At 43.2% G+C, this 69,683-nt stretch overlaps 6 protein-coding genes and 1 long non-coding RNA gene across 11 annotated transcripts; 2 read left to right on the forward strand and 5 right to left on the reverse strand.

The window, feature by feature from the left end:
- Positions 1-8,206: 8,206 nt before the first annotated feature.
- Positions 8,207-11,883, reverse strand: LOC112902710 (purple acid phosphatase 4-like). The gene is made up of 7 exons (XM_025971877.1): positions 11,618-11,883; positions 9,661-9,817; positions 9,445-9,555; positions 9,191-9,309; positions 8,939-9,067; positions 8,744-8,811; positions 8,207-8,634 (listed from the first exon to the last, which is right to left on the reverse strand). Exons 1-7 carry the CDS (start codon positions 11,804-11,806, stop codon positions 8,412-8,414), a joined length of 996 nt encoding a protein of 331 aa, XP_025827662.1. The 5' UTR covers positions 11,807-11,883; the 3' UTR covers positions 8,207-8,411.
- A 14,560-nt stretch (positions 11,884-26,443) lies between these two features.
- LOC112902145 (CASP-like protein 4D1) lies at positions 26,444-27,001 on the reverse strand. Its single transcript, XM_025971075.1, has 2 exons — positions 26,604-27,001; positions 26,444-26,564 (listed from the first exon to the last, which is right to left on the reverse strand). The coding sequence occupies exons 1-2, from the start codon at positions 26,999-27,001 to the stop codon at positions 26,444-26,446; spliced, it is 519 nt and encodes a 172-aa protein (XP_025826860.1).
- Positions 27,002-35,115: 8,114 nt separating this feature from the next.
- LOC112902059 (uncharacterized aarF domain-containing protein kinase 1) lies at positions 35,116-44,337 on the forward strand. 5 transcript variants are annotated; one of them, XM_025970959.1, is made up of 16 exons: positions 35,124-35,329; positions 35,428-35,511; positions 36,184-36,324; positions 36,418-36,488; positions 36,933-37,026; positions 37,953-38,030; positions 39,043-39,109; positions 39,629-39,714; positions 40,014-40,064; positions 40,323-40,370; positions 41,254-41,374; positions 42,506-42,686; positions 43,275-43,412; positions 43,499-43,611; positions 43,705-43,773; positions 43,862-44,337. In XM_025970959.1, exons 1-16 carry the CDS (start codon positions 35,180-35,182, stop codon positions 43,957-43,959), a joined length of 1,590 nt encoding a protein of 529 aa, XP_025826744.1. In that variant the 5' UTR covers positions 35,124-35,179; the 3' UTR covers positions 43,960-44,337. The 5 variants fall into 5 exon arrangements, 3 of the variants coding, with proteins under 3 accessions (XP_025826745.1, XP_025826744.1, XP_025826742.1); XM_025970957.1 differs by having other exon boundaries at positions 35,125-35,329; positions 43,853-44,337; XR_003230472.1 differs by lacking the exons at positions 43,705-43,773; positions 43,862-44,337 and having other exon boundaries at positions 35,116-35,329; positions 43,283-43,412.
- Positions 44,338-44,346: 9 nt separating this feature from the next.
- LOC112902060 (phosphatidate cytidylyltransferase, mitochondrial) lies at positions 44,347-47,583 on the reverse strand. The gene is made up of 9 exons (XM_025970961.1): positions 47,259-47,583; positions 47,087-47,146; positions 46,909-46,977; positions 46,678-46,770; positions 46,150-46,254; positions 45,980-46,057; positions 45,286-45,411; positions 44,783-44,876; positions 44,347-44,715 (listed from the first exon to the last, which is right to left on the reverse strand). The coding sequence occupies exons 1-9, from the start codon at positions 47,439-47,441 to the stop codon at positions 44,525-44,527; spliced, it is 999 nt and encodes a 332-aa protein (XP_025826746.1). The 5' UTR covers positions 47,442-47,583; the 3' UTR covers positions 44,347-44,524.
- An 826-nt stretch (positions 47,584-48,409) lies between these two features.
- On the reverse strand, positions 48,410-51,635 carry LOC112902061 (maf-like protein DDB_G0281937). Its single transcript, XM_025970962.1, has 9 exons — positions 51,421-51,635; positions 51,262-51,333; positions 51,098-51,172; positions 49,817-49,900; positions 49,605-49,674; positions 49,433-49,524; positions 49,085-49,126; positions 48,861-48,941; positions 48,410-48,773 (listed from the first exon to the last, which is right to left on the reverse strand). Exons 1-9 carry the CDS (start codon positions 51,607-51,609, stop codon positions 48,696-48,698), a joined length of 783 nt encoding a protein of 260 aa, XP_025826747.1. The 5' UTR covers positions 51,610-51,635; the 3' UTR covers positions 48,410-48,695.
- A 2,103-nt stretch (positions 51,636-53,738) lies between these two features.
- Positions 53,739-59,887, forward strand: LOC112903100 (probable protein S-acyltransferase 23). Its single transcript, XM_025972315.1, has 13 exons — positions 53,739-54,209; positions 54,363-54,503; positions 55,271-55,383; positions 56,046-56,125; positions 56,434-56,597; positions 56,863-56,992; positions 57,075-57,174; positions 57,456-57,504; positions 57,845-57,922; positions 58,147-58,245; positions 58,611-58,689; positions 58,770-58,918; positions 59,272-59,887. Exons 1-13 carry the CDS (start codon positions 53,943-53,945, stop codon positions 59,464-59,466), a joined length of 1,644 nt encoding a protein of 547 aa, XP_025828100.1. The 5' UTR covers positions 53,739-53,942; the 3' UTR covers positions 59,467-59,887.
- A 3,165-nt stretch (positions 59,888-63,052) lies between these two features.
- LOC112903391 lies at positions 63,053-66,119 on the reverse strand. The gene is made up of 3 exons (XR_003230797.1): positions 65,765-66,119; positions 64,864-64,953; positions 63,053-63,600 (listed from the first exon to the last, which is right to left on the reverse strand). It is a non-coding gene; the product is annotated as an uncharacterized LOC112903391 (long non-coding RNA).
- Positions 66,120-69,683: the final 3,564 nt, after the last annotated feature.

Consider the following 69,683-nt stretch of genomic DNA (forward strand, 5'->3'; position numbering starts at 1 on the left):
ATCGGAACGGAAGTTGAAATGGTTGTTGATGAGGAGGAGAAGGAGGATGAGGTGCAAAATGCAAAAGACTTACAAATGCTAGAAGCATTACATTTAGGCAATGTCAATGACGATAGTTATGCTTCGGATAATGCGGACTATGACATGGTTGATAGTGATGATGAGACTTATGATCCAGCTAATCCTGATGATGAAGATTACTTTTAATCAATGTAATACTATATTATTACGTAATTATGTTTTATTTATTTTGCATCTCTTTCTAAGTATGTCATGTTTATCTGTACTTATTGGTTTACTCTTCTTAATTTCAAATGATTGAACAAAGATGGTGGGCGATGGTTACTTGAGGAACATACGGTCCCTTTACTCCAGGGCGAGGAGTGCCCTTGCACCGTCCGATGTAGCAAAGGGGTCGTCACGGAGGGGGACGGGGAGGAGGGGGAGGGGGAGGGGGAGCTCACAGGGGCCCTCGCAGGACGACACGGAGGAGGAGGCACAGTTGCCTATGCAGGATGAGGAGGTGCAGGAGAGGGACGAGGAGGTGCAGGAGAGGGATGAGGAGTCGCCGGAGGAGGACGCGGAGGCGCAGCACACCGCCTCTGGTTCCGCGGGCTCTGGTTCCGCAGCCTCTGGTGCGTCGAGAGTCTACTTGCGAGGTCCCTCGAGTCTCCCTCACCGACCGATACCTCGTGACAGGCGCCCGCTGATTACTCCTGATAAGAACAGGTAACTTTAAATGTTTTCACCGCTTCTACATGTTATATGTTCAAATCTGGAATAGAAACTAATGATTTTTCTTAATCACTTGTGCAGGGGCTAGAAGATTGTGCAGCCTGGAGCTTCTCACAAGCGCACCGTCAATGGCATCATCGGTATTCTATGCAGGCAACACTTCCCTGGCATGGTTGAGTACGGCGGAGTGTGGGAGCCGGCCTATACGTTTGAGCACTACGCCACGGCTCCCGATGCTGAAGATCGGGAGGGCAGGGTATTCAGCAACAAGGCAGAGCGGGTAAAGAAAGAGCTGTGGGTAAGTACTCAATAAATCGCATATTAATTGCACAATTTTATACCATAAATGAATGAGATCCATTGTGTTTGTATATGTACGATTTCTTCAGATGCGAGGCTGGTAAAGAGGGCGAGGCGGATGTGGTGATCACCAACTGCTGCAAGAAATTGGTCTGGGAGATGCACTACGAGGCGCGTATTCAAGCCATTAGAAATTACCACGCCACCGTCCTTGGATAGAGGGTCACCAAAGAAGAAGTAAGAACAATTTATTTGACTCCAGAGCAGTACATACAGGTAAAGAACAGAACACTGTGGCTTGATTATTTTTCTACATTAGGACAGCTTAATTTCATCTTCTAATACGTCATGCATGTACTTGGCGTCTTGTAGGTGACTCCTAATTGGTGCATCTCGTATCCCGATTGATGGCGACACATAGTGCAAAAGTGGTGCTCCGAGGAGTGAGAGGAGAATCACGTTGCTTGCCGGGAGCGACATTTGATGATGCCAGGTGTAGCACACCATCAAGGAAGCCGCAACCTCAGCGGATACGCTGAAGCATGGGTATACGAATACATTTATTTCATCTAACACTCAATTATGCATGCTTTGTAATCATCTTGTTGCTTTTCTCGCAGTCATCGTCATATGGTGGCCAGCCTTGCAACCTCTTCACAGCATTTGCTCTGTCCCACAAGGGAAAGGCGACCTCCGACGTCAGCTACAATCCGGAGGATAGGTCTGAGGCATACAGCAATGCGAGCATCCACATCCGCCTCAGTGGCAAGGGAGGTCCATGGCTTAGAATATGATCCCACCATAGAGGATCTTGACACAGAGATTGTCATGAGGGTCGGAGGAGGTAAGAAGAAAGGACGGTACTGGATTGCCGATGGCACAATCGACTCGTCCTCTACTCCTACTCTTTCTCAGATTCAAGCAAGGAGCATGAGTGCAAGCCCAGCCATACGACCTCGGCAGGACACTTCACGCAATCAGATACAGGCACTCCAGGTTATTCCTTCTTTATCCGTCGTTCATTGATTATTACATATGTTTTCTTTGCACTATTGTAACACTGGGGTGAAAACTGTGCAGGGCCGGCTGGAAGAAGAGACGAGGAAACGACAGGAGTTGGAGCAAAGGATGAGTGATGTACTTACTTACATGCAGAGTCTTAGCGCTGCAACGGGTGTACCTCCGCTAGCTTCTCTATTCGCGCAACCTCCACCACCTGATCCGTACTCTACTTCTGTGAGTGGGGATAAGTTGTATTTATGTATGATCGTCATTTATCTTGTTTCACATGCAATCTCTTCTTCTCTGTATAGAGACAATCGGCGGCATCAAATGATCCGCATGCTACGCCATCTCCAAATCAGGCAACTCCAAATCAGCCATCTCGAAATCTTCGTATGTGACATTGGAACTTATGTGGTGAACTTGAGTGGTGAACTTCAAATGAACCTTTATCGTTGTTAACACTTGTGTGGTGAACTTGTGTATATGATTTTAGTTGTGTGATGATGAGACTTTGGTAAATTTGGTTGTGTGACGATAAGACTTGGGTGAATTTGGTTGTGTATGTGAAATTTCAAATAATATGCCTGTGTGAATATGTGCCTGTGTAAAATGGAGGGGAACAAACAAAATAAAATCTTTAAAAAAACACTTTGCCGAGTGTATAAAAAAGGCACTCGGCAAAGTGACCTAAACTTTGCCGAGTGCCACGTGGCAGGAACTCGGCAAAGATCCTACTCTTTGCCGAGTGCCACGTCCCAGGCACTCGGCAAAGAGCCTAGTATTTGCCGAGTGCCAACTCAAGGGCACTCGGCAAAGATGCCGTCACGGCCCCAAACGCCGTCACGGCTACTTTTTTGCCGAGTGCAGTCCCTGACACTCGGCAAAGTCTTTGCCGAGTGCCCAACAAAAGGCATTCGGCAAAGATGTCGTTGCCGACATAATCGCTGCCGAGTGCCCTTTGCAGAGTGTTACACTCGGCAAAGCCTTTGCCGAGTGTAATCGGGGCTTTGCCAAGTGTCCCGGACACTAGGCCTGAATCCGGTAGTGATATGGCCCGTTGGAAATTGGAATACTTGCTGCCTTCTTTGTGTTTGCTAATGATTAAGGCGTCATGGTGACGCATGGTGACTGTATTTACAAAACAGCAACCCCTCGCCATATATGCGTAGTTGGTACGCACAATTGCGTAGCATATCGAGCTATCATCAGCACACATTAGTGCGTATAGTGAGGACGGGCGCAGCGAAGCGCGCCACACTCTTCCTAGTTATTTATATGGGCCCATATGTGCGCTGATCTATTAGGAATTTTTTTAAAAAAGGGTTTAAAAAAATTAAAATTCGAAAAAGGGGTGGTAGTTGGGAAAAATTTGAAAAATGGGTGCCTCCCGAGCGGGAGGCGTGGGGCCGGGGACATCCCGTCCAACCAGAGGGCGGGATGCTCAAAAACCTTTTTGCAGGCCCCTCCCGAGGGCCCCTTCGCGAATAAGAAAGTTTCTTATTCGCGAAGGGGTCCCTGAGGCAGCATCCCGCCCGGCCAGAGGGTGGGAGGCATCCCGCCCGGCCAGTGGGCGGGATGTTGAGAGCCATTTTTTTTCCTTTAGAATTTATGATTTACAATCTATTTGAAATTCAGACTGTTTTCAAATGCAATATTGATTCGCCATACTCTTTTGTGTACATATAAAATTTTAATTCAATTTTACGAAGAAGATTGCTCTATCTAAAATTCGTATGAAGATGGTTAAACGATAACGTTTTGCAACGTAGAATCCGAATATTACGACAGTACGATAGATCAACCGATTAAAAAGAAAATAGTATCATACAAAAACAGTTCAAATATAAAAAGTTCACCAAATCAGTAGTATCTACTGTGCATGTCCCGGACCTCGCGCTCTCTTGGGCCTCCCGCCCCTGGTCCTAGGCCGTCGGCGTATGTAGTCCTCCGAGTACGTAAATGCATCTGGAGCACGGTGAGGACGAGGCGGAGGAGGTGCAGGTGTGAAGGGGTCATCCTGGGACTGTGCACCTGGAGCGTCATATGTCTGGGATGGACCAATGATATCAGGCTCGGCGCCGCCGCCCACCAGCTCTGACCAAGTGGCGGAGCCGCCCTCCCAGTCGTCCCAGTCCGGCACACCGAATGGACCACCGTATGCAGGATCTCCCGTCGACCATGCATGCTGAGCATAGCCATAAGAGTACGGTGCAGCTGGCCTCGAGCCTGACGGGAGAGACGTTCCTGGAGCATAGGCGCCAAACGTCTGAGGCTCCATTCTTGCAGGAGGAGGTCCCATTGCCGTCGAGTGCATGACTACAAAAAGAAATGAAATTAATCGTGTAAATCATAGGTGATTGAAATGGCAATTATGAAGAACTTACAGCTTGAACTAGCGGCAGTACCGCTGGACGCTGCGTGCGGTGCTGTAGAGGTCGACGGGCCAGCTGTGTACATGTGGGCGGACGCATGAGATGAACTGGAGGTCCCCACGTCGTCTCTGCCGCGACACGTCAGTGCACGTAACGCTCGCGTCAAGCTGTCTTGAATCTTACGGAAGCTGTCCTTGTACTGTGCCTCCGGTACACGCACTCCACGTTCAATCAACGTGATCTGAGATGTAGCTTCGACCTCCGCGAAGTTGATCAGATCGATCTGCATACGTAATGGGATGCAGATTACTATTGGTATCGATCTTTTAGAAAAAAGATTTAATAATTCAAGTTGCGAAACATGTACCGCGCCACGCTGGTCCTGATCACGGTACGAGGGATACGTGTCAGAAATGGTCGGTTGGTGCTGATCCTCCGCGTCATGAATACGTGAACGAGTGACGTACGGACGCGTGCGAAGGAGGTACCAGCGGAGGTATGCGTCGTATGACGCGTCCGTGTGTGGGTGCCATTCGTCCCACACATCGTCACATGCGTGAAGCCACCCTTGCACGTACTCCTACATCTTGACGACCCAGTTCACCTCGTTGGCATGATATCCCCTGCGCGAATATCTGTTGCGAACATTTGAAATTCAACATTGCTTTATGATAACGAATATATAAGTCATACAAAACGAGTTATCACAAACTTACTCGTGTACGTTGCGCGGCACGGCCTGGAACGCTCGAGGTACGAGAGAAAACTGCTGTCGTCGCCCGAACTGTCTCATCACACGCTCGACGCAGTACGGCTCGACGAGAATATCGAACACTAGGTTCGCCTTTGTCAGCCAATACTCCTCGTCACGCGTGCAGAGGGAAGACAACCCATGCGGCGCACGTGTCTGGATAGCCGCAGCGGTGTACGGTGTCCAGATGACATCCTGTGGCCGCATCCGATCAAATTCGGACACGAACTGAGGGTATGCTTTTCGGACCTGCCGATGTGCCCAGCTCATCTGAAAAAATTACACAACTGCATCGGTACTCCTCGTATACAGAAACGTACAACAGTAAATTAAAGAGCTTAAAAGAACTTACCCGTCAATCGGTCCAAAGCGAACCCATCGTGGAGCTATCCTCGTCCCACATCCCGTACATCTCGGGTGGATAAGGCTCTTCGCTGATTAGGGGACGTGCTATGGCGAATCGCTCATACGACCATAGCTTCAGCAGAAGTGGGCAGCCTGTGATGACGGCAGTCCTCTCCGTCTTCAAACAGGCCTGGCAAAGACCTCGGTACGTCGCAGCAAGCACTGCCGATCCCCAGCTCCACCCAGGTACCTGGCCCGGCTCCGCATCCGCAATCGCGCGCGCGTATTGCATGAGCACCTTGTCCACGTAATTGCCGGTAGAGTTGCAGAAAAGAGTCCAGCCGAACAACCATAACAGATACGCCTCCAGGTATCGTGACACCTCGTACTGCCCAGCCAGAGGGTGCAGATCCTGAGCCTATAATATATTTGTTCAAAACTTAGAGATACTCACATATGATTCAATTAAATTAAATAAAAAATAACTGGACGTACCCTAAATTGTATTACCCAACTCTTGGCGGGGCCGGGCAAATCAGGTACGTTCACAACAAGTGGCGGGTTCGCTGGACCAAACCGCTCCTGCAGCTCCCCCCTCCAGAAAGGTGGCACGGCAACCGGGCCAACAGCTTCACCCGCAATGGGAAGCCCGAGTAGGTACGACACGTCCTGCAACGTGGGGGCCATCTCCCCGCACGGCAAGTGGAACGTGTGCGTCTCCGGACGCCACCTGTCCGCCAACGCTGCAAGTAGAGAGCGGTCCAGCTGCATCCGCTTCTTCGCGCCACCGTCTTGGCCGTCGCCGGCCTGAAGCATACGTGCGAGTGGCAGCAAACCAGCCTCACGTAACCTGTATATTTTGCATTGTGGTTACAATTATCGTACACGCTATACATTAGTTTCGTAAAAAAATATAAAGTATCACCTGTCAAGCCAGCGGTCGTCCAGGTGCAACAACTCCTTTGCTACACGAGGGCGCAACTCGTGAAGCTCCTGCCTCTCCACCGCTGCCAGGTACGACCTGTGCCGTGCGTCGATGTGCGCGTCAAGGAGCTCTGGTGTCTGCGCCATATCTGCATGAAAAATATAAGTACCGTAAGACATATAGCTACAAGCAATTGAAAATACTAAAAACTATTTATAATAGAACTAACCTAACAAATATTTCTAAAAGCTATTCAAAATACTGAAACCTATTCGAAATATAACTACCCTAAAAAATATTTCTAAAAACTATTGCAATTATAAAAACTATTCAAAATATAACTACCTAAGAAATATATCTAAAAACTACTGCAATTATAAAAACTATTCAAAATATAACTACCCTAAGAAATATTTCTAAAAGCTATTCAAAATACCGAAACCTATTCGAAATATAACTACCCTAAAAAATATATCTAAAAACCACTGCAATTATAAAAACTATTCAAAATATAACTACCCTAAGAAATATTTCTAAAAGCTATTCAAAATACCGAAACCTATTCGAAATATAACTACCCTAAAAAATATATCTAAAAACTACTGCAATTATAAAAACTATTCAAAATATAACTACCCTAAAAAATATATCTAAAAACTACTGCAATTATAAAAATTATTTAAAATATAACTAGCCTAAGAAATATATCTACAACTATTAAAATACTCAAAACTATTTAAAATAGAACTATCCTAACAAATATTTCTAAAAACTATTGAAAATACTGAATTATACGTATAACTACCCTAACAAATATTCGTAAAAATAATTAATAATTATACGATTATAATACCTCCAAACCGACGTGTGGACAGGGCTTCGCCGCTTCCTCTCCTTTCCTCCTCTCCTCTCCTCTCCTCCTTTTCTTTTTTCTGATTTTTGATGAATTTTATGAGAATTAGGGGGTGGGTGGGGGCTTAAATAGTGGGGGGGGACATCCCGCCCGTTGGATGGGCGGGTTGGGACCTCCCGCCCGTTGGGGGGGCGGGATGCCCCTCACCAGAACGTCCCGCCCAACCAACGGGCGGGTGGCCCACGTCCCGCCCTCCCAACGGGCGGGAGGCCCCTCGGAGGACCCCCGCCCGTTGGAAGGGCGGGATGTTGCCTGACTTTTCGCAAAGAGGCCCCTGCGAAGAGGTTTTTCTCCCCCCGCCGACCCCCCGCCCGTTGGATGGGCGGGATGAGTCATCCCGCCCTTTCATTGGGCGGGAGGTACCCATTTTTCGAAATTTCCCAAACCGGCATCCTTTTTTTGAATTTTAATTTCTTTTTAACCCTTTTTTAAAAAAATTCGATCTATTAGCAAGCTGCAAGCAGCAAGATCCGGAGAGAAGTAAAGATCCCAGCCCAGATAACATCTTGACACTGAATGCCCCGTGAATCATATATACCCAAGTGCCGGTAAGAGGAAGAGAATTACACTGACGCAGCATCAAAAATACTCTTGAAGTGCAGATTTATAAGACCGCCACATAGAAGGTGGCACATGACCCGATACAACAACACCAAGACAGAAGCCCACATCGCACCCCACTCCACCTACACAACAAGAGAACTCAAACCCTGCAAAGCCAAGGAGACTACATCATGACCACCCGCTAGCATGCCAAAAGACGACCGAAACAACATCACCCCACCATGACTACCCTGCAAAAAAAGTTAGAGAACTCATTAGAAACCACCACGATCATCACTTGTTCTCTCCCGTTTTGTGCGATGCAAACCGCCAATGGAAAGTAAACTTTATTCCATGGAAGATGAGATTTCTCTTATAGGGTACAAATATTTCACAGCATCACACTTGCGCACACGCAACAACAATAATAACAATTGCTTCCAGTTTACGCAAATGAATAATTGCCTTGTGATTGCTCGACTCATCGTACTGCTGCCTGACAGTGACAGCTATAGGCCGGAGTCAAGCTAAGCTAGCGCGCCCAGCTGCTGCAGTCTTGGTGAGGCCCCAGCAGTGCAGGGCGTTGCCGGCGACGTCGAAGAAGGCGAGGTGGGCCTCCGTCTTGCTCAGGCGCATCGACATGAACCCCTGCCCGTCGTAGAGGAACTCCACCTTGTCGGGGGTGGCCTTGAACTTGCCAGCCCACGCCTTGGACCCGCCGCCACTCGTCAGGAACTGAAGATGACTGCAATTGTTTTTTGTTTTTTTTTGGTTCAGGGCATAAAAATCAAGGAAACTTCCGAGAGTTCTTGATCCATGTCGATCTCCTGATAAACTGATCGATGTGTGCTCACCTGTCTCTGCTGCTGATGCGCTGCAGGCAGTGGTCATGGCCGTTCACGTACATGTCGACGCCGTGGGCCTGCACGCGTTGCATTGCCATGGTGAAGCAAAATCAGTTTCAGAGTTCATGCTAGTTACTGGAGCACCATGACTAGTAAACAGTCTAGAATGGGAGATGAGAAGAACATGATGTCATGTGACAATGCCTTGAGGACCGGGAGAAGCAACTCCTCGAGCTCAGTGTTGTTCCCGTGCCCGCAGCCGCTGCTGATGGGGTGGTGGCCGACGACGATCTTCCAGGCGGCCTTGGATTCCGTCAGCGCGTACTCCAGATCCTGGCAAGGAGATCGACACGTCATACATTGCATTGCACCAAGATCACCCCCACGTTCAAACAGTAGGCAATGCAAAACCTGGTGCTGAGCCGCCGAGGTACTGCAACTGCAGGTGTTCTATACCTTGAGTATGTTTGTGATGTAGGTGTCGCGAGGAGCAACCCCTCTCCAATCAAACTTGGTGTTGTTCCAGTAATGGAGGATGAACGGCGTCGTGTCGACGAGGAAGAAATCCGCAAACCCTTCATTGAGAGGAGGGAAATAGTAGAATCATAGGAAAATTTTTGCAATATCCTTATAAAGTTATTATCATAGAAGATTTTCAGCTAGGCAGTTATCACCGTGGTCCCTGAGCACTTCATTTGATCATTACATACCTGAGTTGACGATGAAAGACTTTGCAATGGCGGTGTACCGGCTGTCCACGTTGCGAATGGCAGGGTCTAGCTGTGCGAGCGGATTGCCGGTGTAGTCATGGTTGCCAAGGACTGCACCCATGTCACAGAAACAGGATCAGCAGCTGCTTCAGAATCCAGAACATCTTAGCATGCGTTTGTGTAGGAGTAGGATGTAAACTGTTGCATATTAATTACCGAGGTACCAAGGCTTCTGGAGGCTCTTGGCGGTGTAGATGTTGGAGAAGGACTCCTTGAAGAGCGGGTCGCTGGTGTTGGCGATGCCGTCGTCGTAGATGTTGTCGCCGGTGGAGATGACGAAGTCGATGTCCATCTTCTGCCCCACCTCTCCCATCTACAGCAGGCACACACAGAGGATAGATCGGCTCCGATCAGGGAGGTATTAACAGTGTAGCGCATATAACCACTATGACCATCTTGGCACTGCGGCGATATTCGAAGACCTACTTGAAGTTCAATGATCTAAATACATAACTTATGAATTCGACGAATACGACATATAATTACTTCTATTTTTTTTTGAAGAAAGAATATTTTTTTTCTCTAACGGAGTTTCGAGGGGAACCCAATAAAACTGATTCAGTCTGTTAAGATCCAGGAAAAAAATTATTTTGCAATAACTAACGTTTGATGGTACGTTGTGTGCCGCCGTGTTGCTTGTTAGTTAGAGGACAATAATTGAGTTTATCTGCATCGATCTGTCTTAGGTCACAACTGCTTCAACAGAAGAACAGTGTTTGATCGTACCAAGTAGATAAGGAGCTAGGACACAATCTATCCACTTTCGGCTACTTATGAACGTAGAAGACATGACCACACTGCATGCACGGCAAGAACCCATTCGGGGACCATGCATGTGCAATGAGAACTAATGATCACTTGATGATTAGTATGTGCAAAGCTATATAGCAAAAAAAGGTTAAGCACCTCCCGGAGAATCATTGACTTGTAAAAATTGTGGCACATTCGACATGAGAGCTAGCTAGGTGTTATTGTGGGGTTTGTGGACAGATGATTCAGCAGGAAAACAGGCCACAAAATTAATTATATTGCCTGTTTTCCCAAACCATTAATGTTTACTGTCACCTGAAATATCAACTGACCAATCCCAGTAGTCCGTTGAGAGATGAGGTAGGAAAAGGAGGAATAACGTTAACTATGTAAAAAAAAAGGTCTTAATTTACCCTCAATCCCTTATATTTAGGGAATAAATTTCAAATGCTATGATTCCTTATATTTAAGAATGGAAAATGTACTATTTCAACTCAGGCCTCCTCGAACAATACGTGTCAGGTAGTAGCTGTAGCTCTAAGACATGCTACCTCATTTTTTTTTTGAAGAAGTCTACCTCATATTTTTATCTACTTGGAAGAGAGAGAAGAGGAGGAGAGAGAAAAGCTATCTCTTAACTAAAAGATACTGTCATACACATATTTTTAGATCATGTGTGGCCGTTGCATGAGCCTTCTATGTTTTGAACTATGTGCTATAAAAGTTAAACCATTGCAAGTGTTATCTCTTGCACCATCTTACATTATTTAATATAGAGGTGCTACATAGACATTAGAGCTAGTAACTGGCTCAACTGTTGAAGGAGGCCTCAGAGCTGCTAGCGTGGTGGTAGAGCTACATATGCATTGATGACTAGGCCTACTCTCCGGGTTGTTGGTCGCTAAACAGAAGGCCGCCTATCTGATTCGTGCATGACTTTGCAAAGATCTGAAAAACGTATAAGCGAAGAAGATGCACGCTAAGTCACGTGCTTTGCCCACCTTCTTACACAGTGGGCATGCACTCCGGCCTCGGCCACCACTTCACTCAAAAGATCATAACTTTGTTTCAAATCGTTCAACTTTTTGTGATGATCGTTCTATTTGTATACACAAAGATTATCGGGTTGTTTCATTTCCGTACGAAAGCTTATCTGTTTGTGGTAACTAATAATGTATTTATTTTTTACAAAATACGGGAATATTTTTTCTAGAACATTTAGGAGAGCTACGTATCTTTATATTTTATATTAAGAGAGACGATCCAGAAACATTAACATCCTTAACACGTACACTAAACGTTGACGCATCGATGCAATGCGACGTGGCTGGAGAGATTTATTTACGCCTTGTTTTACTTTTACCTGCTGGGCAACCAAGGTCTGGTTGAACTGCCCACGCCGGCCCCAGTCGCCGACGGCAAGGACGGCGAGCGTCCCGTCGGCCTTGGGCGCGTGCAACACCCGCGGCAGCGCGGCGCTCGCCGGCGCCGCCAGAAGCAACGCTGCCGCCGCGGTCACGACGACGACGAGCAGGAGCTCTGCCGGAGCCATCGCACTGCAACTCCGGTCAGCAGCTGCTCGATGGAGATCCCAAGAACACTGCTGGAGTCTCCAAGCTATCTAGCTAGCTCGAGTGTTCGTGTGTGTCCAATCGTGACGAGTTCGCATGCCTTTTATAGGCTCGTTGGGGGCGAGACCAATAACTCGCGGGGGCCCAGCTTGTCAGTCGGCGTGCGGGTGGCTGCAAGTGGGCCCGGGGCGTCGGTTGGAGGCTTAACCGTGTGATGGGATGGATGGATGGATGGTGAGGGTACGTGGTCGTTGTACCGCACATGTGCTGGTCGCGGCATTCATGGACGGTTGGTGTGGCAGCAACCGATCGAAACACGGATGAGCAAGACTATATTGATAGGGCCATAGGGGTTAAGAGGGGAAGGATCATCATTTTTCCTTGCGATTAACGTTGATGATGCGGTGAGGGCCCTGTTATCGTCTTTAGTGAGATGGGGATATGTGTGCAAGGAAGAAATTGTTAAGAGTTGGTTTTTGAGGGAGTGCATGCCATCTACAGTGAATGTAATGTGGCAACTGTTGATATTGTAGAAGGTATTTAGTGACCATGTATTAAATCTCGCCTTGAATATTTTGGAAGGTTGTTCAAGTGGAATGTTTTCTTTAGTAGAGAAAGTTTGGTTGATCTCAAACAATTACATTAAGATGATACAACCGATCCAGGATAACTCCCGGTCTTTACCTAGTTACAAAGTTAGGATAGACACAGTTTATAATTGCTAAAGAAAAATGAAATGGTCAAGAATTTTTTATCCAGATGTTTGACCCGCATCATACTTGTTTCGTGTGGTTTGTCCATGTACAAAGGCCACCTCGATGTTTTTTTTTACCAAACACAATGCAGATGCAGATGCTCATATGCATGCATGCACACTTACCTCTATGAGCACCTCCGAGAGACTGAGCCAACAGATTCTCCGGATTCATGAAGTCATCACAGCTTCTCATTGTCGATGGGTCACCTCTATGTTTGACCTGGCTAAGATTTGGTTCTTTTGGAAAATTGAATATAGCTCATGGTTGGCTCTAATACAACGCAATGTCCAAATTTCGTTGCAAATTGGTGTACACCAATAAACGGTACGGTTAAGGATCTGTTGATGCAAAAAACCAACAAACGGCTTCTTGCATGTCTCCACACGAGGATCTGACAGATTTGCTTTCCTCCGGCGCAGGCTCCAAATAGCTTCACGTAGGTGCAAAGTGTGCCAGTCAATTTGACCTGCAATTGACAAGGAATAAGATAACGTCAAATAGTAGAACATATGGACTGGTGTTCCGAACTAAAAGTCTGATACAAATCAATAAGCAATCGGCTAAGATCAACCGATTTTGCTATGAGAACAATATTAATTTGATCAACAACAATTGGTAAGCAACACCTAGATCTAGATCCAATAGGCTATACTTAACACAATGAATGAGAATCAAGAAATTGTATTTAAAAGCTGATTGATGTTTCGAATCTAAGCTGGATAACTGTGATATAAGCTAAACAAGACAAGACTAGATAACTTAACCTTGCAAAGTCTAGCAAATATCGATAACTATTGAATAAATAGATCGAGAAAAAAGCGATGCGCCGTCAATCAAAGACCTAATTTACTCAGAAAAATCAAAACTTACTAGCAAGCTGAAGATCGAAGCGGTGCAGCCTTGCCAGCTAGAAGGACTCGTTGAAGAAACAAAACAACTACAAAACTAGGGTTTGGTGAAGTCGCCGACAGAAAAGAAGCAATTGTTGTATTGATTTTGTGTAATCCCTTATTACAAGCCCGTAGGCCAATATTTATAGCCTAAGCTAACAAATCCTAGTCGATTACGACACCATATGACTTAACAAAAAAGAAAATAATCCTTCTATAACAAATGACTCGAACAAGACTCGGACTCTATACGATATTCTGCTCCATCGATTGTGATGCCAAATTAGCCGATTCATCTTCACTTCCATCGGCTACCTCTTTGCTCCAGCGTTTAGCCAGACACGTGCCAAAAAAGGTGTCAACGCATGCCCCCCAATTCTGGAATAAAATAATTCTGTTCCAAAATTCTCTCCAGTCATGATTGCCTTTCTGATCCCACGTGTGCGTCCACAATATTCAAACCAGTCCTCGCGCTTCGTGTGAGCGGCGATACGAAAAACCATTTCTACCCCTAGGTGCAAAACTATAAAAGTTCAACCACCGCACCCTTCTTCTCCGCCACTGTCTTCTCTCGAGCGTTCTCTCTCTTCAAGAACAGATCTCCATCTTCTCCGGTGAGCGACTTGCAGGTCATCCTCCAATCAAGCTTCCAGCATCTTCGGCCACGGCGGAGCCTTCTTCCAGCGTCTGTGACACACATCTAATCTGCACCAATGGCTTCTCTTGCAAACATCCCCACGGTACGAGATTTTAACCGTTCATCCTTTTTATTTCTTTTCGTTCTTTGCCTCCGCTCTTGTCCCATTAGGATTTTATTTGTATTTGTAGGACCTTAGAGACAGAATTACCATCCCAATAGAAGATAGACCAGGACTCATCTGCTTAGGTCCTATGGGAAATCCAGATCCCACAGATTTGATCAACCTAGACACCGGTCGTATCCCCTTCAAGAACTCCAATATAAGGCTGCCAGTATGTTTATAAATACTTAAAGAAAGAAAATAAAAAACTATCCTTCCTCACCTTCCTGGGCCCAAGCCTAATGGGCATCCTATCCACCCAGATCTCTACCTGAATTATATATATCCATATTATCTTACAGTATAAGGGGTAGGACATGGCCCATGCCCTACACCAGCTATAACTACTTGTAACGTAGTAGAACTACTCGTACCGTAGTACTACTAGTCAGAACAGAAGGAGACTACCCGACAAGTACTCGGGTAGGACTCCTGAGCTCGTATCCGATTAGGATTTTCATATAACCCTGTCCCCCAAAACTGTATAAGGGCGGGCAGGGACTCCCTCCAAACAGGGATCACCCAAGATCACCCCGATCAACACCTAAGGCAATACAAACCACACACAGGACATAGGGTATTACGCTCTCGGTACCCCGAACCTGTCTAAACATTGTGTTCATTGCACCTTGAGTTCCTAATCTGGACGACACCCTGCCTACAAACTCACCATCTCGGGGGTATCCCTCAGTGGGATCCTCTGGAGAACTCGATGGCATCATTCAATTTCACCAGTGATATGCTCGATGAGGGCACAACGTTCACCTTCGGCTCCTGGTTCTGCATCGCTGACGGTGGTGGTGGCTTCAACAGCCACGTCGCTGAAACCAGGGAGCCGATGGCATCTGCTCCAGCATCCTGCCGCGACATTGATGACCTCACCGATGATCTCGACAAAATTTGACTTTCCGATCTAATCGGAAACCATAAGGACGAGTCTAAACCCAACCTGGCTCCTACTCGTGATCGGCATCGACTCTAGCTCGCGCTACAATGTTGATGTGCCGCCTTCGACCTCGACTACCCGGTTTTACTCCAGCTCACGCCGCAGTGATGACCTCAACGACTCGGCTCAACTCCAGCTCGCGCCGCTAGGACACTTAGCGACCCACCGACGACTACTCCAACTACTTGTCTCGACAAGAAAACTAGTCGGGAGTGGGTTTCACACCGTCAACAACTAGTCGGAATCGACTTCGACTAGTCGGCTTCATCAACAAACCGTCGTGGCTCCATCGACGATCGTTGCGGCTTCGTCGACAATTGTCCACGGATCAAGCTAAGTCACTTATACCTTTTCTGACTCGTTCTTCACATGATAGGTTACTTATTTGTGTAGTCTCTCGATGGGCATGAAACCCTCCAAAGCTAAACTTCGCCGCCTACTTTTTGCGCAACGCGCATTCTCTTCACTAGGCCATGTCATGCCTGTTCCCGATTGCTTGCACGGTCCGCCCTGCAACACGGGCAGTCGGGTTGCACCCTATAGGTGTGCTCCACGAGCGTTCTCTTTTTTCGCGCAGCACTGACTGCTCTAGTTTTCTCTTAACAGCTGCTAAAATACCCGGGTAGCACACGCTTTAATCCATAAAATCTCGACTCTTCTGTACGCCTATATTCCTTCGCGTGCATGCGGCGATGCTCCCTATGCTATGGTCTACGGCTATCAATGATCAGGTGCTTAAACATAATAGGCTACTTACCCGAGAAAATTATGTGACCCAGCAAGAGCAAAACATGAAAAATTTTACATGCATTTTATAATGTTGGGATTTGCTCCCAACGCGATATCATGTATATCACTTACGACATAGTTTTATGTCTACCTTGCAGAGGACCTGACCTAGACTATGCCGCTGGGCGAGTTGGATTCGACTTCGACTAGTTGGCTTCGGGTGCCTCAGGTGCAAAAGCCCAACCAAAGGGCCTAAACGCCCCAAGTGCTTTTGCCCAAAAGCAGCTTTCACCCTAGTACAAATGCAAAAACACCTCCCCCCTGCTTTCAGTCGCTTTTGAGGTAAAAAAATTACCCACCTGCCACTAGTTATGGAAAAAAATGGTTCGTTGTATTGACCTCCCGTCATCCGCTCGCCTCCCGCCCGCCCCTCCCTCCCTCCCCCCCCCCCCCCCCCGCTACCGCCCGCGCCCACTGCCCCCCTGCCGGCAGCTCGTCCCGGAGCCTGCCCCCCCTGCGGCAGCCCGTCCCGGAGCCCCCCCCCCCCCCCCCGGGCGCCGGCAGCTTGTCCTGGAGCCTGAACGCCCGCGCCCCCCGCCGTGTTGGAGCACGCCCCGACGCCACCCCCGCCCCAGCCACCCCGATGTGAGTATTTCGCACAAATCCATGATTAGAAGTTTCATAGTATCTTTTTGCGAATCTTATCGGTTGTCTAGGTGTGGAATTAGATATAATATCATATTTGAGCACCTACATTTTATCTGTATCATATTTGAACAAGCATTTGAGCGCGTACATTTCAATCATGCTGCATGCAAGTTGATTGGAAAATTTTTGTTTGGCTCAAGAATGGGTGACAAGGCAGATTGGGGTGATTTTTTTCTGAGACACTTGTATGATGTATGCAAAGAAGAGATAGAAGCTGGGAATAGACCGTTGGTAATTTTCACTACTACCGGTTGGAAGAATATTATATTAAAGCTTGCAGAAAAATTTGGTGATAAACGTACCAAAAAATAATTGAAGAACAAGATAGATGCTTTGAAAAAGGATTACACATTTTTTATGGAGTTCAGGAATCTTGCAACTGGACTTGGATGGGATGAGGGTAAACAAACTGTGGACTGCTCGGATGAATGGTGGAATGAACACCTTACTGTAAGTGCAACAATAATCTAACTTTGATATTTTTCACTAATATTTGATATATACTGTGCCTTGCTAATTTTATTTTTTATTTAATCTTAGAGGTGCAACAATAAAGAGAAAGCAATCAAATGCCCTCATTTGAAGTTCCGGAAACAAGGTCCAAAGTTTCTTGATGATATGCATTATGTGTTTGGCAAGGCACATGTTAGTGGGTCTTCCGCATCATGTCCTGGAAATATATCATCTGATGATGCAAGTGATGAGGATGAGGATATGGTACCAAAACCTGTAGAGAGTGTTGAAAAGATAAGAAATACATAAAAAAAGGAAATGTAAGGGGGCATCCACTGGTGGTGAAGAGAAGAGTGAGAAGAGCCCTTTCTTTCATTTGTATAAGAGCACTTGTCAGAAGATAGAAACTACTGTAGAGAAGATCTCCACAAGTGTTGAAGCATCATCCGCTCCTCCAACCAACCATGTTCCTACCATAGCAATGACTATGAAGATGGTGAAAGAATGTGCGGTGGAAGAAGGAACTGCTTTAATGTATACAGCCACCTCACTTATTGTGAAGCCAGAATTTAGGGAGGTTTTTAGCTCTTTGGAAACAATTGAGGGAAGGTTCGATTTGATTAGGAGGGAGCATGATGGACGCCTGTGATTTCATCTTTTCATGTTTTAATGTTTCTTCTTTTCAAAGATCTGAACCAATTTGTCATGTAACATGCTAGTTTTTATTATTATGTTATTATTATGTTCTGTTGAACCAAAAATATTGTTGTTCTTCTGTAGATGGATGAAAAATTAGCAGATGTCGCCAAAGAAGGGCAAAATGGATTGTTGATGCTAGCTGAACTAGCCCAACATGCTGCTATTATGGGAGAAATGGGGGAATTGTACAATGAACGGTATTTGCACAAAGGTGATTACAGGGAAATGACAGAAACTGGAATTCAATGGGTGATGAGGTGCATGGATCGTCCAAGGTATTTTTATAAGATGTTTCGGATAAGCGTTGAGATTTTTATGGCGCTTCATGATTTGCTAGTCTCTACCAACGGATTGACCTCTACCAATAATGTTTCATCCATTGAGTCATTGGCTATGTTCTTGTGGATTGTCGGAGGACCACAATCATTTTCCCAAGCTGAAAATCGTTTCACTCGGTCGCTTTGGACAGTTCACACGAAATTTCATGAAGTGTTGAAGTGTATGCGCAAGTTAGCTAAAGATAATATTGTTCCGAGAGATCCTACTTTTTGTACAGACCATGCAAGGGTGAGAGAGAACCGTTTTTGGCCATACTTCAAAGGTGCAATTGGAGCAATAGATGGTTCACATGTGAAAGTGGTAGTGCCAGTGGATGAAGTGGTTAATCACACATGTCATCACGGATACACATCTCAGAATGTGCTAGCAATTTGTGACTTTGACATGAGGTTCACCTTTGTTATTGCTGGTTGGCCAAGTGCTGCACATGACACGCGTATCCTCAATCATGCATTGGCAAATTTTCCTTCATTTCCTGTGCCTCCTAAAGGTATGCATGGTACATCATTTCCTTCATTTTACGTTAGTTGTACTTGTATTACTTATTTTGCCTCGCTTGCTTACTTTTATAGGAAAATATTATCTCGTGGATTCGGGTTATCCAAACCGAATATGATATCTTGCACCTTACAAAGAAAGCACATATCACATACCCGAATTTCGGCATCGTACAGGCCCTCCTCAAGGAAAGTACGAGGTGTTCAATTTCTTGCATTCGTCCCTTCGAAATGTGATTGAAAAGTCTTTTGGAGTCTTGAAGCAGAAGTGGCGTATTTTGAAGAATATGCCAAGTTTCTCATCTCGTACTCAAAAGCATATAATCATGGCTTGTTTTGCTTTGCATAATTTTATCTGTGATAGCAATTTGCGTGATAAGGAGTTTCAGAGATGTGATGCTGATGAGCAGTACTTGGTACCATCTATAAGTGGCACGGCACAAATAAAAGAAGATGAGAGTGAAGAGGTAGAGAACGAAGATACCATGAATACCATTCGTGACAAGATCGCTGATGGTTTGGTTAGTGCGAGAGGAGAATAGTTACGTTGACATACATCATAATTTTATGAGATATTTACCTTGTGTAATTGCTACAGTTCTATTTATGCGGACCATATGGATGAAAAATTTAGAAAATTTAATGCTTTTCTTTCCAAAAGATACATTTACATGCGAAATAGTGAACATATTATGTTTGTACAAATATTTTAGTTTATATACAGTCCCACAAACTTTCAGGGGTATTATAGGTATTTCACCCACAGCACACAGTTTCCCACAGCTCACAGCTATTCTAACCAAATGGTCTTCTGCTTTTCCCTCAGCAGCTTTTTCACAGCCCACAGCTCACAGCAGCTTTTCCAAAAGCCACAGCCCAACCAAACACACCCTTCATCAACAACCGCCAACTACTATTTCGACTTTGCAAGAACGCTCGGCTACGCATCGCCGACTATAGCGACTACTCGGCAAAACTTCAGCTTGCATCGCCTACTACGTCGACTATTCAGAGTGACTCCTGCTTGCGCTGTCGGCACACTGATCGCTTGACTTCAATTAGTCGGATTCGATTCTGACTAGTTGGGTTCATCAACAACCATCGATGACTACTCGACTTCGTGAAGAATGCTCATTAACATGCTGGCTACTTCTTCAACTACTCGTCTCGCCTACTAAACTAGTCGGAATCGACTCCGACAAATCGGCTGCATCAGCAGTTCAAAATTCAGTGGCAACTTGGCCAATGCCTAGGCTCGGAGGCTGGTGCCACCGACTACTAGGCGTATCTCGTGCGACTCATCTAGCTCACAGGCTCGGGGGCTGGATGCGACACGGCACTCAGGGAACAAGGTTTGATTTGAGCGTTAATTTAGGACGCTTTTTGAAGAAGCTATTTGTTTAACTATTTTTTTAGGGAATTCATTTTGCAAAAAATGGTTTTCAAATTTCTAAACCAATTTGCCCATCTTAACCATCAAATTCCTACCGTCATATTGCATGCCACGATTCTTTGGGTCCTTTTTATCAAAACCTTGGGGATTTGGACTCAAGGCTCAGGGGCTGCAGGGGCACGTGTCATCAGCTACTTATTTTTTTAAATCTTTTGAAAGATAAGAACAAAAGATTCAAGACTAATTTGACCATCAGTCTGATTGTTTGAGTCAACTTAAGGCTCGGGGCTACTCCATATGGGGTGCGAATTTAATCGCACCCCATATAAAAAAAGACTTGACAACTACTCAGGGCATAAGCACATCATAGTCTCGATGCAGCCAAGAAAGTACTCGGAAGACACCTTCAAGATGGAGTTTGGGAGAACTCGAAGATGCTTTCAGAAGTACTCGGAAGCCTGCAGTACTCGACTACGAAAAACTCGGGGGCTTGTAAGACCTGGGCCCATGGGACTGCACATGGTGTACATATTACAGGATAAGGGGTTGGACATGGACCACGCCCTACACCAATTGTAACTACTCGTAACATAGTAGAACTAGTCGGAACAGAAGGAAACTACCCGAGAAGTACTCGGGTTTGACTCCTGAGCTCGTATCCGGCTAGGATTTCCATGTAACCCTGTCCCTCCAAACTATATAAGGGCGGGCAGGGACCCCTCCAAACAGGGATCACCCAAGGTCACCCGGATCAACATCTAAGGCAATACAAACCACACACATGACATAGAATATTACGCTCTCGGCGGTCCGAACCTGTCTAAACTTTGTGTTCTTTTGCACCTTCGAGTTTCTGATCTCGGTGACACCTTACCTACAAACTCACCACCTCGGAGGTATCTCTCAGTAGGCGTGGTGGTAAACCACCGACACTATCTTTTCTCACCTTCTTAGGCCCAAGCCTAATGGGTATCCTATCCATCCAGATCTGTACCATAATTATATATATCCATATTATCTGATCCGATATCTGATATCCATTGGCTGATCCCTTCTTATATTCCTATCTAGCATCCAAGAAAACTGCTTAAATTCATATCTAATATCGAAAATGCAAATCAAACCTAACATCTTAATTAATTAGTAAGGTCGTGATGGTCCAATTCCTATATATAATTGTACAGTTTTGTGGGGTTTTTTTCAAACGTCTGGATTGCACTCTTTTGTGGATTCTTTTTTCAAACGCTAGGATTGCACTTTTCATAGGATGCTAATAGTCCTACGCATATTCAGAGTAAAAGATCTTATTTAGTTAGCGACGTGTTGATTCAAGGGGCAGATCCATGCCAGCCAGGTCACCCATTGTGCCTCGCAGCCACAACACAATAGAAAAAAACAAGGTATTTAGCATCTATGTAGTTAGGCAATTTGGTAGCTTCCAAATGAATCATACAACATTCTCTCCTTAGTGAAACATTATCAATATTTCTTTAAGCATGTGCAATACCCAGTGCACCATTTGTATGCATGGAGTAGAACGAAAAAACTGGACAGGCATCACTAGGTAATAGAAAATCATGTTATTCTGTTTGCATCAAACAGATCGATGCACGCGCCAGCGCTACACTGCTTGTTGTGGGAAGCAGCACTTCCATGGATAGCGATGATCACCACGTCGTCTGAAGCAGAAGGCCTTGGCAGTCTTGAAGCCCTTGGATTCGCAAGCTCTGATGCATTGTTTAGGCATGGCCACTCAGGAAGCATTGCGGCGAGGATCCCTGTGGGCGGCTGTGGCCTGCAAATGCAGTGTAATTAATTAGAATCAAGCAATGAAGTTGGTTTGTTGGTTGGTTGGTTTGATTGGTTGAAAAAATAATGCAGAGTAAGTAGAGATCTACCGTTCCCAGCTAGACAGCATGGAGAGATTGATGACATGATCAAAAGAGCCAAAAGAAGGTCGGCGGTCATCAAGTATGTGATGCTTGTGGTACTGCTCTTGAGGAGTGCCATGAGGAAGAGAATGTTATTTCTCTTTTTCTTTTTGTTTTTCAAGGAGGGGAGGGCTACAAGTGTTTTGTTATCTGTTTTAGTGTGCAAGTGTTTATATAGACAGACGTCGTCCAATCTCAGCACAAACGTAATAACCTCTTGGAATTTGTGCCTTCTTCTACTAAGATTTTAATTTGTATGGAAAAAACTATGGTTTGCGAATATCCTCTTAGATGCAAATAAATAGTAGAACCACAAAATATCCAGCAAATATGTTGTTTGTCTATTTATCTATATCTATATCTTTATCTGTATTGTATAATAGTAATATTCTATGAGAAAATTCTCACGCCTACCAGAGAAAAGTATATATTTGGATGTCTATCTTCTCTCGTGACGCATGTCCTCTTGCACACTAATGTCTTAGTATCTTAACATCTTCTTAGACTCAAATAAATATCTGAGTATTCCATTTAGGCCATCTGCATGTTGTATTAGACCAGTCTCAGTGGGGTTTTACAAAAATTTTATAGGCATTAAATTTTGCTAATGTGGTAGGATCATCATGAGAAGAGAGAAGGTAGAGTTTCATGGGATGGGAGAGGAGTTTCATCCGTATGGCACTCATCCCACTACGGTCCTGATGTAATTTCGTCGGCTCAATTTCGTCGGCCAGATGTAATTTCGTCGGCTAAAATTAAACCGACGAAAATAGACCGTTTATTTCGTCGGCCAACACAGGCCGACAAAATTAGAACTTGTTTTTGTCGGTCCATTTAGGCTGACAAAAAAGTGCTCATATTTTCGTCGGCTAAGATCTGGCCGACGAAACAAATGGACCATTTTCGTCGGCCTACCCTAGGCCGATGAAAATAAGTCTAATTTCATCAGCCCGATGGGCCGACGAAATTAGAGGTATCCTAATACTCCGCCGTTCGAATCTCGTTCTACACGCCCCCACACGCACAGTCTTCTCTCCCCCGCAACCCCCCCCCCCCCCCCCGCCGCCATCAGGTGTACTGCAGACTCACATAAAAAACCTGGTCACAGTTCTATGAATCTGGACTGGAAAGTGTTTTTGTGCTAACTGAAATCCTTATTCAATTCAAATATTCATGGGTGATACTATTCAGGTCGTCAGATCTTTCCTTTTCTTTTGTACATCATCTGTCTATTAAAGAGCAATTAAAGAACTGATGATGACACTATCCTTCCATTTGGTTGAAAACTTAATGAAATCAGTTATAGAGACTATGACTGGACTGAACATTCCTAGTTGTGGTTGGTATAGGACAAAGTTTAAACGTTACATGCTGATATGATCTCTGGTCCAGCTCTACCTGATCCGAGACATGCATATATCTGCACCAAGCAAGCTGGGTCAGGCGTTCCCTACTCAGGTGTGCAACATCGTGATTCTGGCGACAGGCTAGGCGTTGTACAGGCAGAACAATCAAAGCTTGAGACGTCATCTAGCTACTTACACTTCCTCTGAGGTTTTGCTCTCATCTAACGATCAATATGCCATCTGAAAATTGCATGTTTTGAACAAAAAGAAATCTACCATTGACTTGTGAAGTTTGCACACTGCCGTTTGTCGTACTCCTATATATCTATAATGAAGTTTGTTGCACGCTGCATGTTTTAAACATCCCCTGTATACTGACGTCAGCATTTTTAGTTCTACCTTTGGATTTAATTCGATATGTTACTAACTAGCAATGCATTTCCAATTATGCTGATGGTTTGCTAGGCACCAGCTATGCCAATATTTTGAACCATGCTTGCAAATTTGTATTATTTTCCATTGAAATCCTATTGCATACATACTTTAACACTTGTTCAATTTTCCATGGAAGCATTAAAGCATTTGAAAGGAAAAGAAATGATTTGTGCAACATGAATGGGGCCTTGGGGGTGGGGAATAACATAAAATCGGGAGTTGGTTTTCTTTGTGCACTAAATGTGATCAGGGACCATCTGCTTGCCCATTGAGACATACTGCTAGCATGCTTGCATGTCATTTGGTCACACTTATTCCTGTTGCTATCTCTTATTCTTCTGACTTTTGCAATGTCAAATCTGAATTCTACCACAAGTAACGTACAATTGTATACCTAGATGGGCAGGACGATGGCCGCGTGGCGTTTACAAGGGAGTTTGACCAGTATGTACGTATCTTGTTTTGTCTCTCTCATGCATCAACATATATATATATAGCTTTCTCCTAAAACTAAAGTAACTTGCAGCAACAACAAATTAACCTATCTAACTGACGTGTATGATATTGATATCTTCTTTTTTTGATCTAGAACATCATTGGAACTGAGCAGCAGCCGTCGGACAGATCCATCAGGTCGACTACCTGCTCGGCAGCCTCTTCGAACAGCCACTTCTCCATCGGAGACAGTTCTGCGTCGTTCTGCGGCGGGGAGCTCTTCATGAAGCCGTTGAGGATTCCAGTATTCTCATCGACACAATTCAGTATTTTCGTCGGCCATAAAAGCCGACGAAAATACTTGATTATTTTCATCGGCTAGGTGGCCGACAATATGTCTTATTTTCGTCGGCTACCTGGGCCGATGAAAACGTGGATATATTTTCATCAGCCGTATTGGCCGACAAAAATACCATTATTTTCGTCGGCAACCGACGAAAAAGCACCTATTTTCGTCTATTTTATTCCGTCGGCCTAATTTCATCGGTTGGCCGACGAAAATAGCTATTTTCAACGGCTTTAGCCCTATTTTCATCAGTTTCTGGCCGACGAAATTACACTATTTTCCTGTAGTGTCCGGTTCAGTTATCAAGCTTTTAGCCTTAGTAACTGTGCAGTAAAACTTTACATTGAGACTCACCTTAGTTAATGGCAATTGTTGAAAATCCAAACCCTTGTGCATGGCAAATAACAGTGTAATTATGAGGGACAACCGAGCCTTTTTTCCCTTCTCCACGAATATCTACAAGATCTCCTAGGATCCCGTGTACTTTAGAATTGAGGGAGTACTAGGATTGTACATGTTGGCAATTAAATTACTTCCAACAGTAACTTAAAAATAAATATAAGATGATATATAATCAAAATATTCCCAAATTATATCAAATCGCTCACTCGCAATCTTATAAGATCAATAGGCACCACTATACATGTCCATCCATGTATGTCCGGAAAAGTTCAATTTACTCCCTTCACGTAGAGCCAAAGTCTAAATAACCTCCTAAACTATAACTTGGTTCAATTTACCCCCTAAACTATGCCATTTAGTTCATTTTACCTCATAATACAATTTGTCTTTTTGTTTCTCCATACACAAGTTGAATTTTAATTTCAAATTTTGCCGGGTAGGAGTGGACATCACAATGCATATTAAAAAAATAGTTATACTTTTTTCATCGTTAGTTTCATATAATTTTGAACTCCAACGATTAAATTATTATTAAATATCTAAATATCCTAACCTATCAAAATAATAATAAAAAATTATGATGTATTTTTTAATATATATTATGATGTGTACTATCATCTTGTAAAATTTCATCTTAAAACTCCACCTATGCATGGAGAAATGAAAAAGATAAATTGTATTAGGGGTTAATTTGAACCAAAGGGCATAGTTTGGAGGGTAACATGAACCAAACGATTTAGGGGGTTATTCGGAATTTGATTATAGTTGAGTGGAGTAATTTAGACTTTTTCGGTATATGTCCTAACATGTTTCACGTCATAGAGGAAAACAAAGATGGTTGTCACTCTTGTTGCCACATGGGCAGTACTCGATTCTACGGTTTGCAATTTTTTGTACATCTCTGAAATCGTTTACCAAAATTCACAGAAATTCTACTTAAAAAAGATTCCAATATAATTCTCATAAAAAGTTTAAACATACTTGATATGTTAGAATTCTTACAATGGTCACTTAAATATCTTCCTCTTTTTCTTAGTCACCATTCATGCTCTGGTTCCATGGTTGGCTTAGAATCTTCGGATGGAAGAGGTCCCCAAGGAGTGGGAACCGGCTTCATAATCCTAGGGAACAAAATGTTTCCAGCCGTACAAGATGCTTGTTGTGTTGGTGATGCTAAATTTTAATTAGCATATATAATCAAAATAAAATTCAAACTTTCTGTTCACATCTAGAATTACCTAATTTCATGAAATTTAGCCTATGCATTATGCTTTTTCTCTATCGATCTATCCCTGTCGGTTTGCCAACAAAAGTTATTTTTCTAGCGGCGGTACACGGGGAAATTTCCATGTCTAGTAGTGTTGTACCCGAAATGCAAAATATGAAAGGTAGGGTATCATATATCACAACGAAGTCAACGATGACAAAATTTCTCATCGCAGCCAGCTCTCTATCACGATACCAAACGAATTAATCCTCCTAATTAAAGCTACGCCGCACCATCGTCATCGTCACTTGACGAGCGAGTAGACGGAGAGCATGATCATGAGCGCCGTGCACGCGGCGGCCGCCAGCATGAGCCCCGCGGAGGCGTAGGCCAGGTCGAAGAACCTGTCCACGTCCCGGTGGAGCCTGTCGACCTCCGGCGAGCCGCCGGCGGCGCCGCGGAACACCACCCCGTCGAAGTAGCGCTTCACGTCGTGGGTGAAGCCGAGCCCCGCGGCGGCGCCCGCCGCCAGCAGCAGCGCGAAGGCCACGTCGGCGCAGACGATGAGGAGCAGCGCCACGTCGTCCTCGCTGCCGCTGCCGGCGACGAGCCGCTTCATCCAGGCGACGCTGGCAGCCGCGAACGGGAGGTGCAGCAGCGTGTAGGCGCACCCGACGACGGCCACGGCCAGGACGTAGCGGTAGGCGTGGACGTCCTTGAAGGTGAACCTCTGCGGCGGGTCGCTGTCGACCGTGAGCTTGTCGGCGGCGATGAGGGCGAGCGAGGCGGCGAGGAGGGCCAGGGTTAGGAGCCGGAGGATCAGGACGGCCGACGGCAGGGCAGTCGTCGTCCTGGACGCCATTGCTAACCACTAGATCGAGAGTCGAGACCACCAGGTTTTATAAACGGCGAAGCATGCGCTGCACTGCTGCAGCTTGCAGGGGGCAGCTGGGCTAGCTGCAGGCTTCCTTGTGCAGATCGCCATGGCTGTGTGCCGTCGTGTTCTTGGAGCTGGAAGACGGCCGCGACATTTGGCACGGGGATATGTTTACTGCTCGATCCAACGCGTATGTTGAACCGGTCACCTGTCCGTCTGTTTGTCGGCTCTTCTGTAACGACAGGACGACGACGAGGAAATCGATGAGGTTTTTCTAAGGGTGCTTTTGATTGGGAGCCAACTTAAATGGAATGGTTTCATTTCAATTTCTGAGAATGGAGCCGTTCTGTTCTACGTTTGGCAAGTAGAATGGAGCCGCTCCATTTTTTGTTTGGTTGGAGAGTGCGCTAGAGTAGAACCATTCTATTCTGTGTTTGGTTGGAGAATCAGGTGAGTACGGTCACCTTCTCTTTTGTTGGGGTGAGCATACCACCGGTTAAAATGCACCATAGCAAAAGTCAGTACCAACAATGAAGAAATGATGCCGGGGGGGGGGGGGGGGGGGGGGGGCTTTGGGTGGCCGCGCGCTCGACCGGGAGCTGGAGGCACGGGGGCTTCGGGCGGGCGGTGGACGGGAGGCGGCCCGCTTGGAGTCTGCCGGCGGGAGGGGGGAGGGGGGGGCGCTCTGGGCGGCCGCGCGCTCGCCAGGGGTCTTCGGGCGGGCGGTGGACGGGGGGCGGCCCGCCTGGAGTCCGCCGGGGGGGCCCTCTAGGCGCCCTGGAGTCCGCCGGCGAGGGGCCGCGGCAGATCCGCCGGCGGCGGGGGTGGGGGCCTTGGGCGGCCCGGGGTGGGGGGCGGTCACCTGGCAGGACGGCGTCGGGGGGTGAGCGCACGCTACTCTCGCGCGGGTGGGGGACGAGCGAGCGCTCGCGTCCGGCCGTTTTGGCGGAGCCAGCTCGTTCCGCATATTGGAGGCATATTCCCTTTCGGGAGCCGCTCCATCCCACTGTTCCTCAACCAAACACCGCTAAAAATGGAGCCGCTCCGTTCTATCTCCATCCATCCCACCAACCAAACACACCCTAAGTGAAAGCAAATGTTCTAAGTGAAATTACACCAAAACGTGATGTATATATGGGGCAAAATAATCCCAGAATTATCAGGCATGGCTCAATTTCATCCCTCAACTATCCGAACATTCAATTTAGTCCGTAAACTATCCAAATTGGTCCAATTACATCCTTCTGCCGATGTGGCACGCCATGGTGAATTGCCTCGTCAACATCCGGTCAGATTAGGATTCCAACTCGTATTGAAATGTCCAATCTACCCCTGGTTCTTGTTCTGTCCTTGTTCTTAACAGAACAGAGGAGACATATCGAGCCAGACCGCCCCCTCCCGTCAGGTCGCCGCCCCCTCCCACCTAGCACAGGTTGTCGCCCCTCACCACCCCCTCCCAACCAGCTCGACGACCCCTCCCAGCCAGCTCGCCGCCCCACCCTGGCCGCTTGCCTTGTGGGCATGCTAAGTACCTCCTTCCTGCATGTGAATGGGACCAACTACAGCATAAGATCGGGTACAGATCATGGTGGCATCTCAGCACAGTCCTGACCACCATCCCCTCCCTATGCTTATCAAATAGTCGTTCAAGCTGCAAAATCAATTGGCAAAATGGAACATTCTCATCACAAATTGAACCATTGTACCCTCAATTTCAATCAAATCGCAAGCACTAACCAAGAATCACAAACGCTTACCTTCGAATCAATGCCGACGAATTCCGAAAGATGAGCGCCCCATTGTCTGCGCCTCATCGAATGCGTGTGCTACTCTTCTCCTTGCTCGGGTTGAGCCTCCCCTTCGGCCTTGAGCAGATCCGCGAGGCATTGAAGGGGGTCGTGACTTGACTGGTTACAGCGACCATGATGGTGGCGGCGACCTACGAGGGCCAGCGAGCGGCTTGGATGGGGAAGGCGAGCAGCCAGGGTGGCGGCGCCGAGCTTGCTAGGAGGGGGCAGCGAGCTGGGGGGTGGTGAGTGGCGGCGACTTGCGCTAGCTGGGAGGAGCGGCGAGCTGGGAGGGAGGGAGCGGTCTGCCTCGATGCGTCTCCTCTGTTCAGAACAAGGACTAAGGGTAAATTGGACATTTCATATGAGTTGGAAGCCTAATCTGACCAGGTGCTGACAAGGCAATCCATTGTGACGTGCCACGTCAGCGGAAGGATGAAGTTGGACCGAATTGAATAGTTCAAGGATTTAATTGGACGTTTTGATAGTTGAGGGACAAAATCGAACCATGGGCGATAGTTCAAGGTTGAATTCGGCTATTTTACCTATCTATCTATCTATCTATATATATATATATATATATAACAGGAGAGCATATTACCCGACACTTAAAAAAAAGACCATGTCGTACCTATAACACTAGTTTTCCTCAATGGAAAAAAAATAATACAATGTACTATAGTGAACAGTACATGTGGCTACAAACTAAGCCAAAATAAAAAACAACAATTTCATGGTGCAACGAAAGGCAAAGACAGCCAAATAGGTAGAGACAAATGGAAGAATCGGTCTATGCATCCTTCCACAATTTTTTTATTCAGCTCAACGTATATGAAAATTCATACCCCACTTAAAAGTATATAGGTGTAAAAGTTGCAAGAGCAAGGGGATTGCGGGGCGGATTTCTTTATTTTTGCCACACACCAGTCTGTGCTGGTGGCTGGGATGCTACCCTCATATCATATGGAACTTGGTACAATGCCACGTTCCTCGAACCCGATTCTAAGATTTCAGGCCCGGGACGAGACTTAAACTAGGAACCTTTAATAATAATAATAGTAATAATAAATAGATAAATAATATATGTATAAAATAGTACCATTAAACACTCAAAGTACGAAAAATTATTAATATCAAGCAATCTATATAAGTTTCTTCTAACAATTGGACTCCTCTCTATGATTCGATAAACTTATTTGTTTGTTTTCTTCTTTTCCTTTTCTCGGTTCCAGATGGATATTGTTAGATGATATGATAGTGCTTTATGCTGAAATTAAAATAAAATAGATTAGCCATGAGTTAAAAATGGGAACATATACACTAATGTCTAAAAAAACTCCATGAAAATAGAACCTGGTAGCTCCTTATTTGCTGATTCCTGCACAAGAGTTTGGATAAATTGGATTGGCTGAATCCTGACCGGCTGACCCTCCCTATCTACTTGCTGATTTCTGCGCTACGTGGTAAAATAAAAATAAGAACGAGACAAGATTTATCAGTAAGTAACCAGTTGATCGGTGATAGATGTATGCCATCATGATTGATGGGAACGGTGATGGAATTGAAATAAACTAACGTGAATCGATGAACTTATATCTCGCGTGCATGCGTCCTGGCCTCCCTCCCGGCCGTCCGCCGTGTGTGGTGCCAACGTGTCGTGCCGTGGTTGCCGTCGGCCGTCGCGTAAGGTCATCTGCGGCGGCGCTTGCGGCTTGCCGCGCTTGTGCGCTCGGTGCTTCGCGAGTTCTCCGGCGGCGCGTGAGCGGGGGCACAAGGAAATGAATGACGATTGAAATTCTGGAAAAGTTAAGCGTTTCATCTGCCCTTGCGTGGCAACCGCGGAACTTGCGAACTTAACTTTGTACATGACTGCTTGGCTGCCAAATGCCTATACGTACTCTGTACGTATAGTTGGTGTGGGGCCCTTTGGAATTCAGGGTCGCCGCCCCTCTCGCCCCCTCCCGGGTCTGACGTCTCTCATCCTGAGAATGTTATTTTAAGAGATAAAAATCTAAAAATATTTTCATCCGCACCTTGTGAAAACTTTTGCTAAGTATTATACCATGTTATAGTTCCTCGGTCCTTGATCCCATCGATCCGGGAATTTGGTGACTATTTGACACCCCTCCCTACGTTTTTTCTATCTCCCTCGAGATGTGTATCTGTGATCAGACTTTTCAGGGCAGTCTGTTCAAGCCACTCACGAAAATCAACCACCTTCATGATAATCGGATATATTTCCTTTTAATCTACATCGAAATCTATATAATTGTCTGTGTATACATATATAAATATAATTGTTCCTCTTATGAATGCCATATATGTAGGCCCTGTAAATTTGCTTGTGTTGGCTTTGTATGTACTAACATAGAGTTTTCATCAATACATTTGTGATGTGTCTAGCTTCAGTGCAATCCTGGATTGGAGCAGCAAATGAAGATAAGCTATTAGGTGTCCCTTTCTTGTCAAAAGTGGTGTGTTAGAGCAACTCCAATGGTTAGCTAAAAAACTCCCTAAACATAAAATTAAGGAGTAATTAGAAAAAATATGACTCCAATGGTTCCTTAAATCTACTTGCTAAATTTATCAAGTCCCTACCTCACCCTACTTCATCGCTAAATGTGGGGAGCTGGTAGGGAGTCCCGAACCGCACTTCCGCGCCAAAATCCGTCGACTCGCGCCATATTTTTTCCCCTTTCGCGCCTTCTCTCTGCTTATCCGCTGCCGCCGAGCCCTCGTTCCCCATTCCTGCGCCGTCGTCCAGAGCCCTCCGTTCCTTCTTCGCCCCATGGTTCGCCGCTAGAGGAACCCGACGCCCTCAAGAAGCCGCCCGCCGCCCTCAAGAAGCCGGGTCGCCGCCCTCTGGAAGACCGCGGGCGGGCGGCCCCTCGACGTCCGGGCGCCGCCGTCCTCGGGAAGCCGTTCCTCCGTCGTAGCCACGCCTCCGCCCTCAAGAAGCAGCGCCACCGCCATCAAGAAGCCGCGCCGCCGCCCTCAGAAGCCGCGCCGCCGCCGTCTGGAAGGCCGCGCGCGGGCGGCCCCTCGACGTCGCGCGCCACCACCGCGACGCCCGCGGGAATCGCCCGCTTCGTCGCCAGGTCCCCCGCGCCGTCGCCGCCCACGCTTGACGAATCCTTCGGGTTCCTCTTCTCCCCCAAGCTCAACCCGCCCATCGACAACAAGGTGGTGCTCGCTCAATTTGATAATTACTCCAGCATGATTCTGTTCAATCTTGAATGAATGAAGTCGGGGCGCATCTGCATTGATTTGGATTCAACCTTATTAAGGACAAACCTAGTGTGAATTTGTGCCTGTACTGCTGCTGAAAAACAAGATACACATAGGTCCTTGAGACATTTCCTAGTAATTTGTTGCGCCTGTACTGCTGCCCCTGCGATGGCTATCTGAATTCATATGTACTAGCTATAGCTCGGTGCAATTCTGTTTAGTTGTCAACAATTGGTGTTACCAGCAGAATACCATTGTTTCTTCCTATTAGTTTATGTGATTATGGTTCTATATCATTGATGTTTAAGTTTAGAACTCTTGAAGCTCAGAGCCAAGTTCCCTGATGTGGGTTTACTTGTGATGCTGAATTGGAAGCCGTGGCCATTTCTCTGCCATTTAATTGTGTAGTTCTGACCAGATTGAACAGAGTGCATGATACTAGTTAGCAATAAAATGAGTTACTCATACCTGTAAGATACTCATACCTTTGTTTAAAAAACAGGAATGGAAGGAGGTGATGGATACTTCACCAACTTGTTGAATGACGGCCAGTATGATGCAGGTTTCGAAGACTATGGGACTATACCAATTGGGTCGCAGCAGTCACCACCCGAAAACGAGATCAATCTCACATCAAAGGCACCTCAGAAGCAAAAAGGGAAAAACTTTAGTGTGGATGAAGATAGGCTTCTTGTTTCAGCATGGTTAAATGTTAGTACGGATCCAACACAAGGGACAAATCAAACCAAAGATACGTTCTGGAGAAGAATCCATCGATACTATGATAGCAATAGAGGACCTTTACCAGATCGTAATCAAAATTCCTTGCTGCATCGTTGGAGTTCTATCAATGATGCTGTTAGCAAGTTTTGTGCTTGTATATCCCAGATAAACAATAGAAACCAGAGCGGAATGACTATTCATGACAGGGTAACAAACACTACTACATCTAACATTGTGCACTAATATCCTACTATTCCGATTAACGTGTCTCTATTATATGCAGGTAGAGGAGGCTGAGAAGCTTTTCAAGTCCCTAGACACCCACAACAAGTCTTTTCAGTTTAGGCACTGTTGGCTCCAGCTTAGAAATAAGCCAAAATGGCATGAGAAACAACAGCTAGCAGCAGCTGCAAAAAACAGCCATAGAAAGCGAAAGGAAGCAAAGAATACAAGTCCGGGATTAGTTGATCCTACTACTCCGGATGGCAATCAGGATGCTCCTGCTGAGACTAGCCCTCCACAAACAGATCTGCCACGAAGAACAATTGGTAAGAAGATGGCAAAAGAGATGCGTAGAGGGGGTATGGATGCATATTCAGATGCGTTGGACACTCTATGGGCAAAGAAGAGAGAGGCTGATGCAGAAAAGGAGCTAAAGAGAGATGACAGATTTGCAAAAGCGTATGCTCTTGATAAAGAGAGGCTTGAGCTGGAACAAAAGAAGCTTGCAATTGAAGAACAAAAGTATACAAATGAGCAAAAGAGACTTGAGCAAGAGAAAGAGCGCCTTGACAATGAGGCAAACAATCTTTACTTGAAGCGTATTGCAGAACAACAGAGAATAATGAGTATGGATCTTAGTGCTATGAGTGACATGCAAAGACAGTACTATATATGCTTGCAGGCTGAGATCGTTGCACGTCGGATGAATTAGAAGTCTCTTTTTTATTTGTAGTTAGTTTTAAAGTGGTACACAACTTTATTGTGCTACACAATATTAAAAGCTGCTGGTTCTGTCATAGATGTAAAGTTTATTTCAACCTTCCCTGCATTTCACAAAAATATTCCTAACTTTCTATAGCTGTTCCATTCTGTGTCTTGATGTGTGCTCCCCTCGCGAACATGGTGAGGCAATGGGATTTTGTCTCTTCAACAATGTAGCTGTTGCAGCAAGTTATTTCTTGAATGAGAGAGTCTGTACCTGAAACTTCCATTGCAGCCACATTGCAGCCTCCAATGGGATTCAATTATTTCTTGAATGAGAGGCAATGGGAAGAAAGAAATGCTGCCGATGTCCATTGAATAGATTGAAATTCTGTCCGTTGAGGCAGTACCGTCCATTTGAGTAAATAAATAAATAGAAGACACTAAACAAATAGGTTCTCAAATAGTTCTCATGATATGTTATACTCATGACACGACAAATAACTTATAATTGAGTAAACAAAGAACTAAATATAAAGGTCCGGATGGTGTTGCCACAGATGCTCCACTAGATCTTCTTGAAGTTGATGGTGAGTTTCCTTGTTTTAATTTTCAAGTGGTTCTCAATAAATTCATCGAAATCTGCCGTATGCTCATGTGAGGGCTCAACACAATCTCCTCCGTCGTCAAAGCGTTCGTCAGGATCCAGTATTCCCTCATCATCGACAATCATATTATGCATGATAATACAAGCTGTAATAATTTCGCTCAGCGTCTTATCGTCCCAAAACCGAGCTGGCCCTCGAATTATAGCAAAACGGGACTGCAACACCCCAAAAGCTCGTTCCACAGCTGCCCAAGCCAAGGTCGCGTCTCGCGATTAACAGTGCCCAAGCCAAGGTCGCGTCTCGCGTCTCACGACGGCGATAGGTTTAGGCGGCATGGATGACGCTGCGAGGTACCTAGCACAATGTATTGCATGAAGAGATATTGGGCCAGGGAAAAATAGGCCCATTAACAAAATGCCCAGCGGAGCTGGCAGAATTTAAATTATTTAGGGAACTAAATGTAAGGAACCATTGGAGAGCACTATTTTTTCTACTCCCTAATTTTATTTAGCAACTTCCTACATCTACTTTTAGGGAGCTGTTTTTTACCAAACCATTGGAGATGCTCTTAGGTATGTTACATAAATCAACTTTGGATTTTCCTTTGATTGTGCAGTGACAGAGTTTTACCGGTTGGTGCACTAAGCCATCTAGTATGCAAAAGACTGGATAACGCAGCACAAAAGAAATATTCATTAGTTCACAGAATTTTCCCTCTTAAAACTGGAAAAGTTTTTGGAAAACTTAAAAGATAAACTGGATTTCCGGTTTCTTTTTTTTTTTGAGGAAATTTCCGGTTTCTTCTTCAAACGAAGGCCCGTCCCCCTCAACGTTTCTTCCTCAAAATTCCAAATCTACCATCCCAAACCCTGAACCACACAATCCGCGCTGCAATGCTCCGCCGCCGTCGCGCCCCGCTCCTCCTCGCCGCCGCCGCGGCGGGTGTCGCGCTGGCGACCGCCTCCCCGTCCGGCGACAACGGCCGAAGCGTTGCCTCCACGCTCCGGCACGGCGTCGCCCGCTCCTCCCGTGCCGTCTGCACGGTTCGCCCTCAGCGATAGATACTGCTTCTCCCCGTTGTTGTTCCTCCTGCGTTCCGAAGCCTACTGTTGCTCAATTTCCCAGCGGTTGGTTGTCGCAGATTGGGTTCGTGGTGGCGGATTACAAGTTCTCCCTCAGGGGTCTGGATTCTGGGTCGCCGGATTACCGGGTTAAGCTCTCTGAGGTATGGATTTGCCCGGATGCGACGTAAGCTTGTTGTATGATTGATCAGTTTTCTTGAATGTGGTAGCTATGTAGGGCTAGAGACATTAACGTCGTGAGTCTGGTTGCTGAAGTTGTCTAGTATTATTGCATAATTATTGGAAACAGAAACATAATTAATTTTCGTATTCCTTAAAGTTCACTTTTAGAGAACATTGTCACATGGTAGCCTTTCTGCGCTATCTAATGGGCATCTGCAACATTACAGGAATCAACTGGATCTGGCCTCCTTAGCTATTTGGATCACAAAATCAAAATATTTCCTTAGTAGCAGACAATATAATGCAAATACTCGCTTGCTTTTGATGTCAATGACCTCTTTGACCCAGTTTTAGCTATTTCTATGCTCTGCATATGCAATTTGTGTAGCATTTTAGAACACGAAAGTTCATATTACTATCCCCTGACCTCCTTGTTCCCCAGAAACCAAGTTCTACGCTCTGATGCACTTGAATAGACACATTATGCAAATTCACTACTCATTTGAGTTAGCATGCCATAGTGGTCTTCTCTTTTACAACATCTGTACCCTGTGATCTAATATCTAGTGTTTCTCATGCAATTAGTAGTTGCCAGAGTTCACAGATGATTATAGATCCCATGAAGCCTTAAATCATATGTTTTTCTTTGCTAGGTTCATCTGCGTTCAGCGAAAAAGCTACTTAAACTATGTGAATTGAATGGAGGGTTTTATGTAAAAGCTGGTCAATATGTTTCATCACTAAGACAAGTACCAAAGGAGTACTCGTCAACTCTCTCCTGCCTGCAAGATCAGGTTCACTGTTAGCTGTCACCTGCTCCCTCAATGACAGTGTATACACACATGACTTTGCTTTGTTATTTACTATGTTTTTGTCCAACAACTCAGGCAACTCCATCCAAGTTTCAAGATATAAAAATTGTTATAGAGCAGAATTTTGGCAAGAAATTGCATGAAATGTAAGTATTGAATTTCGTGATTAATTTTTTTAGATTGGTTGTTTATTGTCAATACATGTAGTCAAAACAGAATTTTCATAGGTTGGCTGTTGTGTCTACCATACTGTGGGTTCTGTGTTCCACTTTGTTCCTTTCATTCAGCCTGTATTGAGTGTTCTTGTCAACTTCTTCCTTGTGTATCATACTACCATCACAATTCGCAATATACTTAATAAGGAAAGATTTGGCTGTTTTTTACATTAATTTGGATTTTGGAGTAGTGAAATGAGCCTTTGCCATATCCATGCCATTAACATCATTTGAAGGCTTGAAATTGTGAATACACAAAGCATTGCGTTTCAGTTCATGCTTTGTGTGGTTTTCTGTGGGTTAGGTGCTTAATAATCCATAAATAGCTTATTGTATGGAAAAAATCAATCTTAAGGTTTAATATGTGAGTATCAGATTCCTGGAATTTGACGAACATCCGATTGCTGCTGCATCAATTGCTCAGGTCCATCGAGGTCGATTGCATGACAATCAAGATGTAGCTGTCAAGGTGAGATTCTTGTTAAACTGCCTCAATTTCTGCTCCAATTTTGCAAAGATATATTGTTTGCATCAAGGAATATATCATCATTCTGGTTGCTAACTATCCTAAAAGAGCTGACAAAAGGAAATTTCACAAAAGATGTTACATAGCATATCCACTCTTGTTTTATACTATGACCTACCAAATTAATCTGTGTGGATACAATGTGATTACCCTTGTTTTAGAAGGGTGGGCATTTGTGGAATAGTTTTTCACTTGTAGAATACCCTTAGAATTACCAGTTTCATTCTTTAGTTATCAGCCAATTTTATGGTGTGCATTGTACATGTTTGGAGTCACGATAGTTTTGTTTTCTCGAACATGCAGGAGAGCTGTGCATTATTGTTTAAGAAAGTCACAATATCTCATAAAGACCAAAAGTGAACTGGATATCAGTATCACTTTAAACAGGTGTTAATTGTTACGTTCAAGCATTATTTAGACAAGTACCCTTAAAAAGTCTGAACAGAGTAAAACTTGTTTCAAACTGAAGCAGCTGAGCACTAGAATATGAATCCTTCATCAGAATTGCTTTGAGTCGAAAATTCATCAAATACATTTAAGTATAAATCCACAGCTAACTTGGGCCATATGGCTCAACTCTCTCTTGTATGTATGTTTAATCTAACACTGATAGAAGTATAGAATTGTTAGTAACAAGATATAACTGCATATATTTTTCTTTTCATTTTGTTGGCTTTAGTTTTGCTGTGAGCAAAACAGCATAACTTAGTTTGTTCAGAGTATATAAAAGGCTGCAGAAACCATTCCTCTTTAACCTATGCATAGATTCACGCTCATTCTACCATATATACATGTAATTTTTTTAAAATTAGTGTTATATCTATATTGACATAGTATTGGGCTTTCACATGAACCTTTGTGACATCTAGGTTCAGTATCCAGGATTGGAGCAGCGAATGAAGATAGACATCATGACAATGTCTTTCTTGTCAAAATCAGTCTCTTGGGTATGTTAAATACAGAAAATTTTGGTTTTCCTTTATTGTGCAAACACTTATCACCTCGTTGCGTCTAATCCATCTTGTATGATAAAATCATGTTATGTTGTTCATTCACTTTTACACAACATACTATAAGAAGAGCAGTATTCATTGACTGGTAGTTCAGGTACAATCTTTCGTGCATTTAAAATCTAGATAAAGGAAAACTCAGTGCTACTTCTCTGCGGCAACATTAATGAAAGAAATTGATGCAATCCTAAGCAAGACTTTATTTATGCTGAATGAATAGATGCTAGCATTAGTTAATGTTGCGAATGGGTGCATTAGCCTTTTATATGGCAGTTGCTAGTGGAGTTCCAAATAGACTGTGATTCAGTGACCATCCTTTTTCCCGTCGTCTTGTCCATTGTGGCCAGTATTTTAATATGAATTTTCTAAAATCATTTTTTGCATGGTTCGTATAGTTAATTGAATTTGGTTGACACTATGGCACTTGGCATGCATCAAAACATTATTGGCAAATACTTTATCCTTGAGTAGCAGTTGGTGTGATTGGACAGGCTGGTGTTAGTGGCAATTGGTCCTATCCATGGTACTCCACTGCGGTGATCTTTTATCTTTTTTTAGACTAACATGTTTCAACGATCCTTATGGCACACTGATTTCTGTTGATTTAAAGTCTGACATGTACCATGGTGCATTATAAGCAATTATTGATTGGCGATGTGTAGTTTGTTGCTAGTGCTTTATTAAATGCATTGACCATATGTTTCATGAATCAAAGTGGACATGAATCAATTGCTTTGAGCAGCCAGGACTTAATGAGTACTGGTGGTACCTGCTGTTCCACTGCTCTGTCCTCCGCTGTGGTGATATTTATTGCTGTACGTTTAGGACATGCTACCAGGATTCTAATGATAATGAAATTTTTTTGATTGGAACCTATACGTAAATAGCCTTCTGTTCTAATATACTTTATTGTTTGGCACAATCAAAATGCTGTTTTTCATGTCTGCAGATTTTTCCTGATTATAAATTCAAAAGATTACTAGCTGAATTCGAGAAATCCATGTCAATGGAGCTTGGTAAGTGCTTCAATGTTCCTTTAGTGTAACTGTATATAACTATTATTTTGATGAATGATTTCTGAGACGCCTCCTCTGTAGTAGTATATCTGTTTGATTATTTTCTTTTGTATAATCTGGAGGCACTACTAAAAGCCATTTATTTATTTTCCTTGAACCATAGTTTTGCATATTTCAGTTCTCGTTTCTGTTAGTTTTTTTTATAATCCTTTCAGAAAATTAAAGAGCAATAGTCTTGTGTACAGATAAATATGTTAACATGGCAATACCTATAAAAGGAAAGATAATTTTAGGCGCTTTTCCTTTCCTGTATTTTTTTTTTTGCATGATGAGTTTAAAAGTCAAACTATGCCCCTATTCTTCATGCAGTTATCTATGCTCTTGGATTGAACTTTTTTTGTTATGTGTCATTCATTTAGAGCATCTGTTGAAATTCTCTTTAAGTCTGTCTGATGTTCTAAGATTAACTGAGTATGTAATTTTGTATTATGGAAGTAACTCTGCATCGTTCATTTACAGATTTTACTCTAGAGGCTAAGAATTCCGAGAGAACAGCCAACTGCTTCCGAAAAAATAGTGTCATTAAAGTGCCTTATGTGTTCTGGGTATGAGCCTTATGAAACTTATCAAGTTTGCTGTGTTTTGCTTTTTTTTAAGCATAAACTGATTGTGCTTTTAAATCAATTATTTGGCAGTCAAATCATATTGTGTAAAACATACCCTTACCCCACAACACCTGCACAACCATTCGTGGAAAATCACAAACAGTCAACAAGAACCTGAACCAGTACGTAGTGACTGTCAGGGGTGTCACTTATGCTTTTACATATTTAAATTTAATTATGATGTGAACTATCTAGCTTTATGTATGGTAATTTGTGACAATAGTTAGTCTCTGTTGCAGCAACTGACAACTAGAGAGGTTTTGACGATGGAATTTTGTTATGGGCACAAGGTAAATAATTAATCCTTAGGCCTTGTTTATACAAGTTATTTGCACATCTTTATCTATATGTGGGTTTGTTGTGGAATTTCAATGATCTCATTACGGAATCTCCAGGTTGTTTAACCAGCTAAACACTTTGCCAAAAAATGTGAAAACCATTAAACCACACATACTCCTTTACATACTCTAAAGATAATGGAAAAGAAATTAGTCAACTACTAATAAGGAGAAGTACCATTGACCCCTTTTGTTCTTCTGCTGTGACAGGTTAATGACTTGGACTTCCTAAGGAGAGAAAATATTAGTCCAACAAAGGTTCGCAGCTGAATTGTGACACTAATATATTTTCAATCATAAAGTGAAACTGAAGGCTTTCTTATGCGTATACACATCACAAATGTGACAAAAATGCTACAGAACTTGCTAGATTCGGGCTTTCCGAAAGCTGCTCAGCCTTCATTAAGTTTGTTAAGTTCACGCACCAGCTGGCTCACAAATAACTTGAACTGCTGAGGGAAGGACGGGCAATATACTTCTGCACTCTTCCACAAAGCTCTCTCAGGCCTGTGGCATAGACTAGAAGCGGTCTGCAAATGTTCCTTTTATGAAAATTGTGTTAACTCCGAGTCCTTTCTCTAGTCTAGTACCATGTCAAGTTTCATACTTTCATGCACCAAGTAACCCAAAAATTTAAGTTGTTAAAGATATATCTGTGTGCAAATATAAGAAATGAAATATTATGTACTACGTTCTCTAGTTCTGTATAATCATTTTCATGTACTTCAGCCAGAATTTGTACAGCACTGGTATCAGTATCATACAGGCATACACTCAATTGTGATTGTAACTTGTAGTGCTTGTTGCTTAACCACATAGTCACTGTGTTTAATCCACATATGGATTTTTCATCATTGAGTTATTCTGGTAAAAAAGGGGGTTTTTATTTTTGTATTCATGCACATAAGCACACATAACACTTGTTAATCAAATGCATATAGTCACCAATCAGGGTTGTACTTCCTGAAAGCATGATACCATTTGGAGTTCTGAACCATGCAACATAATGGTTTCTTATATTTCGTCGTATATTTCTCTACCTTATTGCTAAACTATTTTCTGTTTGCACTTAGCACAGAATTTTGTTCACCTGCCTCTATTGCAGGTTTATTTTCTCATGCATGTTGTATTTACCTTCCAGGTAGCTAAGGCTTTAATTGAACTGTTTGGTGAAATGGTATTTGTACATGGTTTTGTCCATGGTGATCCACATCCAGGAAATATATTAGTTTCTCCTCAAGGCCATGGAAATTTTTCACTAGGTACTCAATTTGCTCTCGACATGGTATTTTTCTACTTGTCTATAATCACATTGCAAGCATGAGTACAACTGTGCGTCTAGCAAACAGTAGTGAAGAAATACTACATTATTATTACATTCCAGCTCTTCAGGAATGAACATGTGAAACTCCTATCAAATTTTAGTTTTCACGGGACCTCTCCTCCTTGCGCAGTAGGTTTTGTCAGGCTAGTGCTACTTAGCCTGTGTGGTAGACTGGTAGTGTGGTACTGTTTGCTTAAAAAGTTGCTCTCCCTGCATGTACCATCAAAGTTGCCCTTAATGCATGTGGGAGAAATTACCCCCAGGCCCCAGTTGGATTCCTTGTCCATGTAGCGTCCCCTGCTAGTCAATGGCTAAGTCAGGCATGGTTCTGGAACAAACTGGTTGGTTCATAAATAGGAGGTATCGAAATATATGTTTTCTTGGATGAATTGTCTCTGATGGGTATATCACTTACACTTGTATGTTACTGAATGTTAATATGTTATGAGCTGGTTTTTAATTCGATTATGCAAGCTAAAATTTAGACTGGCATGCATTTTGCTCCACTTGTCCTAATGGTCTTGTTGGTTACCATGTAACTGATTTCAGAAACCTCTACTGTATATTAACATTAACATACAAAAACTGGAAAACTGGACATAAATGCATCTTATTTGAACTCTGATAATTTTATGTTCCCTCCTTTTCTCTTATGTTTCTCTTCAGTGACAACAGTCATAAGTGTGATCCTGTAGATGGTCAAGCCACCCATTAAAATAAACCTCTTTGTGTTGTCGAACTACAGATTTCAACAGTATAGAGAGTCTGGGCCTCTGGGGACTCTTCTACAATGCCTAGTGACTGCAGATGACAGTCTGCAATGAGCCCTTGGTGTTTTTGGAGCAGGGTGCCTATCTAGCTCTTGCTCAAAACCTTCCTATTCATTATAAGATGGGGTCAATGGTATGTCAAGGTTCCCAGAAAGCAGCAAGCATTTGTTCTTGTTGGGTTGCTATCCACTGGATAAGATGTTTTTAATGGGATTGGAGGGAGCAAATCAGAGCACTCAAACACTGTATGGAATGTGATCTTTTAGAATTTTTACACCTATGGTTTATGGCTTTTGCAGTTCTGTTGGATCATGGAATTTATAGAGAATTGGACCAAAAGTTCAGACTGGACTATTGTCAGCTGTGGAAAGCCTTGATACTGTTGGATACAAAAAAAATTCTGGAGTTAGGTGAACAGTTTGGTGTTGGCAAATATGCAAAGTATTTTCCTGTAATATTCACAGGCAGAACTCTAGAAAGGTAAGATTTAATTCTCTCATATATCATGATGCACTAGTTATCATTGTGCAATAAATATGTATCATCAGTCCTTGTTAAGAAAAATGTATCAACAGCATTCATAGAGCATCTTTCTTGGGACAGTGATGGGGGCATGGGACACAATTATAACTTATCCCATGGCAATGTGAATCTGATGTACATAACTTTAAACATTTGCTTACATGGTGAAGTTTAATCTGAGTAGGGTTAAATCTGATACAAAAAGGAACTAAAATAGGACTGCATGAAGGAAATTTTAAATATCACCTCGTTTATTAACTGTACATGAATGAAGCGTCGATTGTCTGTTTGATTTACTTCAAGCATTCAACTGGAAGCTACTTAGGTAGGAAAACTCCTACGATACTATTGTGAACCATATAATTGCATAATTTTGATATGTGAAATTAGTGTATATGGGGCAATATTACGTTGGTTTATCATGATGGGACCAACTTGACATTTGAATCACGCCATATGACCATATGTGTAGAATTCGATCAGTAAGCCTTGTGTTCTTGGACTTGATGTCATAATCATTCCTGAACTGATCGTCATAATGATCAGCAAATCAGCTCTTGGCACACAAATGTCTAGTGAAGAGCAGAGGCGTTTAAAGGAGGACTTGAGCTCTCTGGGAATGGATGATATATCTTCATTTATGGAAGCGTTACCACGGGACTTTTATGTCATACTGCGAACAGAGTAAGGAACTTTGTCAGAGCACATCAGCATGTTATTGCTGTTACCTTCATTCTTGCAGCTTATAAAATGTTTAATCTCGATTTCAGTGGATTACTGAGGTCCATTTTGGGGAATCTAGGGGCGCCACGCCATGTTCGGCTTCTCACTTATGCAAAATGTGCTATACATGGCCTCGAGAAACAGCCCAAACTGGAGTCTGGTATGTCGAAGTCAACTAAACTAAATTTGACTCCTGTTATCATGATCCTGTCCTAGCTAGCCTAATATATTGGAGCTCTACTATTGTATTCAGGTACAATCAACCGGATGTTCTTGCAAGTCAAAACAAATATCAGCTATCTCCATCTGAGGGTACTTATTGGTAAGGACACCATCATCGTCCAGATGTCTCGACTTTGTATAGCGTTTTCTAATCCTGCTTGCTACCTAAACTTTCTCAGAAATAGCAGGATTGTTAGCAAAAGTAAATGATGCCAAGCATAAGGCCATAAACAAACTCAGAAGACTGTTCCAGGAGATCAGTCGAGGTATTCATCTCCTTACATAATGCCATGAAGTGTGTCAAGGATGGAGGAGGAAGTATGCAGGAGTCAAATCATAACTGCGATTGCTGGATCGTTTATCTAGTGCAAATCATACATCTGTTGTAACGTCAAGGCAGTGTTGTGACAATATGGTTGGAGGTGCAAATCATACATCTTTTAGGTTGTACCATGCACAGCTCACTCTCGGAAGTGTGTGAGGGGCAGCAAGAAATCAAGTTTGGTATTATCATCAAACGCTGCTGTAAGAACCAAACTGTCACAACAGATGGCACACATTATGTTCGTTCTGTTTAGGTGCACCGGGTGAAGATGTTTTTACCCTAATGAATGTATCTGAAAACTGCACAAACGAGATTATAATAGCCTTCGAGTCTTTTGAATGGTGTTGATTCTGGATCATTGTCTTCATGATCCTACAAAAAGTTGGATTGATTCTGGATCGTTCCCTTGAATGATCCTGCAAAACTTCAGCCTGCCTCAACAGTGCGAATATGCAATATTGATCACAGTACATTGCATGAAACCCTGAACTAAAAATAACAAAGGTGTTAGCTGTAGCTTAAGATCTTAAGCAGCTCTAGATTGCCAGGCCTTGGCCATCTTCTTCCCCAGGTATTGAGCAGCAACCGCACCACCAGAGGCAAGCAGCCCACATATTGCTTGACGTGCGCTTGAAACCATTACCCGGTGCCTCAGGGCCCTTCGCACACAGTTTGCTGCCATGTCCTTTGAAGAGACTACAGTTCGTGTTGGCATTTCTACAGAGTATAATTCCAGTAAGAATACAGAATCAACAAGACTAATATGAATGAGGAGCATCCCTACCTTTTCCAGGAAATACATATCTTCCCTGCATTTGCCTTTGGATTGTCCACGGAAGAACAGAGAAAAGTTCATTTGTTGTAGATGGACTACAATCCTGTGGATACACGACTCTAAATAGTTTGACGGACACTCGAACCAAGAAAAGTATATTTCACAAAGCGATGTCAGTTAGCATGAAGTATGCATGTTCCAAATTTATATTCACATCAATTTTTCAAGTGACAATGCAAAGTCTTCGCAAAGTAAGAAAATGGATATGTTAAAGCAAGCACAAGAACAGGAGTGGTAGCTAAGGTAAGAAAAATAAGATCGGAGGACAACCTTCACCATGTCAAGGCTTGTACTAGGGTAATGAAGTGCACAAGTTGCATTGTTTGCTATATGATGTTACTTCTATTTCAACCATATCACAATACATGGTGCAAGGCAGGGGCTAAGTGCTTCTATAGTTTCCTCTTTGAACAAGGCAACAAGCTATGAGTATGGGCAGAAAGGTAATAAACCTGATGGAAAGTCTTCTGTTGTCCATGGGATGATCTCTTCAGTAGCCCTTCAGCAATATACTCTTGCAAGAGGGGTCTGTACATCGATTGAAATGACTGGAAACTACCCTCAACAATCTTCTTCACCTGATTTACAGTGGTTTTATTGAGCATCGAATCATAAACTAAACAGAATTCCAATAGCATACCGTCTTATCTTAAACTTCTAGATAAGTACAAAAAAGAATCACAAAATACAGTAATTTATACAATCTTGGAACCAAGTATGGAGATCCAATAAAAGCCAATGCAATGCACTTAGCTCTCAAAAGAGTCTATTATCCTATGAGTCAATCCAGTAACCACTAACCAGTGTACTTCGCTCCTCACAGCGAGCTAGAAATCCTAATGATATGCAATATCTGGATGTACGTTCCATTATGCCACAGTTAAGGGCACCATAGACATCTGTGGTCAAATGGACCACATTTGAACAACAGAGTATTGAAATTAAATACTGTATACCATGCCACAATCCATTTTCTTGGTCTGATTTTGCAAAGAACATGTCTTTTTCAATTTACAGAAATACATATGTGAGTTGCTTTTGGATGTGTCAAATTGACTGGACCACCTTTGTGACAAATGGTGTAATATCTCGAACTGAACTGCCTAGCAGTATAGAGGGTTAACATGCATTTGTTTTGGCTAATACCTTGTCTTTGTCTTCTGCAAACAGCATTCTCAAATCACCCATATATGATAGGCTACAGATTTGAGCATATAGGTCATACTGCACAAAGGGGCGTTAAAAAGGTGAAGGTTAGAATCGACACAGAATAAATAAAATAATTTTATTGTTGTAAACATCAAAGTTGACCCAACCTCAGTGAACTCTTCTGGTAAAAGGAGTAGAGAAGCTGAAGTTGCCATTTCAAGATTTATTGTGTTAAGTTTCCTTATATCCCAGTTATCAACAAGAATATGAACCTACAAAAATACGAAAGAGCAAATCAACTCAGCTGATGTCAACTTCACACTGCAAGATATCTACTTGAACATAAAAGGAAGTACTAATTTTGGACTGATGCCTCTTTTATAAAGAGGTTGAAGCCAGAACTCTTCTTCCATTATCTTAAGAAAAAAAAGGCAGTACAATTGTACAATGAACAATCTGTATGCTAAATAGCCAAATAATATACAATTTGAAGCAGTGAAAAGAAATAGGCTAAGTAGTTAAAACAATTGTAGTCTGAATCAGGCAGAGCATGTATACTGCACAGCAACATAGCACCGTGAAAATCACAACATAAGCAGCTGCAGATGGACAAAACTAGCATAGTGTGATTGTAAATTGGCGAGAATCGTTGCCCAGCATAATACACCAAAGAACAGGGAAATCCACATCCATACTGGTTTCTGCAGCCGGCCACTGAGATAGAACCTATCCCAGGTCAAGACATCCATGGCCAGGTCCTTCATCCTCACCACACCATACTTTATCCTCTGCACAACACAACACAGATTTCTTCACCGGGAACTCAATTCAGTGGAACACAACGCAGCCAAAGACAAGATGCTGCAGCAGTGCTCCTGCCTAGTTTTCAAAAAAAAAAAAGACAAGATGCTGCCATCCACCGATACCTTGTCTCTCCACTCCACGAACGGGTTGAAGTACACCCCGACACCGACACGGTCCGCCAGCCCAGTGATCTGACTCCCAGGACCAAGAAAACCGATCTCTCAGTCATGTAACTAGCCAGCACCAAACCAGGCAACCAATGAACTAGAAAGATTGTGGTGTGGTTGGGAGGGAGCTTACGGCGCCGGAACCGAAGCGCCCCATCCAGCGGGAGTAGTGCGCAGGGTTCCTCTCCAGGTTCTGCACCAACCAACAATCCAGGATCGTATCAATCAGGGGAAAAGAACAATTTGATGGATTGGCCGAAACGAGAAGGGAGGTGAGGTGGGAGAGATGGTCAGGTTGCTAGTACCTCGGAGTGCCATTGCAGGGGATCGGCGACGCCGAGGATGTAGTCGACCATGGACGTCCTGTCGGGGCACGCGTGGAGGAGCGTGGAGCCGTACGCGCAGCAGAAGTCCACCGGCGGGAGGAGGTCGCGGAGCGGAGCGGCCAGCTCCGCCGCCCTCCCCTCCTCCACCGCCGCCGCGTGCATTTGTGCGCGCGGAGGGGATGGTGCGGGGAGAGGAAAAACGAGGGAGAGACCGGGATAGTGGGGAGGCGGGGGGCGAGGCGGCCGCCGGAGGGAGAAGGGAGGCGGCCGCCGTCGTCGGCGGCGGGGGGGGGGGGGGGGGGGGGGGGTATGGGTTCGCCGTGCCGGTGCTGAATCTGAACGTTGGTAAGAGCGCGCACGGTCTGGATTCAATGCCGTGCAACAGCCGGCCCAAGTCGAGCTGCCTCCGTTTTATAGCTCCATTCATATATACAAGACGTACTTAATTTCGGAAAAGATCAAACTTTACCTAATTTTGACAAAAAAAACAGCCTAAGTATATTAAATTTACAAAAAAATAAAAGCATACAAATGAATTTCCTAAGAAAGCAAGGAAGCAACGGTCGTACTATTTTAAAAACCGAGCCCAAATAGAACATATATTCCCTCTGTTCTAAAATATAAGCATTTGTCCAAAGTCAAAGTAATCTAAGTTTGATTAAATCTATAAAAAATAATAATATTTTAAAATTAAAATAAGAATAAGTAGATACATTATGAAATGTATTTTTTTAATACACTTATATGATGTGTTAGATGTTAATATTTTTCTCTATAAGTTTAATGAAAGTTAGACTACTTTAACTAAGTATAAAGCAAAATACCTTACATTCCAGGACGGAGGGAGTACCTAAAGAGACAGTTGCAGACGGTTTAAACATTTTTGTTCAGCTTTGAAGTAAAATTCTTAGGCCATCTGCAACATCAAATTGCGACAGACAACATTACTCCAGAATACATAAGGCCCATCCCTAGAAAATATAGAAATTCAGATCAGCGAGTATGCAAAACTTCCCAAAACAGTTGCATTGCATCCAGAGACCATTGTGCAGGCAACAACAGCAACGACCATTTCGTTTGCTCTTTTGTAACAGTTGCAAAGGAGACAGCATCACAAGTTACAAACGAAATGGAAAAAATGGATAATATATATCATAAACCGTACACACAACTTTCAGGTGAGAAAACCATGAGTAAAACCTGGTTACAATTAACAATAGTAGGCCACATGATTGGAGCGTTTTTGTACACTCCATAGGTGCAACTACCTCTGTTTTAAACACCATGTTTGAAATTACAACAATCACTGATTCACTATCAGTTACCCCGAAGCCTTGGTAAGCTGTCTCTGTGATGTTGTCAACAGGTGAGTGCAATAAGAATTTGATTAGAGACAATAACGCCAAAAGTGCTTGGCTAAGCACGCAGTGCATCGTGAATTAGCTTGTTTGCGATTTCCTTCGAGAGACCCATTACGCTGTCGCTAGAGCCCACCTGCATAAATACAGGAGTTAGGTCATTTAAAAAAAATCAAACACAAATGCTCTAAGATGAGCAATATAAGGTGACAGATAAACTGACCACTGCTTCAACAAATGGCAGTGTCAATGGATGTTCGAGCAGCAAGCCACCTGCAACCCTAAATACTACTCCCTCATCGATCTAGCAACAGGCCAGGGCAGAGAAAAACAGCTCAGTGACACAACAAAGTGACAAATATGAAAATATTAGAACTTGTGATAGTAATTCAGGAATTGTTTTGGGTGCTTCAACTATGACTTTTGGGTTCAAATACAAGGTCGTACCAAGTTCTCAATGACCTCATCTGGTATATCGTGGAAATAAACCTGCAGAAGAACAAGGAAAAATTTCTTAGTCAATTATCATCCACAAATATTACATTTAAGACACACTTAAGGCACCAAGTTGGGGATTCTACTTGCTTTTGACAGAATAAATTGGAAGATCACATCTACTGAATACCCCCTCCCCCATAATCAGTGCATTTATTTTATGTTAAATAAACTTATTGATGGAACCACCTGCCCCCCCCCCCCCCCCCCAAAGCAGTAATTAGTAATTTGATCTGAAAAGCAAAAAAAACATAAGATTGTCTTGATAAAATAATCCTTTTGACTAAAAAAGTGAATTACCTCAGCTTTGTCCAAACTTCCAAGTCTCTTCCCAGTTGTAAGATTAGTTACAACTACAGACCCAACAGTTGACACATGACCACCGGAATAACCTGGAGAAGATTTATGATTCAATTAATCAACAATTATAGCACTAAAACATTTGGGCTCAGATATTGTGTGGATGAGAAACCTTTTAGAAATTGGCGTGCTTCTTCCTTGGTGGTTGGCTTTTCCCTAATAATTCCTTCATGGACGACCACCTCAAAGTCAACTACAATTCAGTATGTAATCATACAAATGATAACATTCTAGTAAAACCATAAAAGAGAGATCTGTTCCACCACATAACCGTGGCATGCAAGTTCCACCTAAAGTAGGAGAGCACAGGTTAGCAAGACATACTATGTCTGAAGTGATCAGGAGTGTTGGTTGACTGCCTTCTTTCTGGTAATCAGCAATGTTCAATCTGGACATGATAGCGTCAGCCTGAAAGATGCTCAAAGTGGTTAATTCCATGCTAGAGGAAAAAGTAGTCAGTGCAGAAAAAATATCTGTGGTCCTATTTGTTTGGGCATTGCTTCAGCTTCCATTTCCACCACAAAAACCAGAAAAAAATATCTGCTTTCAAATAAAGAAAATGATTATGGCAATGCTTGTGTTTCTTGTAGCTATGAAATTCCATATTGTAGAACATCAGCTCTTCATAAACATTGCTATTTCAATGTCACAAAAATACATATTGGTCATAGATATGGAGTACGAGAACCATATCTAACAACTATCATATTGAAAGCATCAAAGAAGTAGCAAAACTGTCACAAAAGGTGCACAAAAACTGTCACTGCTGATTTAACTATGCACTCTCAAGTGGAGTTACGAAATGAGGTATTGTCAACAATAATTTTTATCTGTTTCCTAACACAACAAATGAGCTTTCAGTGAGATTATAAGGGAAAGTGTACCCATGACTGAACGCTTGTCTTTCCCTCCGTTTTGGCACTTAGCTTTACATGGTACTTTTGTCCACTGTAGGAAGCCACAAGGACCTTTGTATGCTTCCATATATCAATATAGAGTGTTCAACAATGAATATGAGACCAAAATGAACTCAGCTACATGAAAACAAATACATTCCAGAAGATGTGGATCACTTTCGTTTTTCTGGATCACCATTTTCAGCACATAAGACATGTATATTGAATGATAAAAAAGCATTCAGATAAGTTTTCCCTAGGGTGAACAAGAGGGGAAAGAAGTGGTTTGGAAAAGAGGGGAAAGAAGTAATGTAAGTTGTTGAGCACATTGAGGTAAGGGTAGTTTTGGAAAGTGTAGGCATGCCTCTATTTTTTTAAAAAAAACAGTGTAGGTATGCCTCTTTCGCATCATATAACATCCAATGAAAAAAAAAGAGCTGCTTTTTTTAAGGAAAAAATAACTCCTAAACATTGTGATAAAAAAGAACTAAGGGACACCATCTCAGAACCTAAACTCTGAATGTTTGACTACAAGAAGTACATGGCAACAGCCTTGCAGCAGCTGGCAACATATTTGTAACTGAACCATAAAAAGCCATCATATTCACATGGGCAACTCAATGAAACTGTACAATCCCCGAACTTCATAGTACTGAATCTACATCGTAGTGCATTCAACAGAGTAAAACGCAAGGAAATTTGAACCTACCTTGGCCTCGGCAAGAACCATCACCAGGTCGTCAGGATTCTCCCGCCTGATGCTCTTCTCGTCGATGTCCGCAGTCTGAAACCACACAGAGATAAAACAAATCTCATCAGCACTTCGCCGGCAGAACCAGAGCGGCAGAGCCAAGAAGTAACACGACGGCCCACCATGACTTGGAACTCGAGCCCCATCTCCTCGAGGATGTGCTTCCGCGCCACCGACGACGACCCCAGGATCAGCTGCGACGCGACGAAGCCACCGGCGGTCAGAACGAGCAGAGGAAGAGGAAAGGGATTGTTGTCGGATTGAAATCGATGAGGGCGAACCTTGAAGGGCTGCGGGGTGGAGGGGGAGGACGAGGCCGTGGCCATGGGGCTTTTGCGCGCGGTGAGGCGAGGGAAGCAGGGGCGCCGCGTCGGCGGGGTCCCGGGAAGACGGGGGCGGCGCTGCTGGCAACAGAGTGCGGCAGCCGCAAACCGAAGCCGGAGCAGGGATGGGATACGGTACGGCGGCATGCGGCAAGGGTAGGGTGCGCTGCGAAAATTGCGAAAATGATGTGAAGCTGTTTTAACCTTTTGAAACGGTACTTGTGTCATCAAGTGTCAAATTTTAGAAGGTATGCAAAATGAGATTAAATACTGAAATATCTGGATAAACAGATTTATCATGCAAGAGGAGTAGATATGGACAAGGGTTAGTACCCATCGCATGCATTAGCAAAAAATTAATACTTATGGATTTATTTGGATGCTTCTACATAGCTACTCAAGTATAGAAGAGATATCAAAATCTAGTACTAAGAACTAAGATATCAAAATATTTGTGGAAGATTTGCATGGAGCGTAATAAGATATATCAAAATATTAATGTAAGAGATGATAAAATATAAGTAATATGCAAAACAATGCGTTTGTACGAGATTCTTCTATATAAATATTTGCACGCAAGATAGAAAAAAGATAAAGATATAAACAATCCTCTCCTCCCAAGAAGAGAAATGTAGGGTCTAATTGGTTACCCGTATAGCTTAGCCTGGCTCGTATCCATGAGCTAGGCCCTCTCCAGCGGCTGGGTTCGTGCAATGGCATGCTGTTTGGTTGCTTGCATTTGATTAGATTGGCAGGGAATTGATGATGTTTGGTTGTCCGTATAAAGATATGTCGCATGAGATATAAAAGGATAAATATTATCATCATAACAGTTATTTTGTGTAACTACGTTCTTATTGCTTTTATTTTATCTTATTACATCTTAATATTTCTTAAGATATATTAATATCACTTGATATGTATTGATCACGCACTAGTACCATCATTAACTGAGTATACTCAGTGATCGCATCCAGCGAGCCAGACTCCACAGAAATGCTCAAAATCTACGTATCTGCAGAGCCAAGCTCGAGGGGTACTTTTACATCTCATGAGCCAGGCTCAGAATGTAATGTGAGCAACCAAACAACGGCAACCTGCATTCCATGAACCTGGTTGCAGTAGTAGCAATATAGTAACTATAGCACTCATCAAGAGAAATATAATAAGAACAATATCCTTAACAGCATTGTTCTTGGCTCTTGCGATCATGTTATCTATCACCCCTTCGGCCAAACTAGGAACATCATGTTCGTGTTCACTTGACCACTCTACATTATTTTCTCTAGGTTATTTGACCAACTAATTAACCAATTTTATTTGTATTTCATTGCATTTGTAACCCACAGTGGCTTCCGGTCGCCGCCACAACCAATGGCAGAGATTTGCTAAATTTCGGAGCAAAAGATAGTGAAGGAAAAGAAGGAATATGATGATAACGCAGAAGATAGAAAGAAAGGAAGGAAGGAAGGAAAAGAAGGCTAATGTAGAGGAGGGTCCGTCTAATACTTGCATCCATGTGTGCTCATGGCATCAAGCAGCTTATGTGCTATTTTGTTTTTATCTCCGTTTTTGCAATAACATCCTGCTTATCAACATAAGAATGTATTTGCATCCTCTCATACATCGATATCGACCAATCTCTCATCGACTCAAACTAATTGAGATGGAGAGCAAAGTCGTCAAGATGCTCCGGTATATGTGGAAGCTTTTACCCTATCTTTAGAGCTCAACCCAATGTAGGGCAGGAAGCTGGAGTCCCTTTCTACATACAAATTCATGAAACTCCCTACTAGGGAGCATGGATTTAGAAGGATCACTTTTTCTATCTACCGTTATGATCATTCTCTATGAGTTCTTCGAGCTTGTTATAAATTTCAACTGTGCATGAAGAGAAGAAGAGGAGAAGATAAAGAGAAGGAACGAAGAAGATCGTGGGAAAGATGAACCCCGGTCTATCTTATGCTCCGTACTTAGTTTTGAACAGTAACGGATGGTACACACGCGATATGATGCAACGTTGCAAGACATTAGTAGCCGTACCACGTTTAGTTGACGCCATTCGTGACGGCTGCAATGTTTATGCGTGCGTGTGCACACGTCATTTCCATCCAGCCAAAACTCGAGCCAACAAAGCCGGCCGTGGCCCCCGCTCTTGCATTCCATCTGACCTGAGAGCACCCTGACCGTCCGATCCAGCATCCGACGGCTCCCACCACCCCTCACGGGCCACCGCGTCACTCCCCCTCTGACCTCTCGCCCTTCTTCCCCTCCGCCCCCAACCACTCCGGATTCCGGACCCGGACGCCACCGGCGGCTGTCGCCCTGTCGGTGGTCGCCGTTCCCTCCCAGATCCTCCGCCCCGCGTCAGCCCCCTTGACCACCCCCACCGCGCCCGCGTCGCCTCGAAGGAATCACGCGGCTCCAGACCTAGCTCCTCTCCCTCCCCCATCGCTTCCTCCGCCCCCCGGGGGGCGGCCATGGCGGAGATCGAGGTGGTGTCCGACGGCGCGAGGCGGGATGAGGAGGAGGAGGAGCGGCGGAGGCAGGGAGGGGCCGCGGCGGCGGAGCCGGACCCCGTGGTGGACGTGTACTCGGCGGCCGCGTACGGGGACCTGGAGCGGCTGCGGGGCTTCGTGGAGCGCGGGGGCGCCGCCGCGCTCAGGGAGCCCGACGGCAACGGCTACCACGCGCTCCAGTGGGCCGCGCTCAACAACTACCCCCACGTCGCGCTCTACGTCATCGAGGTCGCTTTCGGGTTCTCTCTCTCCTCCGCCCCTCGCCGCTGCTCTGCTCGCTCGCTCGCTTGTTTCGGCTCCACGGGGGACCTTCGATTCGGTACCGATTCGAGCTCGGCCGCCACTTCGCTTCGCTGACGGGATTTTGCCTGGTGCCTGCAGCACGGGTCCGACGTGAACGCGACGGACCACGCGCAGCAGACGGCGCTGCACTGGGCGGCGGTGCGCGGGTCGACGTCCGTGGCCGACGTGCTCGTGGAGCACGGCGCGAGGGTCGAGGCCGCCGACGTCAACGGCTACCGGGTAACGCGGCGCCTCTTGTCTCTATGGATGTGCAGTTCGGGGGGCTCCTGTCTGTTGCTCCTTTGCTTGCTTTTGCTTGCTTGGCTGTTGGGTGTAGTATCTGATTGGTGAGGAACTGAGGAGACAATGAGACCAATTTTGCCTTTAGGATGACTTTTGATGTCTGCAACATTTGTTTGGCCATTCAATTGTGTAGAATCTGTACTGATTATTGGCTGGTTTGCCAGGTCAGCTGTATGGTCTATCATCTAAAAAAGCTGCATGGTCTGTATGTTTCAATATTCATGTCAATTGACTACATTTGTAAATAACTAGGAGTTGGGTTGGCAGTCCAGAAATCTGTCACCTTTACTCTGTTTCAAATTAGAAAAGTACATTTGCCCATCAAACATTATTGCTTGGACAAGGGTGAAGTAGCAGGCAGATTTCATGCTAGGGCGATTTTGTTTTTGGAAACAACAAATCATTGGCAACAAGATCTATTAAAGCTTAATTCTGCTGTGTGCTGCTAGGCAAGCCTTACATGCTTCATTGGACAAGCTGTTTGACAAAATTTATAGCACAACTTTATGGGAATTTTCGTCTACGCTTGCTATCTTGTCTTTGGAGAACCTTACCAGCTCTCCTTCGGAGTCATACATCATAATGCTGATGAGGGAAAAAAAATTCAGTTCTTGGCCCCAGCCTAATGCCTCTTAATATTTACCTATCTATGAGTCATGTGAAATCTTCTGTTTGACTGTTCCCCGTTTTGATTATTATGTCAGGCAGTCCACGTTGCAGCTCAGTATGGCCAGACATCATTCTTGTATCACATTATCTCAAAGTATGATGCAGATTTTGATGCTTTGGACAATGATGGGAGGAGCGCATTGCACTGGTACATGATTATTGATAATACTCTACTTTCTGAATGCATGTTTTCCCTGGTTTTACGTATCATTGTCAAAAAGATGATACACACTTTATTATGTTTTTCTATATTCTGTTCGAAACTTAGATCAAATTGTTCCCGCAGATAAATGATTCGTTCAGATAATGTACACTGCTCAGCATGCATAGTGTATGTTGTTTGATATTTAATAAGTTTTGTTTGCCAATTGGTATCAAGAAAATTAACATCCACCATGACACACCTCTGCTGAAAAATGGTTTGCAGTATCTAAGCTCGAGCAAGCTCAAAAATGATAAAACATCTTTTACATACGTTTTCTGGTAATATGTTGTACAGAAAATCATTTGTTGGCTCTGCTTTGGTTGTTTCTCACTCTCTTAGAATCATATGGCAGTGAATTGTCAAATGTAGTGATAGTATCGCCCCAGCCAAACTCTCCACCTGACAGTGTCTCCCACCCAACAAATCATTGAATTGTCAATAGTAATGGTAGCACCTCCAAAGTTAGAGCAGTATGAAGTTTGTTAAGTAAAGTTATTTAACTTATTTTCTACCTGATTTCTGTTTGAGACTTCCATACATCGAATACTTGATCTGTGTCCATGTTTGGCATTACGTAACATTTACATCTTCTATAACATATACAGGGCTTCCTACAAGGGGAATGCAGATACAATCAGGTTACTTCTGTTTATGGATGCTAATCAAGTAAGGCAAGACAAAAATGGTACCTACTCTTTTCTGTGGTATTTGACTACATCTTTTGGCTACTTCATATGCCTCTCTGTCTTATGCCAGGAACAATTAGAGCAACATGTATTTTGGTAGGGTTCAGTGCTTGACAAAATAATTTTTTTAAAAAAATATTTATTTTTTACTGTTTGTAGTTTGCTCCAATCTTATTGAAGGAAAAATCTAGGGTGAATCAATTTCCCTGAAAATACGGATGATTGTGAATGTGGCTGTATTATTTTTCTTTCACCTTGGCAACTAGGTTGCTATATAATATTTAATCTCTTTTGTGATCCTGTGCAGGTTGTACCCCTTTACACTGGGCTGCTATAAGAGGAAATTTGGAGGTTTGCACAGTTCTTGTACATGCTGGTACAAAGGAAGAACTCACATTAAAGGATAGTGGTGGGCTAACTCCTGTTCAACTTGCGGCAGAAAAAGGTCATCGGCATCTTTCCAATATCCTTGTACGTTTCTCCTGTCATTCTTATACACCTATAAGAATTATCCTTTTTATCTGCCTGAGAAATTTTACTGCATGCCATTATTCAGTTTGCTCATACACATTAAGATGTGTGCTGGGGTAAATGATCAATGCCATGTATTGAATCGCTGTATCTCTTTCCTATTTGTTCCTCCCCTATTTTGAACCTTGTTCTCCAAATATTTGTTTAGTGTGTTTTGGTACTGAACTTTTCAACTCTACTAACGGAAGCATTTCTCTGCTTGCAGTCTAATGCTACAAAAGTAAGCTTTGAAGACAAGTACTTCCCTGGGAGATCGAGAAAAATTGGATATGCCCCCTTCTTGTTTGCTTATCTTGTCATCTGCCTCATCCTTTTCCTGAACTCGATTGTATTTGGTAAGAGGTGTTTGTGAGCTTTTGTTTATGCTAAAATATGGATCTTTTTTTATCGTCAGACCTTATTATAAATTCTTTGCAGCACCTAATTTTTCTAGGATCACTGCTACTGCTGGTCTTTGGTCTTGGGCTGCTGTATCACTTTTCTTTGCCTCGCAAGTAATGTTCTACAGAGTTAGCAGGTAGCTTTTGCAATTTTCTGATGTGCTATGTACTTTAGTCTTTCGTACATTAACGAGCTATAATTTGTGATGCTGTACTGTTTAAAAAAGGAATTTGTGATGAGAGCATGGGAAAAGATTTGATTTTATATCACATGCATGCTTGCTAGTGTGGAAATTTCCATTTTGAAGTTTTTATCTCAACATCTACTTTTATAAGATTGTTATATTATTTTGTTCTCAGCATGTTGTCTGCCTTCTGCTCCCTGATTAAAGTCCGTGATCTTTTGCTGTTTCGACAGAAAAAATCCTGGCTATATCAAGGCAAATACCAAGCGACTTGATCCGAAGGTAGAAACGTTCTATCACTGTTGTTCAAAGACTATTTTTCTACATATCCACTTCAAGGAAATCCTTTGCACCAGTATTTATAGAATCGTGCTGTGTCATTTCAAGGAATACTTAACACATGCTACAGTTTGTAGTAGATATCATTATACCATGCTATGTTTCAATTGGTGGAAGTTAGCAGTTCATCTTTTTTTTAGCCATCTTTTTGTCACTGCGACCAACTGTAGTGAACATGTTGGACGCTGACTATACATCATATAGTTTGTCAAACTATACAAAATTGTATCCTTCAGATGATTGTTTTTGGTCAGTATGACAAAGATTAGTGCTTTATTTACAGGAACCACTTATGGGGATTGATCTTATCGATTCCTCTACTTGGACAGGCAATTGGTCTCAGCTATGCCCTACTTGTAAGGTAATAGGAAAAACCTTTCCTATTATCTATTATTTTCGTTTCTGTGATTTTTTCAACCTGTTATCTTTCATATTATGTTAGTGGGTATCATGTGGAGATGGCACTTTGGTATGGAAGAAGAAGATGTAACCATATGTGCATGTGCTTCTCTTGTTACCTGCTCTTGTTTTGGCTATGAATCCCAACTCTGCTTACTGTTACTGACGGGTAACTTTACTTACCAGATAATTCGCCCTATGCGCTCCAAACATTGTCCAACTTGTAAGCATTGTGTCGAGCAGTTTGATCATCACTGCCCATGGATATCAAACTGTGTTGGAAAGGTACGATGCAGATATGTATATTTCTGTGTTTAACATTAATTTTCACATCTGGAATTATCTTTGTTGTGAACTTCAGTGCCTGTTCTGCTGTTCCAGTTGTTTTAAGAAACTTTTTCCTTACTAGGGACTAATATTAGATACTTTTTTTTTGCTTTTGGAAGAATAGAATGCTTATTGCTGAATGGATAATTCCAGTTTTTGATGTTCAGTATTCACCTAAAAAAACTGTGGATTCGGTTTGTCCTTTCAAAATCTGACTGCAATAGGACTAGCACTTTAACCATCTTCATGTTTGTATGCAGTTGTTTTCTGCATGCAGTTCTGATAGATTTCCATATAACTACTGATATATATTTTTCTTGCAGCGAAATAAGTGGGACTTTTTCGTGTTCCTTTGTATGGGGATAGCTACATCCTTTCTGGGTGCTGCCGTTGGATTCCACAGTAAGGACATGTGTAAACAAAATTTCTTTTTTCAAATCTCTTCAAGATTGTACTAACAAGTCAAGGTGATTTAATGCCAGGACTTTGGACAGAGCCCATTATACTCTCATCTTCAGAATCGTGGACACACTTCATGCTGACAAATCATCCTGGAGCTGTATTGTTCATGTTTCTGGATGTCTTTTTGTTAACTGGAGCTCTTATTCTGACTGGAGCACAAGCAGTGCAGGTAAATTTTCAGCATGGTTTTTTGCGCAGTTTATATAGAACTGCATATTTTCAACAAACATTCCTTGGTTATCATACTGGGGTTTCTTTTTTGTCTGTATGCTGTATGATCTAATTATGGTCTCATGGTTCGTGCGCTTCTGACATAGGTTTTATTTTGTGCCTTACACAATTGGAATCCTTTGCTATTTATCTTGTCAATCATATGAGAACATATTTTTTTTTATCATTTCTGTATTTTGTGAAACCGCATATCACTTAAACAATTACGTTGGATTCAACAGTTTGGTAGAAGTAGCATGTAGTTTCTTTAGGTCCATTTTATAATGCGTATACTTCACCTATTTATTGCAGATAGCATGGAACGTCACAACTAATGAGCAAGCAAACAAGTCCCGCTACTCATATCTTCGAGGGCCTGATGGGCGCTTCAGAAATCCATACAGTCGGGGTTGCCAGAGGAACTGCACTGATTTTCTTGTGAATGGATACACCAACGACGAGGAGATTGCATGGCCAACCCTTCAACAAACAGTACAGAGAAGCTAGAGCTACTGATCTTGGAAACTAAGTTCAAGTTATACGTCACATGTTATATGCCAAAGAACAGCTGGAAAAAAGCTTATGCTTTCATCTTAGTGCACAGAATATTCCAGATTGTCCAGACATGGATTGACAATGGGTGTGAAAAGTGATCAACTTGGGTCACATTCTGAGGCACACCCCTTCATACAGGTTTTTAGAAAATGCTGTCGATCATAGAATTGTTTGATTCTGTAGATTATTTGCAAGCGGATGTGTGCATTTTTTCGATGGTCACAACTTGCTAGCAGGAGCCATTTGTGTTTGGAGAAATGAGTGCCTATAGATGGCAAATTGAAATGGTAGATGCCTCATACATACAGTCACCGTATTGTTGTCGCGAACTGTACTGGGCAGTAAATAGCATTCCTTATTTTATTTTTTTATATTTCCGATCTGATTAAGTGCTAGTAGCACCTGGGATTTTATGGCTTGTATATGTACAGATAGTACTGTGATTAAAACAGGCTAATCAGGGTACAACAAACCCTTTGGCCGGTGCTCGGTTCAGCTCGTAGAAGACGATACTGCCGAGGGCGTACCCCACACGTAAAACAGCAAAACTCAGAAGGCACCGCCAAGTGACAGTAAGCGTCGTTGGTCAGTGAGCGTGCCGTAAAATTTCACGAACCGGAGGGAAAGGAGTCGATGCCAAAAAATTTGGAAGGGCAAGCGGTGGCATCAATCCAAACATGCCCTAACACCTTCAAGTTTTGCATGTTCTTAGATCCCCTTATGCCCGTAGGCCTAGGCCTCTCGCGTTGCTCGATTTGTCCAGTATATCATGATGTTTTATATGTTTTTTTTTAATTCCTCCGTACGCATGATGACCGAATGATATAGCTAGCATTAGGCCTCTAGCGTTACCCGATTTGTCCCGTACGACGTATGGAGGTGCTAGAGATTCTCCATGCATAAATAGTTGTCTCAAAGCTCTCCCATATAATAAAAGAATTGAATACAACGATGATGACACCCAAACTTAAGGAAATGAGGTTGGCGTTGACGCGCAAAACTCACACTACTAAAAATGATTTGTAGGCAGTGGCAGAGGTAGCAGCCAATCCAAGGGAGGACCGATTGCTACATTATACCGTCACTATTGCCTAGTATTAACGCCTGTTCTAAATAAAAATTATACAAACCAGGAAATAGATGATTTTTAGGGAAGCAGCTCTTGAGGTTTAAACTTTAGAAGCAAGAAGCAAATCTGAACTACGGTGGGTAAGCAAACAAAACTGATAAAAAACGGGATGGGAGCCTTCCCGCATTGCACTTAGAAGGGAGCGGGGCTCGAACCCGAAGCAGACAAAATTGATGATTATCCGATACTAATAGACCAGCGCTGGAATGGAGTAGTACTAATATCTAAACGAGCAAAATGAACTACTTGATGAAAGTCAAAATGCATAGGAGTACATGCATGCAGCCATGCAGATGTGTAGAAGTAGTGCGTATGCAATAAATATAGGCTTCCATCTTTTATGCATGATCTGCTGCAGATGCATATGTCAAACACAAATTGCTGGTTCGTAGATCCTTTGAAAATTTATCCAGGACAAGGGGGGCCGGAGCCCACTATGGCTTTAAAGAGGCTCCACCAGTGTTTGTACGTAGGGATGTCATGTTTTTTCTAGGGACGGTCTAAAAGATAACCATAGTGTAGACGTTTCACTTTTTTTTATTTATTTTGCTATATGTAAAGATTTAAATAAATTTCTGGAATAAAGTAAAAAATATTTAGGAATAAAGGTTTAAAAGTGGTTATTGTAATTTTTATTTTTATATTTACAACTACGTATCTAGGACAAGAAAAAAGGATATATTTACAACTACATAACTAGGTTCAGAACACATGCTCTTTTGTTTGAGTTTGTTATTAAGAATGTATTCTCCATCGTTATTCCATTCAAAATACAAATTTATATCGAGTTTAAAGGTGTATTTTCATTATGCTATAACATATAACCTGGCCAATCAGTGTGATCCTACAACATATGTAGTAGGATCTAAACCACATGCTGACCATAAGAATGTTTGAGGACATGAAAGGCGATAAAAGCGACATCAAAACAGCAAAGAGAGACGGTTTCAAAGAATCAGGGGCACAAAAGAAGGTACCGCCAAGTGACAATAATAAACTTTGCTCGTGAAACATGAAGATGTAGATATACACAAATAGAGATTGAGACCAAGATATAGAGATAGATAGGGATATATAGAGAAATATCAAGATATATTATATGCTACCTTTTAGATTGTTAGTTTATATATTTGTTAACTTTCAAAAAATTTTATATATTTTTTTAGAACTTTATATTGGTGTGTCGTGCTTCTATTTAAGGCAATGAAACAGAGAATGAATAAACACTCTCTTCCTCACCAAAAAAAAGAGGGTAGCATCCTCTTCCTCATGGCAACCAGGATCATGTACCTGACCGCCGCTGTTTTCTTGGCTCTTTCGATCATGTCCACCACCATTCCATCCAGTGAAGCTGGGGGCAGATGTAAACACCCCTCCTTTTCACTTGCTCTCTATATTATGTTTTGGGCACGTGTTCATATTACTAAGTGAACAAACCAACCTTATTTGATTTATTTTATTTTCTTATATATGTGCATGTTGTGCAGGCTCCAAGGGCAGATGCTTGCCGCCGCCGCCGCGGCCGTTGCCACCGCCGGCGTCGTTCAGGTGCTTCCAGATCAGAAGGGACGAGCCGGCGTGCAAGAGGCCTAAGGATTGCGAAAACTTGTGTGCGAAAAATGACTACCCGAAAGAACATGCCTACTGCCGCTCGAGGCGCGAGTGCTGCTGCAAGCACCCGGTGGCACAGTAAATAAAACATCCGTTTGTTTGATGCAGAATCATACCGATGATGCATGCCTTTCAAAATAATTAAGTTCATCCATGAATGATGCCAAAGTGTATGTTGGAACCCTAGCTTCCCTTGTGTTAACTGTCTTGTTCTGACAAGGGTTGGCAAGAGTTTAGAGGCGACCAAGCGGCGTTAGACTCCCATTCCTCTCTTGTGCCACGCAGGGTCTTGTTTGCCATCTGCCAACGTATATTTGGCAGCTACATATGTTAGTATCACTACTGGAAACCGAAATTTCCTTATACCAACTACCGTCAGGGATATTGGGAAAAACCATTATGTAAATATTTTCTGACAGCCAACCGACAGGGATAAAATAATACAGAAATTAAAATTGCCTGTCGATTCCCCCGATAGAAGAATTTTTCCTAACGGGATTTTTCTAAAGGTTGACTTACAAGAAAATTAGCATCTGCCAGGTTAAAGGAACCATCAAGAATCATTTCCCTGTAGGCCTATCCCGACAGAAAAATACCAATTCCCTATCAATTTCCCGTCAATGATATAAGTTTATCCCTGACTGTATTGTACTGATAGAATAATGATAAATCTACCAACAGAAAAAATGAGTTATTTCCTGTCGGCCAGAACCGACAAGGTTTTATTATTTTGACAAGCATTTCAGGCAGTAACATAGCATTTTCCAGGCACTAATATAGCATTTTGCAGTAATAGTATTGCAGAAAAATATTGAGGCTCAAGATAACAATATATGGTTCACAATTTCACATCACTAGCATCCAGATTACAAAGCTAGAGTTCAACCAAATACGTTGACAACTAGATATACAAATTCTTTGCCATCACTACATAGAGTAGAAGCACATGATCATTCTACTCATAAGTTATCATTGTTTAGCCATATGCTGTTCAGAAAACAACCATATGTATTCAAAAGACAAAAGTCAGTTGGCACCATGTTTGCTGCTGATTGATGATTGCACTAGCGGATATGCTTACCACATGCCATGTTTATTGCAGAAGTCACGAAACTCATTGCTGATTGATCCACCATTGTTGCTGCCAATATTTTCTGCATCACCATCCATTTCCGATCTCTATCCTCACCATCCCAGTCCTATCCATCCATGTCCTCCCCATCCATATCTTCACAATCGGAGTCATTCTCATTAAGGTCCTCCCCATCAAGATCCTCCAGGTCCTCTTCTTCCATGTAGTCCTCATCTTCCATGTCGTCTCCAGCGTGAGATGAACTAGTAGGTAACTGCAAAAAATAATAGTATCGTGTAAATAAGCAATTGCATTTCAGAAATTCATAATACTTAACCGAACTCTTAAGTTCATACCAACACCAAACATGAAGCACTCAAAGTCTCAAACTGTTAATGGCACTAGTATGTGTGTCACTAGACAAGTGCAGGGAGTGTATTGTTTTGACACAAGGGAGGACACTAGTTTTGACAGCTTACCATGAGAGTTAAACTAAGATGCAAAGTTGCAAACTACAGTAACCATCAACATGAGGCCACTTCCTCATTGCTGCACTTTGTGTTGTCATTCTGACATCAAAACATATCAGTTGTCTAGTTCAATTAGCTGTAAAAAACAGTTGGACCTTCTTTACAATGATCAACAGTGGATTCATATGTACAAGTATCAAGTCACTACCATACTTACATTTGTTGTTTTTGTTGTTAGCGCTGCAAGACAAGTTTTTAGGCCTGCTGGAACTTCCTTCAGACTTCACCGCAAGCAAGCGAGCTAATGCAGAAAGAGATGAATGATCTGTTTTCTCATGCACCTTTTCATCCGCACTAGCAACCATTCTATAAAAGGCTTTGGTAGAGGATGATGGCTCATCATCTAGTGCTGGTCGGCATTCTCCAACCAGATCAGATAGCATATGGTCCATATGATCAACTTCATTCAGACCCTCACCATTAGCTACATGCCTACATTCATCATGACTAAAGACATTCTCACCATGCTCTGTCCATATTTTATAACCTTCTCTAAAACCATATTTACACAAGAGAATCTCTATAGTTTGCCTTTTGTGTCTAAAGTAGTTCCGACACATGGCATAGGGACACTTAATGGTATCAGTTTCAGCCACACCTAGTAAAGAGAATGCAAAATTCAAGAATTCAGTTGTTTGATCAATCCATTCATTAGAGGGAGCTTTACCACATTCCCAACCACTATACATCCATGTTCGTGACATTTCAAGTATCTCTGTGTTTGAAATCAGAAAAATGCATCTTATTAAGCTATCTCAACACATCTTTCAAAAATAAAGCCAAGCTTGTCCTATCATTCCAGAACAGAAGATACATATACATACCAAGATAATAAATCTGAACTGATGTTTTATAATCAATGTAAAGATGAACGTATATAGGGATTCAAAAATACTATATATAGACAACCCATTACTAAAGCAAAACAAATGAGAACAACAATCACAATATATGAATATTTAGTAGGTAGAGCACATTCATACATATACCACAAATAGAAATTTTACCTTGAACCACAAGGACAATTCAAGCCTCCGCCTTATGTGTAATCAGCTGGTTGACTGCAATACAAATCCTCAGTACATGAGCAATTAAACCTGTACCACACAAATAATTCACTATCAATTGTAGTGATGCTCAGCTATGCAAAACCAGAACCTGACAATATTTTCTTTATTGTCTAAATCTGAGTTGCTTTAAAAAGCTTAGCAATTTCATGTGTTACAGTAGTGCAACAAAAGTCAGTGTGCAAAATAGTAAACTGGCACTCTCACACACACCTAAATAAACTATATGGTTCTCATTTAAAGACATCTCAAAAAATTATGGTTATTTATTCTGCAACTGGTAAATGGTCCGCTAACAAAGCACCAACAATAATTAAAGGAACTTCATTTGTCAATAGACTTATATAGAAAATAGCATGGTAAAACAGATATCAGTCATAATAATTATCATGTTTACTAATCAGATAACAAAGAGATTAAGGCATGGTATCTTAATACAGGTTAAAAGTAAAACACCATTAGGAACTACTTATCTAGCTGCTTTCACATTCATATTAGAGCTGACAAAAAAAAGCAACGACAAGAAGTGACTGTCCTGACAATATTTAAGTGCAGTAGACATATTATCCAAATTTTGTTTACTTTAGATTTCGTCAATATTGAGGAAAAAAATTACGCAGCATCTTAAGGCTTGCAAAATCAACATCAGTACATAAAGGATTGCAAATCCGGAATCTTTGGTCTGGTGATGTGCAGATCAAACAAAATGCCTTCATGGGTTGGGTGCTAGAGGCCTTCACCTCTCTTGCAAAATTATGGTACAGTGATAGCGTGAGACAAATAGATCAAGACCATAAGAAAAATCCTTGGACTAGCCAACTAGGGGTAGCGCTAGACGGACCTGGGGGCAGTGCCGACAACTGGTAGTAGCGCCGGACCTGGAGGCGTCGGGGTTTGGTCGACCCGTTGCTGCGGAGTGGCGGCCGGCGGTGTGGGCCCACGAAGCCCTAGATGGGTCTGCGTCGGGCCTTGCCAGCAAAATGCAGTGGGGAGGGGCAGCGCATGGCGGCTTCGGCGCAGCCGCCGACGCCACTAGCAACGTCCGGTGGAGGCTGCCCCTCCAGTGAGCTTCAATCGGAGGAAGCAGAGGAGAGGATGGAGGAAGCCAGGGAGGGGTCGGTGCTGAGTTGAGAGACTAAAAGAATGGGAAGAAGATAAGATTGGAAGGGAGAGGGTCGGTTCTGAGTACTCGTCAGTTTTACCTTTTTTTTAGCGTTAGAAATCAGCTGGGAGTTTTGGCCTGCTACGGCGCCAAAGTTGGCGCGGATGGCTATTTCTTTTTTTGTTAGGTGGCAAAGCTAGCGCCACTACCGAAATTTTGGGGCGTAGGTGCAATGTAAGCTTATTTTTCTATGTGCTACACTTGAACCAACAAATAATTTCATATTTCTGTGTGTTCTATAAAAACCGATAGAGTTATTCGTATTTTCCTGCGAGTTCGACAAACCCATAACTTAATTGCATTTTGCATGTGAGTCTTTGCGGTACCGTCAGAAAAGATACCTGACACATAGGGAAAAAGCGATTTCCAATGGTGTACGCGTTTGGTTGGAGATAGTTGGTAGGAACAAATGGGAGTTTAGAGATAGGGGTTTTTAGTGTCTTGTTTGTTTGGTGCGCAGTGGTGTGAGTTCTGATGGGACGGAAAATATGAGTTCAGAGCACTATAACTCTCACGGACCACTTCCAAGGGGAGATGTGATAATTGGGTGGGAATCGCCAAAACTCACCCATAATGGAGATGAATTCCCTCAAAAACTCTCCATCTTAATTCCCTTCACGAACCAAGTAAAGAACTGATGCTAATAAATAAATTCCCATCTTAATTTCCCCCCTCACCTCCCAAATTGTTGCCAAATGGCAATACAGTATTAGGATAATGAAAATAGCATATCTTCATGGTCGACTATGATAATGACAACATTTTAGCCTTCCTAGTTATTAGCATCTGCCGGTTGGCTATATGTATAATGCCACATCAATAAATCGGCTGATCATTGCGCACATTTGTATCCTAGCTTTCACACTTTTATGGTATCACCATATTAGGATTGGTCTAAGAAAACTCTAAAACATTGAGGGAAAGAACTGTGCTAAATCATGGCCGTCATTAATAGTTTTAGGAAACAAAAAACCACTGCACCCTTTGCTCTCAGTAGCCATGTTCTTCTTCCCCACAAGTTCAACCCCGCCCCCCCACCCCATTCCACCCTCCAGCTCTTGTCTCTGGTGCCTCTTCACTGCCTGATCCACCATAGCCACCGTCCCACCATCCAGCTTAAATTTGTTTCCCAAAATCGCCGGTAAGCACATAAGTTATTCTCAATAAGACAATAATGCAGATCATGGGATTCCTTCTTGAAATAGTGTCTCATTGAAGGATTTTCTGATAGCATGTAAATATACTTGGTAACTAATAGAGAAGATATAGATATATAGATTTAAATATAGATAAAGATATAGAGATATATAGAGTAAATTGTTATAGTTTTAAGTGTTTATTTAGATGGGTTGTGCTTCTATATAAACACCTCGACAATAAAACAGAGGACACAAACACCAATAATCCTCTCTTCCTCAAAAAAATAAAGGAAAAAAGGGCATTCTCTTCCTCATGGCTGTCGTCAAGAGTGACGCGACCAAGTTTATGTACTTGGCCGCTGCAGTTTCCTTGGTCCTTGCGATCATTTCCACCACTTTCCCATCCAGTCTAGCTGGCAACTCGTGTAAACACCCCTCTTCGCATTTACTTTTTAGACATGTTCATATACATTAGTAAGTGAAGAAACTAATCTCATTTGTTTTAATATAGGTGTAGGCTCCACAGGCTCATGCTCACAGTCACCGCCGTTACCAGTGCCGCGACCATTGTTTAGGTGCTTCTCCTCGAAAGATTGCAAGCTCACAGGCTGCCAAGATGTGTGCCAAGAGAAACACTATCGGCGTGAAGGCGCCCACTGCCGTTCGGTTGACAGCTGCTGCTGCAAAAGTTTTTAGGCATTGCGAAATGCGTCCATTTGTTTGATGCAGTATCAATAAACATGCCTTTCAAGTACATATTCCCAGTGCATATTAAGTACTCTCTCTTTTTGACAAGGATTGCCATGATCATCACGTCCACTCCGCGCGGACTATCGACAGATCGAGGCACTATGTTTAGACTATGATAATGGAAGACATGTTTGAAATGATGATCTTTTGCTTATCATGGAGATCCTGATAAAATAATTCACCCAAAAATAGCCCTGGAAATCCTGAAAATAACAAATTTTATATCTAGAGAGAAGGGAACATTCGGCACTCCTTGGCACCAATAGCTCTTTGGTTTAACCTTTTTGCCATCCTTGACACAAAAAAAAAAACTTAAGCTAGGATTTGCAAGGCCTAGCAATCTTATAACATACATCTAATTAAGTGGGCTTGCACCAATTATACAGGCATTAATTGATCCTCACAGAGAGGGAGGTGCACATTGTTGGATATATCAGCAATTCCTGAGTTAATTTGATCCAAAAAATCACAAAATACTCAGTAACATTGGGGATGAGAGTATATGCACTGCAGTAAACTGCTGCAGGGACCGGTGCTGAAGGCAGTGGAGTTCTTGGATCACGTAGCCTAGCTCAGGAGAACTCGGTCCAGTCATACTGCAGATTCGCCCCTGATAAATATTCTACCTTTTAAAATCATCTCCCTCAGTCCACAAATGTAGGCAGGAGCCTCTTCACCAGCGTTATCTATGTTAGCCCAGTCATACTTGTGTATGACATTTGGAGCTCTTGGCAAAGTTTAAGAAAGAACATCACAACCAAATGTTGGAGGAGCTACCTGAAACGAACCGGATTCCCGTATCGAGGAATCCGACTCCCTGTATCGTCGTGATAGTCCCTGGATCAAGCGCTATCACATACAGAACTCATTTCAGGCATAGTATCACAGTCATACTCATAAAAAGGTCATTCACGGGTTTAATTATTACATAAATCCAGAGGATCTGTAGTACGGAATTTATTACAAGCCTTTCGGCTAAATCGAACAAGCAGAAAGCGCATAGCGGTAGCTAGGTCTTCGGCCGTCCTCCGTCTTCGGATTCCACCTCCACAGGCGACTTGAGCGCGGCTCGAGCCTCAATCGTACCATCCGTCGTCGTTGGGGTCGAATTCCGGGTCGGATCCTGCATCGTACCAGGCTATCCCCAAGGAATGGGATAGGTTCACGTCACCATCCGTATGCAAGCTTTTTGTGGTCTATACTATGGATATACAGAAATCAAGGGTAAAGCTGGGGGTTTCCCTATGCATGCAATAGAATATATATAAGAATACACATCTCCTTTCATTCCTGACTCGGGCCCTTCCGGCATTCCGGACTCCCGGTCACGCACACCTTCCAACACCGCCAAGTCGATGCGAGAACTCCCTCTCCTCGCATCTCAACTGCCCCCTGGCAGGGCAATATTCTAGAGGGAGGTAGAAATCATGAGTAACACTAACTAATAAGAGCAACAGAGGAGTAGGGATGTCCATAACCGAGGACGCGGCTATACGTATAGTTTTCACCCTGCAGGGGTTGTACACCTGGTCCCACTCGAATCGACACTAGCCGGAGATCAGCCGACTAGTATACGAAACACCGGTCTACGAAACGGAAATAGGAGCCACGGCACCATCCGGCTTTCCCGGGTCTTGGGCGCATCCTCCCGCGAGAGGTCGCCCCGGGACTGTGAAGCCTCCCATGCGTCTCGGGGAACGTGAGGTCAG

Source organism: Panicum hallii, chromosome 8, assembly GCF_002211085.1.
Source record: "Panicum hallii strain FIL2 chromosome 8, PHallii_v3.1, whole genome shotgun sequence".
Classification (NCBI taxonomy): domain Eukaryota; kingdom Viridiplantae; phylum Streptophyta; class Magnoliopsida; order Poales; family Poaceae; genus Panicum; species Panicum hallii.

Bases quoted from the DNA above. Each gene is read 5' to 3' on its own strand.
- LOC112902710 (XM_025971877.1), bottom strand. From the start codon at position 11,806: ATGGCTCCGGCAGAGCTCCTGCTCGTCGTCGTCGTGACCGCGGCGGCA. The intron at 9,068-9,190 runs GTATAGAACACC...TCTCCTTGCCAG, and splicing joins ACATCACAAACATACTCAAG to GATCTGGAGTACGCGCTGAC. The intron at 8,812-8,938 runs GCATTGTCACAT...CAACGCGTGCAG, and splicing joins TGCTTCTCCCGGTCCTCAAG to GCCCACGGCGTCGACATGTA.
- LOC112902145 (XM_025971075.1), bottom strand. From the start codon at position 27,001: ATGGCGTCCAGGACGACGACTGCCCTGCCGTCGGCCGTCCTGATCCTC. The intron at 26,565-26,603 runs GTTCCGCGGCGC...GGAGGTCGACAG, and splicing joins CGCTACTTCGACGGGGTGGT to GCTCCACCGGGACGTGGACA.
- LOC112902059 (XM_025970957.1), top strand. From the start codon at position 35,180: ATGCTCCGCCGCCGTCGCGCCCCGCTCCTCCTCGCCGCCGCCGCGGCG. The intron at 35,330-35,427 runs GTTCGCCCTCAG...TGGTTGTCGCAG, and splicing joins CCTCCCGTGCCGTCTGCACG to ATTGGGTTCGTGGTGGCGGA. The intron at 36,489-36,932 runs GTAAGTATTGAA...TGTGAGTATCAG, and splicing joins GGCAAGAAATTGCATGAAAT to ATTCCTGGAATTTGACGAAC.
- LOC112902060 (XM_025970961.1), bottom strand. From the start codon at position 47,441: ATGCACGCGGCGGCGGTGGAGGAGGGGAGGGCGGCGGAGCTGGCCGCT. The intron at 45,412-45,979 runs GTATTAGCCAAA...ACTGTAAATCAG, and splicing joins TTGCAGAAGACAAAGACAAG to GTGAAGAAGATTGTTGAGGG. The intron at 44,716-44,782 runs GTAGGGATGCTC...TATACTCTGTAG, and splicing joins ATATGTATTTCCTGGAAAAG to AAATGCCAACACGAACTGTA.
- LOC112902061 (XM_025970962.1), bottom strand. From the start codon at position 51,609: ATGCCGCCGTACCGTATCCCATCCCTGCTCCGGCTTCGGTTTGCGGCT. The intron at 51,173-51,261 runs GTGGGCCGTCGT...GTGTGGTTTCAG, and splicing joins GGCTCGAGTTCCAAGTCATG to ACTGCGGACATCGACGAGAA. The intron at 49,675-49,816 runs GTATGTCTTGCT...GTTGACTTTGAG, and splicing joins TCCTGATCACTTCAGACATA to GTGGTCGTCCATGAAGGAAT.
- LOC112903100 (XM_025972315.1), top strand. From the start codon at position 53,943: ATGGCGGAGATCGAGGTGGTGTCCGACGGCGCGAGGCGGGATGAGGAG. The intron at 55,384-56,045 runs GTACATGATTAT...TAACATATACAG, and splicing joins GGGAGGAGCGCATTGCACTG to GGCTTCCTACAAGGGGAATG. The intron at 57,505-57,844 runs GTAGAAACGTTC...CTTTATTTACAG, and splicing joins CCAAGCGACTTGATCCGAAG to GAACCACTTATGGGGATTGA.